Source organism: Podarcis muralis, chromosome 6, assembly GCF_964188315.1.
Source record: "Podarcis muralis chromosome 6, rPodMur119.hap1.1, whole genome shotgun sequence".
In the NCBI taxonomy this organism is placed as follows: Eukaryota; Metazoa; Chordata; class Lepidosauria; order Squamata; family Lacertidae; genus Podarcis; species Podarcis muralis.
The window spans coordinates 65,146,019-65,216,849 of record NC_135660.1 but is presented as its reverse complement, the minus strand read 5'-3'; the positions used below and the strand labels follow the sequence as shown (position 1 = coordinate 65,216,849).

The 70,831-nt window shown below is 42.5% G+C and overlaps 5 protein-coding genes across 7 annotated transcripts in view; all 5 read left to right on the top strand.

The window, feature by feature from the left end:
- The window catches only part of LOC114597280 (gastric triacylglycerol lipase-like), an 8,168-nt gene extending 4,684 nt beyond the window's left edge, over positions 1-3,484 (top strand). For all 3 annotated transcript variants that reach the window (XM_028729686.2, XM_028729684.2, XM_028729685.2), the window contains exons 7-11: positions 329-465; positions 1,655-1,801; positions 2,324-2,395; positions 2,486-2,554; positions 3,157-3,484. In XM_028729686.2, the coding sequence (XP_028585519.2) occupies positions 329-465; positions 1,655-1,801; positions 2,324-2,395; positions 2,486-2,554; positions 3,157-3,390 (659 nt within the window). In that variant the 3' untranslated portion in view covers positions 3,391-3,484. The remainder of the gene's footprint in view (positions 1-328; positions 466-1,654; positions 1,802-2,323; positions 2,396-2,485; positions 2,555-3,156) is intronic.
- A 12,372-nt stretch (positions 3,485-15,856) lies between these two features.
- LOC114596799 (lipase member M-like) lies at positions 15,857-25,689 on the top strand. The gene is made up of 9 exons (XM_028728535.2): positions 15,857-15,958; positions 16,984-17,111; positions 18,815-19,006; positions 19,530-19,639; positions 20,305-20,441; positions 22,904-23,050; positions 23,322-23,393; positions 24,155-24,220; positions 25,438-25,689. The coding sequence occupies exons 1-9, from the start codon at positions 15,857-15,859 to the stop codon at positions 25,687-25,689; spliced, it is 1,206 nt and encodes a 401-aa protein (XP_028584368.2).
- Positions 25,690-30,903: 5,214 nt separating this feature from the next.
- Positions 30,904-43,586, top strand: LOC114596800 (putative lysosomal acid lipase/cholesteryl ester hydrolase). Its single transcript, XM_077930876.1, has 10 exons — positions 30,904-30,917; positions 31,944-32,052; positions 34,012-34,123; positions 37,383-37,581; positions 38,493-38,602; positions 39,334-39,470; positions 40,717-40,863; positions 41,580-41,651; positions 41,900-41,965; positions 42,591-43,586. Exons 1-10 carry the CDS (start codon positions 30,904-30,906, stop codon positions 42,816-42,818), a joined length of 1,194 nt encoding a protein of 397 aa, XP_077787002.1. The 3' UTR covers positions 42,819-43,586.
- A 4,909-nt stretch (positions 43,587-48,495) lies between these two features.
- Positions 48,496-59,330, top strand: LOC114596801 (lipase member M-like). The gene is made up of 10 exons (XM_077930214.1): positions 48,496-48,510; positions 49,443-49,544; positions 51,249-51,342; positions 53,340-53,538; positions 54,146-54,255; positions 55,083-55,219; positions 56,062-56,208; positions 57,269-57,340; positions 58,681-58,746; positions 59,082-59,330. The coding sequence occupies exons 1-10, from the start codon at positions 48,496-48,498 to the stop codon at positions 59,307-59,309; spliced, it is 1,170 nt and encodes a 389-aa protein (XP_077786340.1). The 3' UTR covers positions 59,310-59,330.
- Positions 59,331-64,236: 4,906 nt separating this feature from the next.
- Positions 64,237-70,831, top strand: part of LOC114597283 (lipase member M-like) — a 10,400-nt gene continuing 3,805 nt past the window's right edge. The window contains exons 1-7 of the mRNA XM_028729690.2: positions 64,237-64,338; positions 66,629-66,746; positions 68,107-68,305; positions 68,981-69,090; positions 69,653-69,789; positions 70,003-70,149; positions 70,805-70,831. The exon at positions 70,805-70,831 is cut by the window's right edge and continues 45 nt beyond it. Of these exons, the coding sequence (XP_028585523.2) occupies positions 64,237-64,338; positions 66,629-66,746; positions 68,107-68,305; positions 68,981-69,090; positions 69,653-69,789; positions 70,003-70,149; positions 70,805-70,831 (840 nt within the window). The remainder of the gene's footprint in view (positions 64,339-66,628; positions 66,747-68,106; positions 68,306-68,980; positions 69,091-69,652; positions 69,790-70,002; positions 70,150-70,804) is intronic.

Sequence of the window (70,831 nt, the reverse complement as noted above, 5' to 3'; positions counted from 1 at the left end):
TTTCAACTTGACCAGCATGTACACGTAAAACTTATTTCCAAATAGGCGAGCCTAGAATTGCAACCTATTTAAAGGTTCCTCTGCATAGCCACATGCAGTGAAATATGAAGTTGTAGATGACAATTTTGCTAAACTTGTTTGCTTGTAGTTGTGTGGTGAGTGGGGTGTGGGGTGTGGGGTGTGGGGTGTGGGGTCCTGGCTTTGCCTTGTCCCTAGAAGCAAAAATGTCAACAAACCAGTTTTTCAAGTTTACCATTAAACTCCCCCCCCCCCCAGTTCCTTTCTTTGATGACAAAACCTGTTCCTCTCTCCTCTTTCTTCCCCTCAGCTTTTATAGCTTTTTCTACCAATCCTCGACTGGCTGCAAAAATCAAGCTGTACATTGCCTTGGCTCCTGTTGCCACAGTGAAATATGCTAAAACTCCTCTGGCAAAGCTCTCCCTGCTTCATGAAGTGCAAATCAAGGTATGCAGTTCTTCTGAGTCTTCACTATACAGATCCAGAGCGGAATACCCTGTAGTGGTAAACAATTTGGTGGTGCTGTGGCCTAAGACCCACAAGAGCAACTCCTTATCCTTTAGCACTGTGTGATGCCTGACAGGCCGGGCATCAACACCTGACGTGGGTTGGGCAAGCATTGGAGCTGACGTCAGCCTCTTTTTTTCTCTGTGGCCTGGCGCTGTGAAGTGAAGCATGGCGGCAGTTGTAGTATCGGGTGGCTAGGTCTGCAGTACCTTCACCGCAGCTGCCCATTTCCTCTGCTGCCTGCCACTGCCAACACCCATCTCTTGGTAAGCTTTGGGTGAAACAACTGGGAGGCTGTGAAAAGGTACCACCAGAGGGCACTCTGGCCAGGCCCTTATCAAACCTTGCAGTGGCCCCGTGACAAAAGTGCATCAGTGGACAACTTTGCCTTGTAAACTAGGCAGACCGTTGGTTTAACTCAGCACTGGCTATATGTTTTTGACTTGAGGACTACATTGACTCATGGCTAAGCCTCTGCGGGGCCCCATGCCAACAGCGGTTGTGGACAGCAGTGGGTGTGGCCACCTCGCACTCTTGCTCACACACTTATCCCATGCACACACAGGATACACAGTGCAGGTCAGCTGATCTGTGCAGGTCAGCTGAGAAGGAGGAGGATTGTTTCCGCGCACTCCATCAAATCTGCTGACCAGGGAGGGGATGATTTGCATCTCCATTGAGGTGCATTCTGTCTTCTTTAAGTCCTGCCCCCACCTCACTTTGTTCCTGCCACTCTTGGTCTTTAACTTTTCAGGACTTTAGGATTGTCCTTCATATATGATGTCCAATTACTTTAGATTTTACCGCATTACACTGAATGTTGTTGTTTTAATATTGTACAAATGTTTGAATTTTCATTTGCACTGGAATCCATGTGCAGATGCCCTTCCAAATTTTTAATGAATTAATAGATAATATAGTCTATTACAAAGGCTCTCTTAAGGCCCACGTTTCGTCACATTCCAATAGTACTTAAACTAGAGACATTTGCCATGCAGAGCAGTGTCCGTGCCTGGCTTATCTTAAGTGCTTATAATTTGGGACTTTTTAGATCATATTATCACTCTACGGAACTGGAATAACGAGGATTCTGTATCCTTAACACAAGTGTCACTTTGAAATTTTGCAGGCCATGTTTGGAATGAAAGAATTTTTACCAAAAACTTTTTTTGGTTCTTTGGTTGCTGCTGAATTTTGTAGCCGAAACTTATTGGCCCCCATTTGTGGCAACCTCCTGTTCATGTTGTGTGGATTTAATGAGAAGAACCTAAACCTGGTGAGTAGAATTTTTTAAATATATGCTCTTCTGCATTCCCAAGACTATCTGTTCCATCCACTTACTCCTCCTGATTCGCATGTATTATGAAAAGCAACGGCCACACTCAAGGATAGACCACTTAAAGACCAAGGAAGGAGCCTGAACATGCAACTGAGTAGATGGTGCCTGGCTTAGATAAACAGAGACACATTATCTGTCTGGTTCTGTCTAAACCAGGGACCTCCGGTCATCCAGATATTGAACTACAATTCCCATGATTCCTGACCTTTGAACATGCTGTCTGGAGCTGATGGGAGTCCAACAATGTCCACTAGGTTCCCCATCACTGGTCTAAGCAGTCGAGGCAAGAAGGGAACAAACTGCGACCATACACAAAAATTCAGCTTTCGCCAGGCCACAGTTCTGTACATCACTGCATGCACATTTAGCTAATCCTATAAATATTGTTATTCTGAATCACATGTTTAACCTTTTTGATGCCTGGCTGGGTTGTGAAAAAGAAGCTGTTTTATCTTTCAGAGCCGAATAGATGTTTATGCAGCCCAAGTCCCATCTGGAACATCTGTGCAGAATATAATCCATTGGAAGCAGGTATGGTCCACCAGAAATATTAACCTCTCCCTCTCCCATTGTTCCTTTTCTTGATATATGCATACATTTGAGATTCTTTTCTATCTGCAGAGCATCCTTGCTGGTAAACTCCAAGCTTATGATTATGGATTGTTTGACAACCTAGCTCGTTATGGCAAGGTAGAGCCTTTTCCAACTTTTTCAGATTTTGTTCCAAAATGAAAATAAAAATACTGAAAGTTTGCAAATGCCCTTACTATCTCCACTTCCCTTAAAGCATTGAATACCATGCTGTATTTATTCTAAAAAGCAACTGACAGGTGACAGTGGGGCAAGGGTGAGAAGGCGAAAGAAAGAAAGTAGATTGTTCAAGAGAGTAAGCTGGCTTACACTGCCTGATGAAGTGATTAAAACATTGAATAAAACATTATTATTATTTAATTAATTAAATAATAATAATATTCTGTACCTTTTACCAAACAACTAAAGTAAAACAAGCTAATAAAAAAATGCTACAGGATCTCAATCTGTTTTTAGTTTATTGTTATTTTAACTTTGCAGAAGTATTAGATTATTGTTGTTAACTCTTCTTATTGATTTTTTTTTAAAATCCCCTTTGTAAACCATATTTAGGGTTCTTCTTGTTTAACAGTGCATAACTTTTATGAAATATTTCTTTACATTTCTCCCCCCTCCCCTTACACATAAAAATTGGACAAAACTTTGCTAAAATCTTATTCTGTTTCATTTGAGCTCATTTTCTCTTTCAATCTTTTTTAAAGGTTGAACCTCCTGAATACAATATAAGGAATATGAATGTAACAACAATAGTCTGGAGTTCTGGAAAAGATTGGCTTTCTGGCCCTGAGGATGTCAATATGTTAATCCCCAAGATCAAAAACCTTCTTTACCACGAATATATTCCTGAGTGGAATCATCTGGATTTTGTGTTTGGTCTTGATGCTGCTGATCGAATGTATTATAAAATCATTGAGAATTTAAAAGAGAACCTTTAAGGAAATGTTTTCTCTTGGAATAGGAACAAAGTCCCTTTGCTTTCCTGATTGTCTGATTTTTTAAAAGAAAGAAATAAACTAATACTTTATAAAACTTTCTCATAGTATTACTGTACCCAGTACATTTTCACCCCACCTCAGATTTAAATGCACATCAGTCAAATTGGATTTGATAAATATATTGCCCAATTTACACATCACCCAGGACATTCCTGATGATGATGATTTATTGAATTTATATACAGCCCTATACCCAAGGGTCTCATGGCAGTTCACAGAATAAAATCAAGATATAAAACAACATAATAACTAATAAAAATAAAAACAACAACCCAATACCCCTGCAAACCACATTTTAAAAGAGCATAGGTTGTAAATCAGATCAACCAACAGCCTGGTTAAAAAGGAACATTTTTGCCTGGCTCCTAAAGGTGTATAATGAAGGCGCCAGGCGAACTTCCCTGGAGAGAGCATTCTGCAGACAGGGAGTCACTGCAGAGAAGTCCCTTTCTCGTGTTGCCACCCTCCAGACCTCTCAAGGAAGAGGCACATGAAGAAGGGCCTCAGGAGATGATCTCAGGGTCTGATATCTCCTACCCTGCTGAATTCTACCTGAAAATCATGGAGAATGGCCTTTTCTGTGGTGGTTCCCCATTTGTGAAATGCTCTCGCCAGTGGGGCTTGCCTGGCACCATCATCATATATCTTTAGGCACCAAGCAAAAGCTTTCCACTATTTTATTGTAATATTGTGCCCCAAGATTCCAGGAGCTGACCCGGGTTCGTGTTTCCTTTTTGGATATGTGGCACAGCAGAGACTCTGGTGTCCTCACGATATGCAGTTTATTTACACATATACAGTGGTAGCTTTGTATTCGAGCAGCTTGGCTCTTGAACAAATCGACTCCCGAACACCGCAAACCCAGAAGTAAGTGTTCCGGTTTGTGAATTTTTTTTGGAAGTTGAATGTCTGATGAGGCTTCTTTTTGAGTGCAGGAAGCTCCTGCAGCCAATCAGAAGCTGCGCCTTGGTTTTTGAACAGTTTCAGGAGTCGAACAGACTCCCAGAACAGATTAAGTTCGAGAACTAAGGTACCACTGTATACAACCTGAGCCAGCAATGGAGGGGTTCACAGCATCGACACCCAAAAGGGGTCTTGTTTCTGTTAGAATTCCTGCTCCATGATTGCAGTCATGGGATTGTTGTCTTTCACATGACGTGGTATGTTTTGACTCCACAGAGTGGGATGTGATGGAGACAGGATGTTTGTGTTACTGTGTTCCATGAAGTGGGGCTATTGTCCTTTGTTCTTTTTTCCCTTTGCTGTCTGATGCTAGAGAGAGAGGGAGCCATGTTGTAGTGCTCCGTGTGTGTTTATATGTAAATAAAGTAGATTAGCCAAAATGCTGAGTTGCTGAGGTCTGTCACACGAAGCTGTGAAGACTCTGAGGATCCCTAAGTGTGCCGGTGATGTTCGGGCTGAAGAAAGCTTTTGAAGCTCCCGAACGATCAACCAGGAGGGAGAACATGCCAATTGGGCATGTGTCTCTGCCAGGGTCCTACTTGAGTGTAGGCTGAGCTCCTAACAGTTTTCCCCATAGCCGCAGCCTTGGATTCAAACGTAAATCAAACATTGCTCTTCAGCGTTGCTCTGACTCTCTCTCCAGCTTGCTGTTTTACCTCAAGGTCACATCACTCCACTCTCATCTCTTGTCTTTTGACTTTCTGAAGCTAGCAGCCAGCTGAGGAAAAGCGTGGGCAGCCAGACTAACACCTCAACATGGAAAGTTAACCTGGCTTATATTTTCACACTTGCTGGATCCAGGCTTAGAATAACATGAAGCCTAGTCTCCAACCCACACTGTCAAACTCGTGACAGTATCAATGTGATTTATTATTATTATTATTTGGTTGTTTGGTTGGAAGTTGCTTTGGGTTGCCCTGGGCAACATAAAGCAACTAACAAATGTAATTATTATTATTATTATTTTATTGCACTGGAGACAGTCACTCTGCTGGAGCAAAAGCACCAGCTTAGTATGTAAGCATTCAAGCTGCCCAAATTGTGTGTTTGTTAACTCTCCTTGACCTCTCAGTGGCTTTCAATACCATCAGCCATGGTATCCTTCTGGAGCAGCTGTCTGAGTTTAGGGATGGGTGGCACCACTTTGTGGTGGTTCCAGTCCTACTTGGATGGTTGTTTCCAGAGAGTGATGCTTGGAGAGTGCTCTTTGACCCTGTGGAGCCTTCAGTGTGTGGTTGGTGTGGGCAGAAGGGAGTTTAAAGACCCCTCTTCCAACGCTTATCTGAATTATACGTATCTTTTGTCCCTCAACTCCCAAGCTGATAATGGATCATTTTATGCCATTCCATCTGTGTCAGGCTACAGATATACAAAACTGCCCACAAATTGTGTGTTTCTTCCATCTTTTGGTTTCAGGACCTGACACGTTGTTTGGTTTCCCATTCTTCATTTCTACCTCTTTTCTTTTCTTTTCTTTTCTTTTCTTTTCTTTTCTTTTCTTTTCTTTTCTTTTCTCTTCTCTTCTCTTCTCTTCTCTTCTCTCTCTCTCTCTCTCTCTTGCTCTCTCTCTTTCAAAAAACAAAAAACAAAAACAGAAATAAGTTCATTTGCAGAAATTTCTGCTAAGGCAGGCTATAAAATCCGGCACTACTTAAGCACTTAAAAAAATAAAGAATAAAAATGCTATTGATCTGAATGGGGGAAGGTATAGGAGGGATGCAATGCAGAGCCTGTGGATTCAGCTGCAAATAAAACATTTTAAGTGTGTTTTAAGTGCAATATACATGTGATACTAGATGGTGATGGTGAGACTTATGGAAAATTCAATGTATTTTTAAAACAAGCATTTTCAGAATGCTTTTATATGTGTGTAGATTCAACCTGTGTCTATCTATAGGGAGAAGCTTTCCAGAAACAAGTAACATATTGCTATTCATTTCCTGGACAAGTCAGTAGATGGTAGCAGAAGAAAGTAAATAGCTCATGTCCTTGGCTTCTCCCGCAGTTTCTTCTCATTCTTGGGTCAAGCTATCTAAGAAAGGATGTGTGTTATTGTCTCACCAAGTCTCCTTTATTTCAGCATTCTGTTTTGTCCATTTGCCACCTTCTCCCTTCCTTTATTTTCTTGATGAAGTTTCATATTTCTAGGTTGCCCAATCACTGCCACAGTGTCCTTTCTCCTGGCAGAACAAGAGGAGCAGATGACAGCAAAGCTTGCACAATCAGAATAAGATCCACTATCTGACTGCTGACTCAGGACCCTAAACTGTGTTTTTATAATCAACTTTTTATTTTGTTCTATTAATGAATGCATCACACATAAGGAGAAGAAGTCACAGACTGCAATTTGTTCAGTATGTTTCCCAATTATATTGCAATGTTCTTTTGTTGTTATGGCTGGCGGCTGACGCAAATAAAGTTTCATTCATTCATTCATTCATTCATTCATATAATTTGGAGGACTAGAGTGTATATGCTTGCCAAACTCATAGATTGTGTAATCTCCCACAGGCTTAGATCACTTGGGTTGATACTACAGGAGCTTAGGATCAGGGTTGTTAAAGACTGCTAGCAGGCTCTGATGAGCTCTAAGAGTTCAGAGAACTGTGGGCTGGCTTTACTCTCTGAATAGACTGCAAGGGATCTGGCTCAGAAATGCAGGGAGTGTTATCCCAGGATCTTAGAGGTTGTAATAAGCACTCCCAGATTTCTTCCTGGCTGTGGGTTGAGATGGAAGTTAAGAAGTTAAGAAACCAAGTTAAGAAGCAATTGGCCAAGCCTACAGCACTGTTGTGCAGCAGTTGCGCAAGGCAAGGTGCAAGAAGGCTTTCTTGAGTTTCCCCATTCTGCCACACCCACAATAATCCAATATGCTGATATTCTGTTTAATTACAAGGCACGAGGTCACCCTGCAGCTCTAGGTGCAAAATGACATCATTTAGCAAGAGGAACTCCTGGCCCAAGAAACAGGTTTCTCTGCAAAGAGAAGCCATGTGTCTGTTCAGAATATGGTGTTGTCATGTAAGTTGCTGAGTTGTAGTTACTGTTTAATCTTATATAGCAGCAGTATGCAGGATTGAAGGAATGGAAGATAAAATATAAATAAAAGTAAATCAATCATTTTAATTTGAAGGGAACAATATACCTGCACAAAATTTTATCCAGTCTATCAGTGAGAACTTTTAAGTTTCATCACTTCTTTGAAGTGATTGGGGGCAAAGTGATGGAAATTCTAATTGAATAAAAGTTGCACAGTCCTAGCTCCATATAAATGAAATTACACCGACTATATGGAAGATTGTATAGCCTCACTGGAAACAAATCAAGTTAAAGCTTCCAATTTTAAACCACATCAGAGTGTACCACACTGTATGTAAAATTGCACAATCCCTCAAGTTACACAAGTCCACATAAAACAGTTAAGTTAGCCCCAAAACCAATAATCTGCTACAGCAAAGTGCACAAATCTGACACAACTCATAAACTGCCCAATTCCAAATTTGTCAAATCATAATTCTTCTCAAATCAGTATTGGATTGCACAGTTCTGCTATAAACAGGCTACGGAACCTGACTCTTCAAACTGCAGAACGATAAAAAAGTAATATAAATAACAAAGCCTGAACGAACTATCAATGAATGCATCACACATAAGGAGGAGTCACAGACTGCAATTTGTTCAGTATGTTTCCCAATTATACTCTCCTTAATAGGTCTGCAAGCCCATAAACATGTTCTGAGAGTAACCATGTATAGAACTACGCTGCACATCATCTCAAGAAAACACTTATGTGGTCTCTTTAAATGTTGTTAATTAGAATTGGATGGTTCTATTTCTTTTCAATGAATTGATTAACACAAAACCAAAGTTTCTTTAAAACAAACAAACAAACAAACAAACAAACCCAACAACAACAGTGTTTCACATTGATGAGTTGGTAAAAAATAATGTCCCTATAAAGCTTTCTTCTTCTTCACCCAAACAGGTCATGCCATAGAGTTCCATGAAAAAAAGTGTTATAGTGTCCTTTGGTCTCTTTACACATGGAATAAAGCCATTGCTGCTGACCCACAAAATAATCCTCATAGTCTGGCCATCTCAGTGCTTGCTCAGCTCCTCAGCTAGTGCATTATTCCAGACAAAGTTATGTACTGCACGCATCCTCAACCTTCCAATGGTTCTTTATTTGAGACATGGACAAATAACAGCACCATCCTATCTAGTAGCTTTTATCCACTAATTATACAAAAATTATCAATGGGGATAATAGCATGGGTTGGAGCCAGCTTTAGCCTACATTGCTAATCCCACTTACCACATTCCATTAAATAGAAATTACTTCTAAGGTGATGCTAGGATTGTACTGTTAGTCATGATTTGAGCAGATTCACTGAGATCAAGTTAGATGTGACCAATTTAAGCCCCGTTGTTTTCAGAGTGTCTATTCTAAGCATGCCTAAATCTGGATCCAGCCTAATAATCCTAGAATATAATGTGTCTTTTTCAAGCAATTGTTTCTGCCATGATGATATTATCATCTAAGAAAGAGGCTGAGAACTCGCTTAGTCAGATTCTGTATGATATGAGGGTACTTCAGGCTTCTATTACTTCCAGACAGGAATGGAAGGATCTGTTGATATCAGTTCTCCCAGTTTCCCATGTTTCCAATCTTACGTTCACTTCTCTACGTTCCTGCAGCAATTTGTGATTTTTAAAAATCATCCTTCGTGAAAATTCTCCAGCATTTTAGGGCAAATTTCTCATAATAAACACTTTTCCATGTAGCTTTGACTAATGTAAGCACATTTACAAGCAACATAATGCATTTGTATATGTTATTTCCATTAATATATTCATTTTTATGCACACTTTCCTAATATATGCATTTTTGTAAACATTGGTTGATTAGACAACTGGATTGCAAAATTCAGTGAATTCTAAGGAGAACTGTATTTCAGTCCACATTGTTTTGGAAAGTACGGATTTTATAGATTTTGCTTTCAATGTGAACTGAATTGAATCTCTCTCCTATCCCTACTTGCAGATTATTATTTTGCCTACTACCTCCTGCAAGTCACATTTCAGACAGTGCAGTGAATAAATGACGGAACTTTCACACCTCCAGTTTCCTGGTTATGCTTATATACAATTGATCCTCTACTAGTTAAGCTTCTTAATACATAATGGGATAAATTCAGCACCCCCACTGTTCTGAGATGAGAATTCAAAAGGCATACCAGTTGATCCAGAGGCTATAGAACCAGGAATGTCGGGTTTCTAAACCTGAACTTCTTCTAGATTACAACTGTAATTGTTGGATTCCACCAGCAAGTTCAGAGATAATGGTACTTATAGTTCAACAACATCCAAAGGGCCGCAGCTTCCTCATTCCTATCCAAGAATGAACCACCATGTTGTTTTTCAAAGAATGAAATTGCCACTTCTTTATTATGAAAGAAGGAATATAGCTGAGACATTATGTGTATGCAATTCTATCATATTGGGCTTTGGGGGTAAGGTAGCTAAAATGAATGAGCAGTTAATGAAAAGATACATCAAGGTACTTTATGGGTGGGATGTACACAGCATAATTGTACGTTCTGAAAGTGTAATAGTCTATGATCATGCATTCCTTAATATCCTTTTGCTTTAACACCTGAGCAACACTAGAACCTGCACATTCAGGTGTCTAGCAGATCCTGCAGAACTTGGTAAGTGAATGTGGACTTGTGATATTCACTACAACTACCTCTGGCAAAGTTCTGGAGTGGAAGTGTTCTGTCACTTTCCTGGCTTGCAAAAATACCACAAGCGGCTGGATGAGAAGGTTTTTTTTTTTTTTTTGTTTTAACTACAGACAACTGCCGGCGTCCAGGGTCATAGCCACTTTGTACTGAAAAAGTGTGGAAGGAGTGAATTTCAGCACATATGGTGTGTATTTCGAATTCTTTTGATGGAAATAAAGGGTGCGGGAGGTTAAAAATTAAAGTTGGATAATGGGGTTGCTGGATCTATTCCATAATCTATTAGAAAATCTGTTGTTATATAATGTGGAATAATGAGAGAGAGAGTTTGTATGAAAGTGACTACAATTATCAGCAGCACGTAAGTTTAGGACAGCAGCAGAAGGGAACAGTGGTGGCAGCAGGGAGCCATAATGGAAGTACAGTGGTACCTCTGGTTACGTACTTAATTCATTCCGGATGTCCGTTCTTAACCTGAAACTGTTCTTAACCTGAAGCACCACTTTAGCTAATGCGGCCTCCCGCTGCTGCCGTGCAGCCGGAGCACAATTTCTGTTCCCATCCTGAAGCAAAGTTCTTAACCCGAGGTATTATTTCTGGGTTAGCGGAGTCTTTAACCTGAAGCGTATGTAACCTGAAGTGTCTGTAACCCGAGGTACCACTGTAGAAGACATTAAAAGCTGCACCTCAGCTTTATGAAAATTTGGGCTCAGCTTATCATCAGTACAGGAGGGATGCATGTTCCGAATGAAGCCATAGCAATATTACCTTTCAAGATTTTAAGAAGGAGCTGGTCTGGATACAGCAATGGTTTTGAGATTCTGGAACATGGGTAGAAAACACGTTTTCTGCATACAAATAGAGCCTAGAAGATTTTGGTTTCTTGTGGATGTTACTGCAGCATGCACTGTGGGAATCTCAAGGCTTGGAAATCAATCACAGGAAGCATAACAGTGTGTGAAGTAGCAAATAGCATGCATCCCAGAGTTTACAGGTTTTCTAGAAGTTTGGGTGTGATTGGATGTCTGAAATAGGATTGGCTTTTTGCCAAAGGCTTCAAATGCTGACAAAGAACAGTATACCACCTTGCTGACAGAAGGAGTTTTACATATCCGACCAGAGGAACCAGTCACTAACAATATTTCTGTGTTGTCAATTAATCCTTGGCCGGCCAGCCAAAACATGCTGGCTAAAACCAAAAACTAGCACCACCTCTTTTTAGTTACCTTGGCAACTGCCTTATATTGAGTTAGACCACGGGTCCGTTTAACTCAGTACTGTCTGCAATAACTAGCAGTGCTTCACCAGGGTTTCATCTAGAGAACTGTCTTGGGCCTGACTAGAGTTGTCGGGAATTGAGCATGGAAGCTTCTGCCTGCAATGAATGAAGACGCTCCAACACTGAGCTAACTCAGCCGCAACTGAAAACTTGTCTGGAGATTTTGCTTCTATTATTTAATCACCAAGATCTTGGCTTATGCTATTATGAATACCCACAAAGGAATGCCCTCTAAGGATGCAGCAGCCAAGGGACTATCAGGACCAACTGGGGGCTGGGCAGGGAACTTCTGGCAGATTTGTTCCCCCAGCTCTCTAGCAGCACTGTGACAAGGAAGAGGAACCGATGGGCTGCTGGAAGAATTGTGAGGAGAAGCCTCACATTTGTGGTTGACATACGGATCAGAATTTGTTTGGAAACTACTTCCAGGTGATGCCATATCCTGAGGTTCTTTGCTAGCAGTGGGTTGCTACTGGCAAGTCAACTATGAAGGGAAAACACCAATGAAGTCTTTGCTTTGGGGTGAAGTAAGGGCAAGGGCCTCCTTCATGGATCACTGCCTTGCCGTGGCGAAGGGGCTTGAATAACTCAGAGAAGCTATGAGCTATGCCGTGCAGGGCCACCCAAGATGGACAGGTCATAGTGGAGAGTTTTGACCAAACGTGATCCACCTGGAGCAGGAACTGGCAAGCCACTCCAGTATCCCTGCCAAGAAAACTCCATGGACAAAGACAACAGGCATATAAAAGTTATGACGCTGGAAGATGAGCCCCTCAGGTCGGAAGGTGTCCAACATGCTACTGGGGAAGAGCGGAGGACAAGTACAAGTAGATCCAGAGCTGATGAAGCGGCTGGGCCAAAGCTGAAAGGACGCTCAGTTGCGGATATGCATGGAAGCGAAAGGAAAGTCCAATGCTGTAAAGAAAAATATTGCATAGGAACCTGGAATGTAAGAACCATGAACCTGGGTAAGTTGGATGTGGTCAAAAATGAGATGGCAAGAATAAATATTGACATCTTGGGCATCAGTGAACTAAAATGGACGGGAATGGGCGAATTCAGTTCGGATGACTATCATATCTACTACTGTGGACAAGAAACCCGTAAAAGAAATGGAGTGGCCCTCATAGTCAACAAAAGAGTGGTGAAAGCTGTACTGGGATGCAATCTCAAAAATGATAGAATGATCTCGATACGAATCCAAGGCAGACCTTTTAACATCACAGTAATCCAAGTTTATGCACCAACTACTGGTGCTGAAGAAACTGAAATTGACCAATTCTATGAAGACTTACAAGACCTTATAGAAATGACACCAAAGAAGGATGTTCTGCTCATAATAGGGGATTGGAATGCTAAAGTAGGGAATCAAGAGATAAAAGGAACAACGGGCAAGTTTGGCCTTGGAGTTCAAAACGAAGCAGGGCAAAGGCTAATAGAGTTCTGTCAAGAGAACAAGCTGGTCATCACAAACACGCTTTTCCAACAACACAAGAGACGACTCTACACATGGACATCACCAGATGGGCAGCATCGAAATCAGATTGATTATATTCTCTGCAGCCAAAGATGGAGAAGCTCTATACAGTCAGCAAAAACAAGACCTGGAGCTGACTGTGGCTCAGATCATCAGCTTCTTATAGCAAAATTCAAGCTTAAACTGAAGAAAGTAGGAAAAACCACTGGGCCGGTAAGATACAATCTAAGTCAAATCCCTTATGAATACACAGTGGAAGTGAGGAACAGGTTTAAGGATTTATATTTGGTGGACAGAGTGCCTGAAGAACTATGGATGGAGGCTCGTAACATTATACAAGAGGCAGCAACTAAAACCATCCCAATGAAAAGGAAATGCAAGAAAGCAAAGTGGCTGTCCAACGAGGCCTTACAAATAGCGGGGGAGAGAAGGCAAGCAAAATGCGAGGGAGATAGTGAAAGATACAGGAAATTGAATGCAGATTTCCAAAAAATAGCGAGGAGAGACAAGAAGACCTTCTTAAACGAGCAATGCAAAGAAATAGAGGAAAACAATAGAATGGGAAGAACCAGAGATCTGTTCAAGAAAATTGGAGATATGAAAGGAACATTTTGTACAAAGATTTCCATAATAAAAGACAAAAGTGGAAAGGACCTAACAGAAGCAGAAGACATCAAGAAGAGGTGGCAAGAATACACAGAGGAACTATACCAGAAAGAAATTGATGTCTCGTATACCCCAGGTAGTGTGGTTGCTGACCTTGAGCCAGACATCCTGGAAAGTGAAGTCAAATGGGCCTTAGAAAGCATCGCTAATAACAAGGCCAGTGGAAGTGATGATATTCCAGCTGAATTATTTAAAATTTTAAAAGATGATGCTGTTAAGGTACTACACTCAATATGCCAGCAAATTTGGAAAACTCAGCAGTGGCCAGAAGATTGGAGAAGATCAGTCTACATCCCAATCCCAAAGAAGGGAAGTGCCAAAGAATGCTCCAACTACCGCACAATTGCACTCATTTCACACGCTAGCAAGGTTATGCTTAAAATTCTACAAGGCAGGCTTAAGCAGTATGTGGACCGAGAACTCCCAGAAGTGCAAGCTGGATTTAGAAGAGGCAGAGGAACCAGAGACCAAATTGCAAACATGCGCTGGATTATGGAGAAAGCTAGAGAGTTCCAGAAAGACATCTACTTCTGCTTCATTGACTATGCAAAAGCCTTTGACTGTGTTGACCACAGCAAACTATGGCAAGTTCTTAAAGAAATGGGAGTGCCTGATCACCTCATCTGTCTCCTGAGAAATCTCTATGTGGGACAAGAAGCTACAGTTAGAACTGGATATGGAACAACTGATTGGTTCAAAATTGGGAAAGGAGTACGACAAGGCTGTATATTGTCCCCCTGCTTATTTAACTTATATGCAGAATTCATCATGCGAAAGGCTGGGCTGGATGAATCCCAAGCCGGAATTAAGATCGCCGGAAGAAATATCAACAACCTCAGATATGCAGATGACACAACCTTGATGGCAGAAAGTGAGGAGGAATTAAAGAACCTTTTAATGAGGGTGAAAGAGGAGAGCGCAAAATATGGTCTGAAGCTCAACATCAAAAAAACGAAGATCATGGCCACTGGTCCCATCACCTCCTGGCAAATAGAAGGGGAAGAAATGGAGGCAGTGAGAGATTTTATTTTCTTGGGCTCCATGATCACTGCAGATGGTGACAGCAGTCACGAAATTAAAAGACGCCTGCTCCTTGGGAGAAAGGCGATGGCAAATCTAGACAACATCTTAAAAAGTAGAGACATCACCTTACCAACAAAGGTCCGTATAGTTAAAGCCATGGTTTTCCCAGTAGTGATGTATGGAAGTGAGAGCTGGACCATAAAGAAGGCTGATCGCCGAAGAATTGATGCTTTTGAATTATGGTGCTGGAGGAGACTCTTGAGAGTCTCATGGACTGCAAGAAGATCAAACGCATCCATTCTTAAGGAAATCAGACCTGAGTGCTCACTGGAAGGACAGATCGTGAAGTTGAGGCTCCAATACTTTGGCCACCTCATGAGAAGAGAAGACTCCCTGGAAAAGACCCTGATGTTGGGAAAGATGGAGGGCACAAGGAGAAGGGGACGACAGAGGATGAGATGGTTGGATAGTGTTCTCGAAGCTACAAACTTGAGCCTGACCAAACTGCGGGAGGCGGTGGAAGACAGGAGTGCCTGGCGTGCTCTGGTCCATGGGGTCACGAAGAGTCGGACACGACTAAACGACTAAACAACAACAACAACAACAAGGGCAAGGGCCCTATCCTTTAGAAGCGTCCCTGCCTGCCTTTTGTGTAAACCAGGTCCTAATTTGCAAATGTACCTGTCCTCTGCTGAAACAGGGATAGGAGAGTTATCACCAGGTAAGATGTGGAAGAGTAGTTGGGAGATTATCTGCTGTTATGGAGATGGGGCATGATGGTGGAGAATGTTGGGAGGTAGACCTGAAGCATGGGATGCTGTGTTATATACTACTCAGGGTCAGTCTAGCTCAGTTTTGTTTACTCGGACTGGCTGTGACTCTCCAGGTTTTCAGACAGGTAATCTTAACAACCCTACCTGGAGGTGCCAGGGATTGTATCTTCTGCATGCAAAGCAGATGGTCTACCACTGAGCTATGCCCTTCCTCAAGGAAGGCCCTTCCTGATAAAAGATTACTAAAGGCAGTTGGCTGATATACTATTTTTAGTGAAGCTGCTGCATGGTGGGATGGGGGGAGCAATTCAGTTTGGTCCACATTTTAATAGGCACAGACCTTCACCATTCAGTTTAATATCACGGACAGCTTCAGGCGCCCATTCCTATTGTGTTGATGATTTTCAAATGAAAGAGCATCCAGTTGGTTGTCCATTTATGGGTGATCCATTTATTTATTTACTTTTTACAGAGAATCAAAATGTGGCTGATGATTGTATTGGTGTACATGACTGAAGGAATTGTGTCTTCAGGAGAATTCCAAGAGTTAAACAAGCCAAATCCAGAGCAATTTTTGAATACTGTAAGTACATCTCTGGATGTGAAAGGAGCATGATATTGCTTGACACTATTTACAGTTCCATCCTCCCCACATATAGGATTTTGCCACCTTAGAGTACTTAGTATTGGGTGCAAATGTTCAACCAGATAATACACAAGGTTGGTAGTGCGTTTGAAAGGTGCATGTATCTTGAATGACTACTTTTCTTGGTGCTGTATACAAAAATAAATGCTTGATGCCTGAACCAATCAACAATTTCATGTGCAGATAAAGAGCAAATGGAATTTAATCTGCTGGGCACCTTTGTCCTCCAACTGCCATCTGTCCCCCAAGAATCTGCAACCTGGGGGTGTCCCCTCCCCCTGTTTCTCCAAATACAGTGAGGGGAAATCTCTCCCCTCCCCCTGTTTCTCCAAATACAGTGAGGGGAAATCTCTGGTCCACAAACCTAATTAGGTTTAGCAGGCCTTAGTGGCTGGCCAGCCAGGCCATTCTGGGTGAAGTATGAATTGGCCACCTTTACCATGCTTGGTGTTGCTGAGGCTCAAATTTGAAACAGCAAAGGAAGCATTGCAAGCACAGTTCAGTCCTTCATTTGCAAGCAGAATTCAGTGCCTTTTGAATCTGGAGCTTTTTCCTCTTGCTCTGCACAGCGATTTGGGGTGGGGGGGAGCATAATTTGCTTCAAGCTTGGAGACAGCACTGCTGTGCATTTTGCTGAGAAAAGTGACAATTTGTATGCATACACAATACATGCATCAATAAAAAATGAACTAGTTTACAGTGGGATGCATTCAAGGCTGCTTTGGAGACAATCCTTTACATAACCTTATTGCATTATACTATGAATTTTTATACTATTTCATATTTGTCCCCTATTCTGCCGAAAGTGGAAAGTGTGTATATGTGAAAATGAGCTAAAATCTGATTTCTGGTTTTAATTTAACCAGTTTAAATCCCGCAACAACAATGGAGCAAGAAGCATAGGCAACCTTTCTGAAAGTACAGTACTTCATTTTGGAAAATTTTGTTTCTCCTTTATCTAGGATGGAATCATTCGTCGCTGGGACTATCCAAGTGAGGTCCATGATAAGATCCTGACAGCTGACGGCTATTATTTAACCATGAACAGAATTCCTTATGGCAGAGGAGGCAAACATGGTGGGTCTCCAATGTGAAAGAAGAAAAGAAAATGTAATAGCAAGCCCCATGCATGCTCCAACACTGAGTAGCAATTAAGTAGAAATCTTATGGGCAGGGCTGTTGCTTAGAAGTTTCTTTCCAAGAACACCAAACCAGAGTCTTTCCCACCTTCAGGCCCTTCAAAGCAGAGGTCAGAGTCCCTTTCCAGCCCACATGCTGCATTATCTCACAGACAACTCTAGATAGTAAAATACAGGAATGAGAATTTTTTTTGGATGTGCAGCAGGATGTCCACTTACGGAGCCATTTATACTACTTTATGTAGCATAGGTGCAAATTTATGTAGCATAGGTGCTACTTTATGTAGTATAGGTGCAAATTTAGATATAATTCCTATAATTTAAATATAAATACAATATACAGTAGAGAAGATTGTGATCAGGTGACCTGTATGCCTGCTCAGTCTGCTGTCTGGGTGCAAACTGTTGATGGGGAAACTTCAAAGTACTTGCTCTCTCTTTGAAACTAGCCTTGGACTGGACAAACAGAGGGTGCCTTCAAATACAGGATAGCCCTCTGCCAGCCCTTCCAATAATAATAATAATAATAGTCATAATGTATTATTTATATCCCGCCCATCTGGCTGGGTTTCTCCAGCCATTCTGGGCGGCTCCCAATAGAATATGAAAAACACAATAAAAGAACAAACATTAAAAACTTCCTTAAATGTCTTCTAAAAGTCAGAAAGTTGTTTACTGTATTTTTCGCCCCATAGGGCGCACCGGCCCATAGGGCGCACCTAGTTTTTTTTTTGGGGGGGGGGAATAAAGATTTTTTTTTTATTCCCCCCCAGGCACGGGGCTGCGGCAGGAGAAGCCCGAGCTTCCCCCGACCCCTGCCCCCAGAACAGGCTGCTATCCGCAAGCCTAGGGAGCCCGGCGGGAAGTCGCGCCGGTCTCCCCAGGCTTGCAGAGAGCAGCCTGAAGCCCAGGGCGTGCTGCTCAGCATGCCCCAGGCTTCGGGATGCAGGCAGCTCTCCACACCCCTTGGGAGACCAGCGCGACTTCCCGCCAGGCTCCCAAGGGTTGTGGAGAGCTTCCCGGAGCCCGGGGCGCGCTCTGCTGTGCTCCCCAGGTTTTGGTCTGCAGGCTGCTGTCCGCAAGCCTTGGGAGCCCAGCGGGAACTCCCACGGGCTCCCAAGGCTTGCGGATAGCTTCCTGAAGCCTGGAGAGCGAGAGGGGTCTGTGAGCACTGACCCCTCTCGCTCTCCAGGCTTCAGCGAAAGCCTGCATTCGCCCCATAGGACGCACACATATTTCTCCTTCATTTTTGGAGGGGAAAAAGTGTGTCCTATAGGGCGAAAAATGTGGTATTTCCTTAACATCTGATGGGAGGGCATTCCACAGGGCGCCATTACTGAGAAGGCACTCTGCCTGGTTCTCTGTAATCTCACTTCTTGCTGTGAGGGAACCGCCAGAAGGCCCTCGGAGCTGGATGATGGGGGTGCAGATGCTCCTTCAGGTATACTGGGCCGAGGCCATTTAGGGCTTTAAAGGTCAGCACCAACACTTTGAATTTTGCTTGGTAATGTACTGGGAGCCAATATAGGTCTTTCAGGACTGGTGTTATATAGTCTCAACGGGCTGTCCTCTGCAGAGAAGGCCACATGGCCATCCTAGTGTGCTGCAGTCTTTCTTACGAAAGTTAATTATTTGTATCTGTTTCAGGTTCCAGACCTGCTGTCTTGGTGATTCCTGGATTAATAATGGAAAGTAGCACCTGGGTCTCCAATATACCCAGTAATAGTTTGGGCTTCATCTTGGCAGATGCTGGTTACGATGTTTGGCTTGGGAATGTTAGAGGAACGTCCTGGTCGAGAAAGCACCAGAACCTTTCGGTCTTGCAACAGGAATTCTGGAATTTCAGGTAGATCCTCACAAATTGGGGGTGAGACTTTGAAATGCATATGCAGTTGTCTATTACTGTCAAGCAATGAAGCACCGGGGCTTATTAGGAGTGGCTTGTTGGGCAGCACTGAGCAGCTAAGTAAGCTACCTGGCAGGTGGCTCGCTGCTACTTACCAGGAAGAAGAAGGGGAGGTGACATGGTGCACAGGTAACTACAGAACTGCCAGATTGGCTCCACCAGTGCGTTTGAGCCACACTCATATCTGCCCCACCCAGTAAGAAACAGTGACCCACCTGCCAGGAAGCTAATTGTGTTGCTGCTCCCCAACTGTCAATCTATTTCTGGAGTTTATGTTAGATTTCAGCTGCAGGAAATAAATACACGTGGTTTACGACTACAAACATAAGAGACTTCTGTGTCTTGAGATCCATGAATGGTCAGCTCACACTGTTCATGTATATGAAATGCTGCTGCTTTAATCAATGACAAGACATCTTGTGTACCAGCATTACATGCCTAACTTTGTGTTTCTACTTCTCAGCTTTCATGAAATGAGCCTCTATGACCTTCCAGCCATGATAGATTACATTCTGCAGGAAAATGGCCAAAAGCAGATCTATTATATTGGACATTCTCAAGGTGCTACTTTAGGTAAGTTTCAAATATAGAGAAGGGCTGTCATCACACACACACACACACGCACACACACACACACACACACACACACACACACCCCCCTCCTCCTTATTTGGCTTCGGCAAGCCAAAAGCTATCTTTTTTGTTTGTAACAAAATTTCCTTCAATATTGTCCTTACAAGGTTTTGATTCAATGTGATTGCAGAAGTTTCTTTCATCAATTTTTTTGCAGCTCTTAGATATGGTACCCACAGAGCCAGTTGCACAAACTGGTTGATACCCGAGTCTAAATACAATTCTTGTATCTCTGCAATCTAGCAATTTTTTGCCATCACTCGGATGATGAGCTTGTTAGTATGTTCAAGACCTCAACCCTGAGCCCCAGAGCTAATATTTGTGAGCTTAATTAATGATAATTAATGTGCATCTCCAGCAACACCCTGTAGTATGAGTGGGGAGCACACTGGATGCTTCATGGCTTGGTACAAATCTCTGTGTGATGCAAGTCTGTATGCACATTTGCCCACAACTATGTGTCAAGTTCCCAAGTAAGAACTTTTTGCTTGTCAGGGCAGTTAGTAAAACTGACTGACTTCTGTACCTTTGCCTTTCTGAATGATGATCTTTTCTTCCTATGCTTTCCCCAATTATCGTTGTAAATAAATTATTATTTTTTGCAGGTTTCATAACCTTTTCTATGATGCCAGAGGTGGCTGAAAAAATCAAGTTATTCTTTGTTTTTGCTCCTGCGTACACATTTCAGAACAGCAAAGGCCCAGTAATCCAGATATTATTTTTTCCTGATTCTCTTATAAAGGTATCAGTTGCATTGTTCTTGCTCTTTATGGATTCATTCAGTTGTTTCCCACAATGTGAATCTGCAGAATGCAGTTTTCTTAGACAAGCTACTTGTATAGTTTGCTTAATAATACAAAAATGGTAAATTTGCTAAAACAGCAAATTGTTTATAAAGTGTCCTTCTCTAACGTTTTTATGAGAGGTAAACAGGAAGCCATCAAATAACCCTTTTTGAAAGTGAGCAAAATTAAAAAATGATGTTAATTGCATGAAAGTAGTTAACATGCAAGTAAGAACAGGGGACCCAAACAAGATCAGGACTGTGACTGGTGGGAAAAGTGATTGCCCCATGTTGCAATCCCAATGACTTTTAGTCCAACATCTGTTGCACACTTTGTCATAGGGGCCACATACAGGGGACTGCTCATTCTAGATTACCTCTCCACTACAACTCCTCTCACCAGTTTACAGTATTGACCTTTGCTTGGTAGAGAAATGACTAGGAAAACAGATTTATTGGTGGGAATGAATGACTCCCCAAAGCTAATCTCAGTGAATTAATGCCCAGCTCCTTCTCTTTGTCCCTCCTAAGGCTGTCTCATCACCTCTTCTAGTCTCATTACTTCTTTTTGAAACAATCAACCAGGGCTGGTTTCCATGTTTCTCTTTTCTCTTTTTGCCACCCTGGCCAACAGGTGGGGTGCTCAACAACTCCCTGTAGCTGTGTTCTTTTCTTAAAAGGCTCAGCAGTGTTGTGATAACACCTTGCGCATGGACACAACTAGTCATAATGTGGTTTCAAATCTCCAGCACTTGTCTCAGGAAACACCTGGAGTTATTCTCTGAGGACTCCAGTCCAAACCCTGGAGGCCCAACACAAATGTTTGTGGGTGGGGATTGGAATTTGTTGAGGGTGGAGGAAAAAACAAGCAGAGCTCTTAAAAACTTACTGGAGCTCAAGCTGGCTGTAAGATACCACACAATAAGTGGGAAATGAGGATTCATGTCTTAGAACAGAGTAGAATGGCATCAACTACAGCTAAATGCAGGTGTTGTCTCTTTAAGGAACCGAGCATTCAGCAGTATCTTTCAGCCAGGAAGAAAGCAGGTTTACCCTGCCACGCCCTGAAAAACTCATTGCTGAATATTTTGCTTGAATGAGGCAGCTAGGTCCTGCCACACCTGGTCTGCAAATGAAAGGGCAGACAGCCATGTGAGGATAAAGTGTATATGGCTGCATTATTATAAATAATAATATATATAATAATATATAATAATATAACAACAAACGCTCTTTCAAATGGTTCTCAGTACCACAGGAGGCACTCTAGGGCATTCCGAGCAAGAGCCAGTCTTTATTATAAGTTTGCCTAGCCAAAGCTTGTGACAGAAATAAATTGAACTTTTTAAGGTCTTTATTTAAGCTGTCAATCGTTCTATGGCTTCTCATTACTGATGGCAGTAAGTCGGGAGTATGTCTCACCCCGCTGATTGGCTTTTGTATTAACTTAATTTCATGTTGTATTCGTTTGTGTTCTGCATACCAATCTATGCTATCGCTCGCCTTTCCTGAGCCTTTGGCCTCCTTAGATAGAAATAAAATCTTTCTTCTCTCTTTATTCGGGGTTTAATAACTGCCCACTTAGGTAAACAATTCATGTATTGGGGCAAGTAGTTCTTCTCCCCTACAAAAGAATATATAGCTCATTTGTTATTATTTAAGGTGCTTCCATGTGTGTGTGGACCTATTGATACACACACAAAGGCACTTCACATGCCAACCAGACACACGGACAGCAGGGTGTGGTCACTGTATGTGTGTCAGCATCTGGAGCAAGGCCTAGTCCACACAGCCCTATAATCCCCAATATAATCTTTCAATTTGTGTGTTTGTGTGTGACCTGAAGCTCCCCTGTGTTTTTTTGCTGTGACTTATTATCAGGGCCAGCCCACTCATGAGATAAGGTGAGGTCTCTGCCTCAGGTGGTAGGATCCACAGGGTCAGCAGATCTGGCCTCCAAGGAACGCATCACCTGCTGCCGCCACTGCAGTGGCAATGTCAGCTGTGGCGTACTCCTTAGAGACTGGATCTGCCGCCTCCTTGGCAGCCCTGCCCCCAAGTCCCACCTCTACAGTAGCTTCTTGACGAACAGGAGTTACTGCAGGTCTCCTTCCACGTTTGTTCCTGATGTAGAACTTCACTAGCTCCTTCTTCTCTGGTGGCGGTGGGAATTTTGTGATTCGCCTCTCAGGTGCCAAAATGTATTGGGCTATCCAACAATGCAATTCTAACCATGTCTACTCAGAAGTATGTCCCATAGAATCAATGGGACTTACTTCCAGGTAAATTGTATATGTATTTTTATTCATTGCATATATGTTTAGATTTGTCACTTGGGCACATGAGTGTGATACGAGAAATATAAGTGCAAGAGAACAAAGACATAAATGTAAGTTCACAATTCTTTTAATGTTTCACAGGTTATATTTGGCACGAAAGAATTCCGCTTATTAAGTAGAAGTCTGAGAGCATTAGTTGCTAAGATTTGCAGCTACCAATTAATACAAAACCTTTGCGCCCAAAGCCTTTACCTTATAGGTGGCTTCAATAAGAACAGCTTAAATGTGGTATGTATGTATCTTTAATTATTTTCTTTCTCTTTTACCTCTGGTCCCTTGGCTTGTAGTTTCCCATTCTTAATCTCTTGACTACAGGTCTATTGATTGTGGTACTTTTTCATTCTGTCGTTTTTCTAAAAAGAGAAATATAAGGGTTGACTTGGATAGATTTCAAAGCCTCTTCTTAGCGTATGCACTGATTTTGTTTCTCACACTTGTTGGCCCTTTTCCCTTGTATCTGCCACATTAACAGTTTGCCTTTCTAAAATGTTTTTTTCAGAGCCGAGTTGATGTGTACCAGGCTCACTTTCCAGACTTTACTTCTGTAAAGAATATTGTACACTGGGGTCAGGTAACGTCTTTAAAGCAATGTGTACTTCTTTTAAAAATAACAATGAGCTGAGGTTGTGATTTTTATTCTAAAAGTAGAAGCTCCTAGGATGTAATGAGAAAGAGGAGGCAGAGAAGCTGCATTTTGTGAGCAGGACATCACCCAGGGTTCTGAAGACACAAACCAATACAGTCGTACCTCTTGTTACCTCAGTCTCCGGTTGTGTTTTTTCAGGATACGAATGCGGCAAACCCGGAAGTGTATACTTCCGGGTTTTGCCGTGTTCACCTGTGCAGAAGCGTTCTGCGTACCTCGCACGTGCACAGAAGCATTCTATTGTGCCGCGTGCGTGCGCAGAAGTGGCGCTCTGGTTGCGGACTTTTCAGGGTGCAAATGGCACCCCGGAATGGATCGAGTCCATAACTAGAGGCACCACTGTATTTATGGCAAACTGTTATTCTACAATTCAGGTCACATTGAAATACCTGAAAGCTTTCAACTGGTCTTCAGCTTTGCCCTGACAATTATTGTCTTCTGTATTTTAGAGTTGACATCATTCTCAGAGCTTGAAAAACTGCACCAGGCATGCTTAATGCAACTTTTGGTATAATCAGGAAAAAAAATCAGTTCCAGCCATTAGAACTGGTCTGTTCAATTCAATTGTCACCCATCTTAAAAAACTCCACCTTCTTGGAGACATGTGCAAATTAGCCTGCTGACTGCATACGTAGCCTACCTAATGTTTTATAAATATAATGTCTGCTTAATTTTATTCCTTATAGGCAGCAAAAACAGGGGAACTGAAATATTTTGACTATGGCTGCAAGAACGAAGAAAAATACCATCAGGTAAGGATGTGCTTTGTTGTTGTTACATTAGTGTTGGTAAATGCATGGTGCTGGGACGCGGGTGGCACTGTGGGTTAAACCACAGAGCCTAGGACTTGCTGATCAGAAGGTTGGCGGTTCAAATCCCCGCGACGGGGTGAGCTCCCGTTGCTCGGTCCCTGCTCCTGCCAACCTAGCAGTTCGAAAGCACGTCAAAGTGCAAGTAGATGAATAGGTACCGCTCCGACGGGAAGGTACCGTATTTTTCGCCCTATAAGATGCACTTTTCCCCCTACAAAAATGAAGGGGAAATGTGTGTGCGTCTTATGGGGCGAATGCAGGCTCCTTGGCTTCAGTGATAGCAACGCGAAGCCTCCGAAGCCTGCACTCCAGAGGCTTCGCGTTGCTTCCGCTGAAGCCAGGAGAGTCTGCTCTTTGAGGCTGGCGGTGGGGGAAAGCAGCGCTTCCCCCATCGCCAGCCCCAGAGGATGGGGGGGGCAGCGGGAAGCAGCACAACGCCACCCCGCTACTCTACAACCCGGCTTTGAGGCTGGCGGTGGGAGAAAGCAACGCTTCCCCCATCGCCAGCCCCAGAGGATGGGGGGCAGCGGGAAGCCGCACAACGCCATCCTGCTACTCTCCAACGCGGCTTTGAGGCTGGCGGTGGGAGAAAGCAGCGCTTCCCCCATCGCCAGCCCCAGAGGATGGGGGGCAGCGGGAAGCCGCACAACGCCATCCCGCTACTCTACAACCCGGCTTTGAGGCTGGCGGTGGGAGAAAGCAGCGCTTCCCCCATTGCCAGCCCCAGAGGATGGGGGGCAGCGGGAAGGCGTGCGACGCCTTGCCGCTACTCTCCAACCCGACTTTGAGGCTTGCGGTGGGAGAAAGCAGGCTTTTCCCCAAGGAGGGAGAAAGGCCTGACTGGCGGAGTCAGTCCCTTCTCGCTCCTGTGGGCTTTTGCGGGAGATGGGGGAATTCTGCCATTTTAGATTTTGCCAAACAAGGGGATTTGCCCAAAGTCCATTGCCCCTCCCCTATAGTTGTGGTGCTTTTCTGTATTTGAATATATAATCTGCTGCATGTTTCCAAATTCTTTGAAACTTATTTTTCTCATTCTTCCTTTTATTCAAGCTTACAGTACTTGAAACATGTTCATTTATTTATTTGCTTTTGGCATTTATATAACGAGTGTCCTGTGGGCAGTTCACTAATTAAAGTCTGACAATGTTCCCTTCCAGAAAACTCCGCCATTTTATAAAATAGAAGCTATGACTGTGCCAACTGCAGTGTGGATTGGGGGGCAAGACTGGTTGTCTCGCCCAAAGGACAATGCAAAATTAATACCTCGAATTTCTAATCTCATTCACTACAAGTGCTTTCCTGACTGGAGCCACTTTAATTTCCTCTTTGGACTTGATGCACCTCAACGCCTTTATTCAGAAGTGATTGATATGATGAAGAGAAACCCAATAGAAACTTGGGATTTTTAGGGAGGCGGAAGACAGTTTTTTATTCCACTGGTTTTCAAAGAGTAAGTCAAGTCATGTGCTGTTGTACTCCTATTGATTTTTATACAAAAATAGAACAAAGCACCTGGGTGGGAGAGTGTTCAAATCTTAATTGACTGCTGGTCCAATACACTTTATATTACAGGCACAATTTTCATTTTTAAGTTCAATCTGAACTGCAAAGTTCCCCAAAATGATGACATGTTGCACAACTTTTTTTAATTTTTACATTTCCCACAACATCTTAAAAAATTCTTCTGAACTCCATCTATAATGGATAGTAATAGATCAGCTGACGTCTGGCGGAAGGGGAAGGAAGGAAAGGAAGCCTATATTCTCTCCAAATTGGGCGCTAAATTTCCTTCCCTACCCCCAAAAGGATTCTTATGCCAAAGCTAGTTATAAACTATCTCTTTCATTTCTGTTATTCTTTATAATTATAGAAGACTGAATACATTACTGATAACTTCATATCGGATTTTTTATTTTTATTTTTTTAAATGCAGCTGTGCTGAACCAAAAGTGAGACTGTTCTGCAAGACTGGTAAATGCCATCTTGGTAGTTAAGATGACTCCGAGACTAATTGTTATTTGATACCAGAATGAGTTAATAGGCCTATCTGCTTTGAAGACTTAGTTTTGGTTCAGCTAGTTGGGAGAGTTCTCCTGCTGGCTGCCTGTCTATCAGTCATTCCCTTATCTGCGATAGATGAGAGTTGAAAGGGAGCCTCTAGCCATGGGTGAGTTAATTAGGCTATTGATTCCAGCTTATGTAGCTTGCCTTGTGTATGCTTAACATATTAGCATTATATGCCTGGAGGCGGTTGGAGGATGGATGGCGGCTAACAGATTGAATCCTGACAAGACAGAAGTACTGTTTTTGGGGGACAGGGAGCGGGTTGGTGTGGAGGATTCCCTGGTCTTGAATGGGGTAACAGTGCCCCTGAAGGACCAGGTGCGCAGCCTGGGAGTCATTTTGGACTCACAGCTGTCCATGGAGGCGCAGGTTAACTCTGTGTCCAGGGCAGCTGTCTACCAGCTCCACCTGGTACGCAGGCTAAGACCCTACCTGCCCGCGAACTGTTTCGCCAGAGTGGTGCATGCTCTAGTTATCTCACGCTTGGACTACTGCAACGCGCTCTACGTGGGGCTACCTTTGAAGGTGACCTGGAAACTGCAATTAATCCAGAATGCGGCAGCTAGACTGGTGACTGGGAGTGGCCGCCGGGACCACATAACACCGGTTCTGGCGGAGGGCCTTCACTTCATTGCGAGAAGTGAGACTACAGGGAACCAGACAGAGGGCCTTCTCGGTAGTGGCGCCCGCCCTGTGGAACGCCCTCCCATCAGATGTCAAAGAGATAAATAATTACCTGACATTCAGAAGACATCTTAAGGCAGCCAAGTTCAGGGAAGTTTTTAATATGTAACGCTGTACTCTTTTTAACCCTGATTGGGAGCCGCCCAGAGTGGCTGGGGAAACTCAGCCAGATGGACGGGGTATAAATAATAAATTATTATTATCATTATTATTATAGCACTGTTAGTACTTCATGGACAAGTCGTGAGGGCCTCTCGCTGCTGCTGTTTGCCCTGTGTCTGTAAAGGCGGCGAGGCTCTACAGGCTGTGTTACGAGTTTGTGCTTCCATCTTACAATAAAGCATTAGAATTGATCGCTCTGGTGTTTTTGTCATTCTTCTTTGGTTATCCCTGCACCAAACCAATCTCAAGGGCCATCCTTGGGCCCTGCAGTTCAAAGCAGCAGGTAGTGTTGAATTGGCTTTTAACTACCTATTAAATAATAATAATTGAAGTAAAATTATTTACAGAAATGTGACACGTTCAGACCCAATACAGCCCATGTTTAATACTTTGCCAGTATATAATTAAATCCCACCCACAGAATAGCAGCAGTCTAGAAGCCTCCTCATTGGAGCATGTGCTTCTTTTTGTTCTTTTATTCAGACATTATTTTGTTGGCAGGTAATAAGGAGAGCAGGAGGGACTGGTTTTGCTAGCAAGAATATGTGTTCTTCCTGCAACTGCCTGTGAATCTTGCATGGTTCATTCATGCCTTCAAACCTGCCGGCCTGCCTACTGGTTTAGAAGGTTTATTGCTAGTTCGTGTATGTGGTATTCTTTGATTGCTGTCTGAGTGAATAAAGCTGGTTCCTGAGTCTAGGGCTGTGGTTCCCAATGTGGGGCACATGCCCCACAGGGGGGCTATTTGATCTTTAAGGGGGGCAATTTGAGAATGAGTTAAACCAAGTTAATGGCCTTTTACGCTTCCTCCACGTGAATAGGAGTTTACTTTTTGAAAAATAAAAATTATATGTTGGGGGGGTGGGCATCAGGATTTTAGAGAGGCTTAGGTGAGGTGTGGCCAAAAAAAGGTTGGGAAACACTGTTCTAGGGCCTGGCTTTGCTATAAGAGAGGGGCCAACACCAAGAGGGATCTGCACCGTGGGTTGCTACATCGGGGGGGGGGGGGGCACAGGGCAGGGGTGACCCTTCTGTCTATCAGGAAATGGAATTGTAGGCCAGGCACTGTAAGAGACACCCTGTAGGCCAGGGTGAGACCTTGCGGGATGGGGAGTTGGGTTTGGTGGGGTTCCCCCTCAATGGGAAATTGTGGGGAGGATGTTGTTGCTGTGGAATTACTACCTTCTGCCCGACAGTGTGAGAAAATCATCATCATAAGATGTGCCCGCTACTGGGTCCTAGATTATTATCTGCGACCCTAAACCCTCAACTGTACATTAGGACTTTGATGGCAAGATGTTATCAGTATACTGATGATGCTCAGCTCTGTTTCTCCACAAAATCTGGATCTGAAGATTCAAATCAGGTTCCGGACTAGTGCCTCGATGCAATGGTGGGATGGATGAGGGAAAGATAAGCTGAACTTCAATTATGAGAGGACATCTGGGGATCTGGGGAACATCAGGGTTATCCAGTGTGTGTGTGTGGGGGGGGGGGAGTGGGCTGGCTCTGCAGAACATATGTTCAAGCAGAGAGATCCCGCCTCCGTTCCAGGGGAGAGCAATGACAACCTCTAGGCATACGGCCAAAGCCTCCCCTCAAACAACCCCTTTAATGGGGAACCCTGGTATCACCATGGCAAAGAGGAGGAGGGCGTGGGTCATGCAGGGGAATTCTTTTCCGGCCCTTCAACAGCGACCTTGACGTAGCAATGCCCGAATACCTGTGGAGAAAAGGTTAACCTGCAAAAGAAGTCTTAACTGAGGGTGGGTAGGGTGGGAGAAGCTCTGGATCCAACTGACGAGTCCCAGGTAAGATCCTCCCTCTATTGTGTGGGCAGGTAGTCCCTCCCCCTACCTGGCCTGGTCACCTATTAACACTTCCCCAGGTGGGATTGGGCAAGTGACTGAGGTAGGTGGAGACCTCCAAGTATACCACCACCTGGAGGAAGGCGAAGCCAAGCCTGTGCTAATGGTGCCGCATAGGGCCCAGGGGCTGGGTGCGACCACGCAAAGGGCACCCCCCCATTTAATGTGGGGAGCGGTCATTGCCTGCAGACAGTCTCTGCAGCAGAGTGTAAATCAGCAATCCTTGAAGCTATCTGAGACCCAGGAAGAGGGTTTTATGATGCTCTTTCCTCACTGAAGGCGAGGTTGCCATGGTAACATGGGACAGCTGAAATAGCTATAATAAATGCTGGGCCCCTAAATTTGGATGCTGAACTTGAACATAGTTTCCTTGGTTCTGTGGTGTTGCAGAAGTGAATTCTTACCACATAGACAACTTTCTCTACTATATGCTTTTAGCTTAGAGTAGAATGATTTTTTTGAATTCTTTATTTCCAGTTTTTAATGTATTTTATTGCTCATTTTAATGTTAGTTTCGTGTTTTTTTGGGTAAATTATTACTATTATTTATTAGATTTATATACCATCCCTTCATCACAAGATGTCAGGGCAGTTCACTCACACATTCTATATACAGTGGTACCTCGAGTTACATACGCTTCAGTTTACACACTCCGCTAACCCAGAAATAGTGCTTCAGGTTAAGAACTTTGCTTCAAGATGAGAACAGAAATCATGCTCCGACGGTGCGGCGGCAGCAGGAGGCCCCATTAGCTAAAGTGGTGCTTCAGATTAAGAACAGTTTCAGGTTAAGTACAGACCTCTGGAATGAATTAAGTACTTAACCTGAGGTACCACTGTACCTTGGGTTAAGAACTTTGCTTCAGGAAGAGAACAGAAATTGTTCGCGCGGAATTGGCGCGACGGCAGCAGCGGGAGGCCCCATTAGCTAAAGTGGTGCTTCAGGTTAAGAACAGTTTCAGGTTAAGAACGGACCTCCAGAACGAATTAAGTTCTTAAACCGAGGTACCACTGTACAATAAAGCAATAGAAATTTTGTTTAAATAAATAAATAAATAAATAAATACATAAAATGCAGTGCACCCTGTCCACTGTAAAGAAACAACCCTTTTGAATTAAAGGATTTAGCCAACAAAGTTGTCCTGTTCACACAAAGACTTCTCCTTGTGCAATGGAGTTTCCTCTTCCTTTAGTTCCTCCCACCCACCATGTTCCCCCAAATCTGTCTTGAACTCCACCCAACTTTCCAGAGCAAATTTCAGGGGGGCCCAGGGATGCAAGGGAAGGGGAAAAGAAACGCCTCTTCAAAGGCAGAATTCCTTGCAAAGATGAGGTGGCTTGGTTGGATACATTAGTGAAATGGAAGAATAATTTAGATTAATCCTATCATAGCAGGTTGTGAAAGCCATGGCACTGGAATGATGAAACAAGCATTATGTATTAAACTGGTTATACCTGACTTTTTTATGAGAATATGTCAAAATAATTAAAGCAAATTAACATCGTGGGAAACTATTTATATGAACTTTAGATGTGAGTATTTCTTTACATCTGTGCATGGAGAGTTGATTGGCCTTTTTCGGTCCTCATTTTGTCTTTTGGGACAATGAATTTTTTTAAGGCATTGGAGATTTTTAGGTTTCTGCTTCTCTTGTAGCTCTCCAGAGCTCAAATATTATAGTCAGTATATACTTTTAATGATTTGTATTTGTACTTGGATTTGGATTTGTTTTTGGCATCCATCTGTCTTGGGAGACAATTTAAGAGCGCACTTTCAGGAGTGAAGTCAAACTGCTGGAGAGTTAAAGCACCTGCTGTGGCTGTAGAGACAGATACAGGAGAGACATGTTTTCTCACAGGTAAGGCAGATGAAGGCGTCCGATTCTGTTGCAGCAGATGCTCAGTGGTTTTTCTTCTCTCTGTGCTTCTCTAATGGTCATTTCTTCATCTGGTCACTGCTGTGGACACATGGCATGACTGTCTGTCTCCAGGATTTGTAGGGGGCAGCTATTGCCTGGTTTAAAACACAAACCCTTTCTGTCATGTAAAACAGAAATAAAGATAATGGGGGGAAATAAATATGGCTTTGTAAATGAAGATTTGGGCAATAGTTGTGTTACATGTGATTATTACCAATAATGTGTTATATTTAATTAAGCCCTGAAGAAAATTCCCTTCTCTAACAAAGCAGAATGAACCTTAATATTCACTTCTCTGAAAAATGTGAGTTTAGGCAGTTCCCATTTCTCTGCTTTTCTGCAAAGTTTTCATTCTTCAGTTACTTGGAATAAAGGGCATTACTGTTATTTTGAATCCAGTGGAAATGTCAGTCACCTGCTGAACCTTAATTCTAACATGCGTAAGCATAAGCATTCATGGACTGAAACCCTTTCTTTATAGATTGGTAAATTTATAAAGGGCATGCTGATTGGAAGGTCGGCGGTTCGGATCCCCGCAACAGGGTGAGCTCCCATTGCTCAGTCCCAGCTCCCGCCAACCTAGCAGTTCGAAAGAACATCAAAGTGCAAGTAGATAAATAGGTACCGCTCCAGCGGGAAGGTAAACGGCGTTTCCATCACTGCATCTTCACTCTCAATTAGATCATCCCAAAATGATTTTTTAAAAATTCCTTCACTTTCAGGAAACTATGTTGGGAAAACAGGAAATGTGGAAGTTTCCATGGGGGCAATTAAAATTCAAAAAAAAATGCATGCTCCCTGAGTAGAGCTCTAGGGGCTTGTGATCTGAGCAAGCTGCATCTGTGAATGAAGCCTAAGACTGCCATGTCACACGACTGGCTCGTGTTCAGCAGCTTTTCAACTAAAAAGTAGATCCATTTCATCACTAAAAGAAAAAAGGTTTCTCTAAAATATTCCGTTTTTCAGGTGTTCCAGGATGTGGCTGCTGGTTATCATGATGGTTGTACAAGGCACTGTGAATCCAGTAGAATCCAAGAGCAAAACAGAAGTGAATCCTGAAGTATATATGAATATTGTAAGTTAAGCTCTTGAGACAAAGCAGCACTATAGCAGTGTTAGTGATGGTTTGCCCTGGTTCACACGTTTGGTAGGGATGCAGTGGTGGAAAGCGGGAGCAAATCTTCCTACCTTGCAGGTGGCTGTCACAGTGAACTGGGCCATCTACAAAAGTGCCTGACTATGAGAGCCCCCACTTAAACTGATTCTTTCTCTCTCTTTCATTGGGGAAAATTCACATATTTTGATTTAATAGGATCTGCAGGGCCCAGTTCATGGTGAAGTTATTCTGCTGCCTTCCCTGACCAAACAGGGAAACTTGGGCCATGTTATTTTTGTTCAGGAGTACTGAAGAATTGTAAGCAATGTCCAATATGCATAAAATATAAAGTTTATACACACTGAAGTCTGCAAATGAAAACTTTTACATAAGTTTTCTCTCTCTTCAAATTAGAGAGGCAAGAGAGGTTTGTCTCTAGGTAAATGTGGCTAGGAGAGTGTTTAGGCTAACTGATGACTCATTCTGAAAACCAAGTGATCTTTCATAGGAGGAAGGTCAAACTTGAGAACTCAGTGTCCATGCTGATGAACATGCAAATTGCTTAGCATCTATCTATGGGACCAGAGACAGGAAAGTTTATTGAACTGTATTAAAGACCCAAAAGAAGGCAGAACCACATTGATTGCTGGTTTAACAGCAATGTGCTGCTTTGCATTTTGTAATGCTTATTTGGAACTATTTCAAGATTGTTTCCAGTAAAGCTTTGGAACTCATTTTTTGTGTTGGAAAGCAAATTCATTTATACTCTGCACAAGGTCCATATCAGGGATTCCACTTTCCGCAACTCTAACAAACAGTGCTTATGCAATCATTCTCATAGCTCTTTGTTTCTTAGAAATGGCTGAGTCCTCCCAAAGACTTTCTACATACAAATAGATTTCAGAATATGCTATGACAGAAGGCCTCTTCAAGTGTTTAGCCTGAGCATGCGAGTGCAAAATGTGTGCTTGAAGATGGTGCTGCAGCCCTCCACTTCTGGCTTCCCTGTGTTGAGCAGGTCTGAGTGAAACTTACTTACAACTGGCTTACCAGCTTCCTCGCTATTTGGCACTCTGTGTTATCAGGGATCACTTTTGTGAAGAAGCTTCTAAACATGTTTATCCAAGTGCCCCTGCTAGCCCCTTCTGACATGACAACCCCTCTGGAAGCACATGATTTGTTTCATTAGATATATATTGCTCTATACTTTAAAACGTTTCAGAGCAATTTCACTCTATAAGACGCACCAGACCACAAGACGCACCTAGTTTTTGGAGGAGGAAAACAAGAAAAAAAATATTCTGAATCTCAGAAGCCAGAACAGCAAGAGGGATCGCTGCGCAGTGAAAGCAGCAATCCCTCTTGCTGTTCTGGCTTCTGGGATAGCTGTGACACACATTTCCCCTTACTTTTTAGGAGGGAAAAAGTGAGCCTTATAGAGCAAAAAAATACGGTACACTGTACCTCATATTAAAAGAAGATCTTTATTTTTTGAGCTATGACTCTCTGTTTGCTGCTCCTCATTTGCTGGTCTTCATTCACTTGGAAGATGCCTTCTCATGCCCCCCCCCCCCAATACGTGAATACAAAGAGTGGAAAAATATATACAGTGGAACCTTGGTTCTTGAACGGCTTAGTTGGTGAACAAATTGGCCCCCGAACACCAAAAACCCGGAAATAAGTGCTCCGATTTTCGAACGTTTTTCAGAAGCCGAACGTCCGAGTGCAGGAAGCTCTTGCAGCCAATCGGAAGCTGCACATTGTTTTTTGAATGGTTTTGGGAGTCAAATGAACTTCTGGAACAGTTTAAGTTTGAGAACCAAAGTTCCACCGTATTTGTTCCCATGAACAATTCAACAGACCAAACTCGACTCATAGTAAAGTCAGGACAAAATTCATTTCGTCACACCAACGTTAGGGTTTTTCTAATCCCTGCAGAGTGAAAAAATCCGGTACTGGGGATATCCTTCTGAAGAATACGAAGTTATTACAAAGGATGGCTACTTCCTGAGCCTGAACAGAATTCCAGGAGGTAAACTTGAGGATGAAAGTCGATTGTAATAGAGGAAATAAAGGCTGCCTCTTTGCACAAGCAGGCCACACGCTGGATTTGATCTTTGGCGTCGGTATAGATGTGATCATGTTTCCTTCGATGAAGGTGCCATGGTCTGATCACTACGCTCTGAAAGCCAGGATTGACGTTCCACCCCCACCCTGCTTGGGTGGCGAGCCGATTTGGGCTCGCCCGCGGAGGCTGATGGACCCTGATAGATTCCGTCAAGCCTTGCGGGACCTTGCTCCCCCTGGCGACTCATTGACTGAGCTTGTTGAGGGCTGGAATACCCAGCTCCTGGCAGCCATCAATGAGATCGCACCTAAGCGCCCTCTGCGACCCCGCAGAAACCGGGCTCCCTGGTTTACCGAGGAGCTCCGGAAAATGAAGCGGGACCTCAGACGGCTAGAGCGAGTATGGCGGGGTGCCCGTGACGGAGCTTCAAGAACATCCTATAGAGTTTTTATGAAAACCTATGAGATGGCAGTGAAGGCCGCTAAGAAGTCCTACTTCTCGGCCTCCATTGCATCCGCTAGCTCTCGCCCGGCGCAATTATTTAGTATAATTCGGTCTTTAACGTCCCTCGAAGGACAGCCAAATTTAAATAACAATTGGACACACAGCTGTGAGGCATTTGCGAGCTTTTTTGCGGAGAAGGTCCTGTTGCTCCGCCATGACCTCCCCGCCAATTTCGATACAATAAAGGAACTGGAGGCCCCTCGACTGTCCTCGGGTCCAGTATTGGACCACTTTGACCGGATATCCCCAGCCGATGTGGACAGACTCCTCCGAGCTGGAAAGCCCACCACTTGTCCTCTCGACCCATGCCCGTCCTGGCTGATTAGAGCGTGTCCAGACGAGGTGCGGGCCCCCCTGGGGGATATCATCAATTTGTCCCTTGGCACCGGGACATTCCCAGGGGAACTGAAGGAGGCAGTGGTGCGCCCGCTTTTAAAGAAAACATCATTAGATCCCTTAGATCTATCCAATTACCGCCCGGTTTCGAATCTTCCATTCCTGGGTAAGGTGATTGAGAGAGCGGTTGCGGAACAGCTTGGTAGGTTTCTGGATGAAACATCGGCTCTGGATCCATTCCAGTCCGGCTTCCGCGCTGGTCATGGGACCGAGACGGCTCTGGTCGCCTTAACAGATGATCTCCGTAGGCAGCTGGATCGAGGCGGGTCGGGGCTGCTGATTCTTCTAGACCTGTCAGCAGCCTTCGACATGGTCGATCACGAACTCCTGGACTACCGCCTTGCCGACGTGGGGATCCAGGGCACAGCCCTTCAATGGCTGCGCTCGTTTCTCTCTGGTCGGGGACAGAGGGTGGCGCTTGGGGGGGAATTGTCATCCCGCCACTCCTTGGTGTGTGGAGTGCCTCAGGGTGCGATTCTCTCCCCGATGCTTTTTAACATCTTTATGCGCCCCCTTGCCCAGCTTGTCCGGAGTTTTGGGCTGGGCTGCCATCAGTATGCTGATGACACCCAACTCTATCTGTTGATGGATGGCCATCCTGACTCGGCCCCAGACACACTGATCAGATGCTTGGAAGCTGTGGCTGGATGGTTACGTGGGAGCCGGTTGAAGTTAAATCCTTCGAAGACAGAGGTCCTCTGGCTGGGACGGGACGATATGAGATTGAGGGGGCAACTCCCTTCTCTTGCGGGGGTGCAATTAGTGCCAGCACCGTCCGTTAAGAGTTTGGGTGTAATCTTCGATACCTCCCTCTCCATGGAGGCGCAGATTGCAGCTATAACAAAGGCGGCATTTTTTCATCTCCGCCAAGCTAAGCAGTTGGCTCCTTACCTCTCTCGCCCTGACCTAGCCACTGTGATCCACGCGACGGTCACCTCCAGACTGGATTATTGTAACTCGCTCTACGTGGGGCTGCCCTTGAGACTGACCCAGAAACTCCAGCGGGTGCAGAATGCCGCAGCGAGACTCCTTACGGGGTCTTCGCTGCGAGATCACATTCATCCGGTGCTATACCAGCTGCACTGGCTCCCGGTGGAGTACAGGATCAGGTTTAAGGTGCTGGTTTTAACCTTTAAAGCCCTATACGGCCTAGGACCCTCGTACCTACGGGACCGCCTCTCCTGGTATGCCCCACAGAGGAACTTACGGTCTTCAAATAAAAACATCTTGAAGGTCCCAGGCCACAGAGAGGTTAGGCTGGCCTCAACTAGAGCCAGAGCTTTTTCGACTGCGGCTCCAACCTGGTGGAATGCCCTGTCGCAAGAGACAAGGGCCCTGCAGGACTTGACATCTTTTCGCAGGGCCTGTAAGACAGAGCTGTTCCACCAGGCCTTTGGTCAGGGCGCAGCCTGACTCCCTCCTTTGGCAATCTCTACAAAGCTTTAGTCTATGGTTGCCATCAATTTGTATTTTAATTAATTTTTAGAATGTATTTATAATGTTGTACTGTTTTAGTGTTGTTAGCCGCCCTGAGCCCGGCTTCGGCTGGGGAGGGCGGGATATAAATAAAATTTATTATTATTATTATTATTATTATTATTCTTTTCTCCTAAAAGAGCACAGTTTGGGCCAATAAGGAAAAAGCACCACCAATGTACAGTGCAACAACACTGTTACTGGCACAGACCTTCAGTCTCTACAACTGCCTCATCAGGACAAGGCCTACCGAAAAGAGTTGCTGTGCTTATTAGACCTGGCACTCCTGAGCTGATCCTATTTCTTCTAATAAAGCGTTAACATCACTCCTTGTGATTAGTTGCTGGTTCCCTCTGGATCCCTCCTGACAGGGCACTTGGTACTGTCTTAAACAGGCAGCCCGGAGGACCAACAGTGCAGGACAGACTGACAGACAACCAGTTAGGATGCCCTCCTGTGAGCGATTGGCTAGAATGCTGATAAAGGTCATGAGACTATGCATTGTGTTTGATGCGCAATGCCAAATGAAACAACCATGTAATGCAGATGTGACTAAAACTACATCTGCTGTAATTTCCTCTTCTGTAAAGCTGCTAAAACTATTTATGAGATGGGGGAAAGCTGCTGAGGGCACTCTGATTTGGATCCAATAATTTTAGGGTGGATAATGCACGTATACCCCCCCTCGCTGTCATACACAGTGCCAGTTGTCTTCCATTCCATGAAAAGAAAACCTAGCACTCTTTGAAACTAGGCTCCTCATTTCCATACAAAACATTTTAGCCACTGTACGCTGCACTCTTAGTATGAGCATTATGAGTGGCATTATAGAGGTTTAAACTTCTGAAGCTTTTTCATTTTCCAGGCTTAAAGGCCACTATATTGCTGATTCATGGTTTGGACTTGGAAGGCAGTGACTGGATAGCAAATCCGCCTCATCAGAGCCTGGGTTTCATACTAGCAGATGCCGGATATGATGTCTGGATTGGAAACAACAGAGGAAACTCTTGGTCGAGAAGACACCAAAACCTTACCATTGAAGAAGAAGCATTTTGGGATTTCAGGTAAGTTCAGAAAAGACTGGAATTCAACACTCAGTGGACTGTTGCGTTTTTCTCCCTTTGAAGATCTCCCCTGCGTGAAATAACTCAACAAGGTATACTTGATGGTTTGTAAGTGTAATCAATATGAGATAAAGTTTAATAATTTTCTATACCGGTATGTGCAAAATGTTTTTCAATAGTTCACAAGGACATAGGTAAAATTCCAGCATTGAACACACTCTGGAAATGAAAGAAAACTCAGCTCAGTGCATCTACACTGACTGGAAATACATCTCCAGAATTTTAGAGAAAGTATCCCAGAAATAATTGAGGGTGGCAGGATTGATCCTGGGACATTTCAGGTGCTTGATTTCTTGGCCCTCCCCTGGAAAATTATGCGCACAGTTTTGGTCACAGTTTTGAGGGTGGGTTAATGAATATTGGGTCAAAAGTCAGAAGAACCCCAGCTCCATCATGGCACTGTCTCAATCCAAGTTGCATCTCCCACAGGTGAAATTGAAGAAAGACTCCTGGTCCTGAATAGTTTGATCCTAAGCATATTTACTCAGAAGTAGTGATGGGTGAACTACTCTTGACTTGATTCAGAATTCGGGTGAGCAAAAGAGCTTGACATCTTTTGGAGGGAATGCCCCTCTGAACACTCTCACACTGCTAATTATGTCACTAGACATGTGATGTGGTCAGTGATGGTATAAATGGATACTTACCTTCTGGCAGACTTACTTCAGGATTGTAACCATAAACTGTTTTCACTCAGCCTGAAACCAAATGTTCCTGGAAAATATTCTCTTTCTACATATTTATAAGAAGATCATTTAATCTTCTTACCTTCTCTTCGCTAAAGTAGCCAGTGCATGTGAGCAGAGCAGAGCACACACATTTAATTATTATGGATGTCTCCTGATTTGCAGTTTTCATGAAATGGGCATCTATGACCTTCCTGCCATGACAGACTTTATTCTGCAGAAAACCGGACGAGATAAAATCTACTGTGGTGGCCATGCTCAGGGATCCACCGTAGGTATGTGAAGCATAAAGGTTGGCATTTAGCTGTGAAAAAGACATGTGTAGTCTGTGACTGTATTCTTTGCTCCCCCCCCCCACTCAGGGGCAGTAGAAATGCAGGGGAACACATGTCAGGAGTGTTTTATCCAAGAATCAGATTAGCTGAAAAGGCTGAGTGCTGAACTTCCTCCTGGCTGCTTGGAGAATGCAAATATCGGCCCTGTCATCACATTCGCTGTTGCACAACACACACCTATTGCATTGTTTTACATACTTGTACTCTGAGACTCGAGGTTTCGAGGTTACCAGCATGAGTTTGACCAAACTGCGGGAAGTAGTGGAGGACAGAGGTGCCTGGCGTGCTCTGGTCCATGGGGTCATGAAGAGTCGGACACGACTAAACGACTAAACAACAACAACAAAACTCTGAGACTCAAAATGACTTTCTGTGAAGAGGTCCAGCCATAAAGGTGGTTTGTACAGACTGCAGGGCCTTAGCAATGTTTCCAGTTTTGCCATTTAGCTTCTTTCCTTTCATCTGCATAACAGGTAGGTACACTCCAATCAACGGTACTAGGCTTCTAGATTCTAGAAAACTGCCCAATCTAATTCTGTATACACACAGGTTGACAATTTAAATTACTGATTTGGTTACGAGTTTTTGGCTGTAAATACTGATTTGCTTTGCACACCCTCCCCTCTCCATTAAAATAATGCTAAATGGAATTTCTCATCTTTTCCTCCCAGCTTTTGTTGCATTTTCTGTAATCCCTCAAATGTCTGAAAAAATAAAGATGTTTTTTGCCATGGGGCCTGCCTACACGCTCCACTTCAGTATAAGTCCCATTATACGAGTGCTGCGTATGCCTAACACATTGTTCAAGGTATGTGTAAAAGGGTCATTTTCTTATTATCATGTAGGGTTTACAAGATCAGTAATGTCACATGTTACGTTCTTATCCAAGTTTTATAGGAAAATAGAAATAAACAAGCAAGGCTAGCTTTTGTGGTGGGAAATAAAACCAATTCATTTACTTGTTGTCATAGATGCCATCCCTGGAGCATCGGGTGTCAAGGCACCCACAAAATGTTCTCTGTGGGTGCCCTGCCAGGCAACCCAATGTGTTGCATGCTGCGGTGGGTCGCTCTGTCATGCCCTCCCACGGCGGGGGCGATGTGTGACATCATGCGTGTGTGCTGGGCACTATCAGTGTTGGGTGGAACCTGGTATTCCTGTTTGTTGTTTTCAATGTGAGTAGTTTTGTGACTAAAAGAGCTAAGAGGACACATTTCCCACTGTCTAGCTTACATAGCATCATACAATCATAGAGTTGGAAGGGACTTTCAGTGGTCATCTAGTCCAAACCACTGCAATGCAGGAGAGTCCACAACCTCCTGAGGGAGACTGTTCCAATGTTGAACATGCCTTTCATCCTGACTCCAAGGATCTTATCAGTCAATTGGCTGATATCTCGGACTCCAAGGATCTTATCAGTCAATTGGCTGATATCTCGTTCTTACCTGCTTATCTTAAAGTATGCCAATGACATATCTGACTGCCTCATCTCATCCTAGCTAAGATGCGATGTTGCCAGCAGGGCCCAAGAGTAGTTCCCCTCCCACATTCCTTTGAGCCAACTGGCTGTGAGAGGGTGATTGGCTAAATAACTCTTCAGCATTAAGATGCCTCGGGCCGTGTAGCCTAGCTCTAAACCCTTCATTGTCCACACTGAACCTGCCAGAAGAGGGAGCTAGCTCAGATTTCACTTTCTTACCCATCCACATGCAGGAGAATACATAGAATGAGTTCAGTCATCATCAAAGCATGGGTTATTTGTTGTGAGTTGCTTTGGAAGCCTTCACAACTGAAAGCTGGCCTATAAATATAGCAGAATCATAGAGATAGAAGGGACCCTGAGTGTCACCAACCCAACCCCTGCAATGCAGGAATTAAGTAAATAAAATTAGTAATTATGTAAGTAATGCATTTGATCAAGTCAGGACAGCAAAATCTGTAATCCTGGTTAAAATTATAATATGAACAATATTCTTGTACAGATCAGAACACATCTGTTGCTGTATTAGGAAATATACTGGTTCACCATGTAAAGAATCTCTGGATTTTTACAGATTATATTTGGCACGAAAGAATTCTGCCTGCTGAGTCCCAAACTCAAACAACTTTTGGCTCAAAAGTGCAGCTGCCAACCGGTTGATGTTATCTGCAAACAAGCTCTTTTACTTATCAGTGGATTCAATGAGAAAAATTTAAATGCGGTATTTATGTGTGCTTGATAAATATCCCTCCTACTATATACTTTTCTATTCACACTGCTCAAATAGGCTTAATTCAAGCAATAAAAATACTTAATATGAAAAGCATCAGGAAAACTCTCCAGCACGAATAATAAAATTGATTATTTTGGGTGCTTGATTTCAACGTAAAGAAGTTACAAAGTCGAGCTTGAGGTGTATGGATTTTAACCTGCTGGAAAATATGACCACTTTCAAGAGTTTGTCTGACATGGCTCCTGCAAAGTCAAAGGTTGGATGTGTCACTGGCCTCTGAATCACTGTGAACTCCAAGTTAAGAAGGACTGACTTATGACTTCTTAAAGGGGTGCCAGTTACCTATCTATACATGCGTTCCTTGAGCCATCAGCAATACACTTGAGCAACTAATACAATAGCACGTGGCTGCTTTTGATCAGCACAGCACTTATCCTTCCTTAGCTTATCCCAGGAAGCCATGCTACACATGCACACAAGACTATGTCTCCATACACACCAAAACTTTAAAGCTCATTCAAAGCAAGCACCAAAGGACCTGGGAGCTGTAGTTTAAGGGTGCTGGAAATTGCAGTTCTAGGGGGATGGTCTTTGTATGGTCTTTCAAAGCCTGGTATGCACACAGCTGCAGACACTGTTTCTTGCAGATTGTGGTGCAAAAACCTCTGAAGTGGAAGGAGATTTAAATGCACCTTTTCTTTCAGAGCCGAACTGATGTGTACACATCAATATTCCCGGATTATACTTCTGTGAAAAATGTAATCCACTGGAACCAGGTACAGTTAGGAAAATGAAATACATCTGTTGTGTGTTCTCTACCTACAATATTGCAACATAATGATTTTTGTTTAAATACAAGGAAGCTGCATTTGAGTCCTGAGCCTGAGGTTCCTTACCTCTGATATAGAGCAATAATTGTGAAATACTCTTCTTAAATTGTTTCCTCTCCTGATAATCTCTGCTTTGATGTCTTGGCAGAAGCACACAGGCTCACACAGCTTTGGTGTTATGTTTCATTTTCTAGTCTGGTAGAACTGGGGAGTTCAAATACTTCGATTATGGCCCAAAAAACATAGATAAATACAAACAGGTATGTATATTTTTGCTTGGATTGGATAAGGATGACTAGGAAAGGTCTGGTTCCAGCAGTGGCGGAGCAAGCCGATCAGGCGCCTGGGGTGGCATGCGTGCCGTGCGCCCAGTAGCAGGGCGATCCGGGGCAGGACACTCCACAGGGCCTCCGAGGAGTCTGCCTGCCTCCTCCCACTCAGCTGCCCTACAGCTGAGAGGGAGGCGGCGGGTGGACCGTTTGGGGCAGTGTGGAGCCTGCGGGCGCCCAAGCCACCATGTCACTCCCAGGAGAGATGCTTGGCTCGGGCGCATTGCAGGCTCCGTGGTGAGTGCCGCCTGGCATTGTGTCACCCCCTTCAGTGGTGACACCTGGGTCAGACCTCCCCCACCGTATCCCCCACCCCCAGGTTCCAGTGTCCTACATTATACACTTGTTCTAATTATCTCCATTTGCAACTTCCACCTCTGAAATTTTTCGACCAATTTTTTGACTGGTATAGTAATACTTCCACAAGGCTCTTGAGCTTTGCTGGGAGGGCACGGCTGGGAATCCCTTGAATCAGAGTTTAGAGATTCTAAAATTGTTTTAGATTACATCTTCAGTGGCATCTGTAGTTTATTCTCATTTTTTCTTCTTTTCACAGATGACTCCACCCTTCTACAAGATAGAAGAGATCACAGTCCCAATTGCTATGTGGAGCGGAGGACAAGACTGGGTTTGCAGGCCAAAGGAAGCTGCGCAGCTGCGGTCTCGAATCCCTCACCTTGTTTACCATAAGGAGTATCCAGACTGGGACCACTGGGACTTCATTTGGGGCATTGATGCTCATCAGCAGATGTACATGGAAATCCTTGATCTGATGCAGAAATAGCTGTGGGATTTCTCTTTTATTATGCAATGACTTTTCTTTAAAACTGTGGTCTTCCACTGACACTATAGCAGCATTAGAAACACCCATGCTGCTACAAGATTTAATCTCTGCAACAAAAACAAAAAACTCTACACTTGCACTATATAAAATCCTACTCAACAGGAAGAAATATGATTTAGAATTTGATAGACAAAAATGGAGTGAAGAGTTAGGGGTACAGATAACAAATGCTATATGGGAGTCAAGTATAAAATCAACAGAAATAGCCTCTATGGATCTAAGGCTAAGACTTATTCAACAGAAAATAATATTCAGAGCCCACTGGACTCCAGTAAAACTATACCAAAACAAAAAAACAGAAACAAAAACAAAAACCAAACAAGTGCAGACCACTGCTGGAGATGTGGGAGTAAAAATGAGAACTTAGTACATATGTTGATTAACTGCCCGATGATAAGATCATTTTGGTGCGAGGTGAGGATATTTATAGCAAGAGTAATAAAAAGAAATTCTTATTTAGGGGAACTGAATCTAATTCTAAATTATATTCTGGAAATGTGGGAGATTTCAAGGGGTCAAAAAATTTAGGATGTACCGTGCTATATTAGAAGCAAAAAAACTTGTTTTGATGAATTGGAAGAGCTGCAAAAAGATTCAATTGAGCACACGGATTGATAATATGGACAGATTAGCTACATACGAACAAATTGCATGTTGATGCAAAATAAGAATATGAAATAAAATTAAAAATATGAAGAAATCTGGAATGAATATGTAAGCGATAAGGCGAATAGTGGTGGGAAGTAGGGGGAGGATAGAGAGAGGTGGGAAAATATTGTTTAAAAATGTGTAGTCATAGGTATATCAGTGTATTCAAATCTGAATGGTTAAATTGTGTTGTCATTATGGTTTTTGCTGTATGTGTCTTTTGCGGTTGATGTTTGTATGAAAAAATGATTAAATAAATTTTTAAAAAGTAGTTTTCCATTTCCTCTAAAAGTTTTTGTGAGTTGGAAGCAGGAGAACAAGCTATACATCTATAAATCTAAATATTGTGTTTCATAATGGACGCTCACCGTTTCCCCAGTGGGCATCAGTTGCAGACCATCACATTCCACCTCCTTCCCAGCAGCCAGACCCACATGGTCACTGTCCGATGTGGAATCCCCCCCCCCCCAGCCATCACAGCTGTGGAGATGTACCTGCCTGGCCAGTGAACTGAGTTCCAACGGGTCAACCAGGGCCCAAGTTATGGGGGAATTCATTGCTGTTCGGCCAGGCATTGGCCACTGTCATGATCAGCACTTTGAACTGGGACTTGAATCAGCAGCCACTGCAGTTGTGCCAGTATTGGTGGTATATGCTCAAACCGTCTTGTTCTGGTGAGCATCTGGCCATTGCATTTTGCACCAGCTGAAGTTTCTGAATTGCCTTCAAAGGCAGCCCCACGTATAACACATTGCAGTAATCCAACCAAGAGGTTACCAGAGCCTAAGCCACGGAAGTTAGGCTATCCCTGTCACCGCCTGTATTATTAATTCTTATATTATTATTATCATTAGTTACATGCCATTGGTATTCATGGTGGGTGGCTGTTTATTGTCATGCTGTGCATGCTCATTCATGATCTCAAAACTGAGCACAAATCTGCTCACAAGGTGGGAGATGTTGGGATGCAGGAAGCAGTGGGGTAGCATTGGAGGACAGAGCCAGAGCCGTAGCTAGGTGATCTTGCACCCCTGGCAGAACCGTCCAGATTGCGGCCCCTAGCCATGGACAGATTAGCTCTTCTTTCCACCTCTCCTCTAACCCCTTTCTACCCATTCAATTCACCCTCTATTAAAAACCATTTCTTATGAGGCAATAATCAATATTTATATTTATGGACATATTTTTAGCCAATTTTGTGCCCCCCATCGCCTGCGCCCCTGGTGGGGGCCCACCTCACCACCCCTAGCTATGGCCCTGGACAGAGCTGTGTGTTTCATGCAGCCTACCCTGCACCCTCAAGCTCACCTCCTGCCCTCATGTGTAGTGGAGGGTATTGGCCTGTTGCCAGTTTGAAGGCTTTTGTACACAAAGGGGACCATCTTGTCTTTTGCTTCTGGTAGCAAAATGTGTTGGGCTAGCCCTGAAATTCATCAGCACTAGAGGGCTAGAGTACACTTTACAGTTGACTTCTATATCAGTTATCAGCTTCTGAGAATCAGTCCACCAACAATGGGTAGACTTACTGTCTTGCCCCATGAAACAACAGGCTGGTAAGCTTACATGTGAATGGATGGCCCATTTGAAGAAAGGTTAGGGAGCATACCCACAAGGTGACACACACATTAGACCAGGCAAAGTATTATTTAAAAAATTATAAGTAGAGCTCATTGGTGAGTACACAACTTCTTTTTTATGAAACAAGGACATATTGTTTTAATTTTCAGGTTTTAAATAAGTTACATTATAAGAATTTAGAGTGGATTTTTTACAGGGTCTTGCATACTGCTGCATTGTGGAATTTATTTATTGCAAATTGAACCTGCATAGCACTATATAGTATGCTGCATGATAAGTCCAACTTTTTATTAAGGTTTAATTGGAAAACCAGAAAGTTGTTATTTTATGTTACTTAGAAGCAACCTCCCCCATATTTTTAAGAAGGTCAAAGTCCATGCACAAGGAGAAGACTCTTCAAGGTCCAAACACATATGGGCAAACCATTTGGAATGCAGCTTCTTTCAACAATATGTTTCAAGGCTTTGGACAATAGCATCTGCGTTCATGTAAGCTAATACTTTGTATAGAAATGTTGCAAAGGCATAAAAGACTGAGTCATTATTGCATATGCTATGGCTTTTGGCAATAGATTGGACATAGTTTAATTTTTTTGCATACAAATATTAAGGAAATATAAGTTCATCTAAATCTTGACTTCATTTGTTTATCTGTAGATTTGATTTTCATAAACCTAGGCTGATATTTCTTGTAGAAAACTTTCAGGGACACATTTTTATATACTGCTTAATCTACAAAAAGCTCCAAGGAGTTTAAAAAAAATAAAAATAGAAATCTTATTTTAAAAATACAAGTAAAACAAAACATCAAAAAGAAACAGGTATGAAATCTAGCAACATATAAATTATATCACTTTTAAGCCAACTATACATAAGGCAATGAGTAATTAACATGCATCTGAAAGACACACGTTTGTGCATGTGTGCACAGTGCCGAACTCAGAAAGGAATGAAAATGCCACCAGAAATGTCACGATAAAGGCGGAATGGGGGCAGTGCGGTACAGAATGGGACATTCTTATATGCACTGTGCTGACATGTATGGGGCCCGGGAACAGAACCCCAGCATGAAATGCATGCAGACTGTAATAGAATTACATGTTTGGGTAGGTTTGCTTAAGCCAAGAGGATGGAACTCAACATTGTGGTATGGCGGACTTTCCAACTGCTCAAGCATTTCAGCTTGCCAGAGGGAACAATACCCCCTATCTTCTCCCCCTGTGTACTGTACTTGGGCTTCCCTGAACCCCCACACCCCCATGCCAATTTTGGAGGAGGGCAGAGGGTCAAAATCCCCATCGCACAAGTGGAAGGTTTGGTTTTTTTGCATGGTTTCTGCTCTGAAAACAATACGCCGAAGGTGCTTGCCTAATATCAATGAACAGGATGTTCTAGAATATAAATGGTGGCAAACAGAAACCTTGCAACCATGGAATGAACATACATGGTGCTTGTAAACTGTGCTCCCCAGCTGTTAATGTTAAACCTTGAATTTGACCTGGAAATACATCAGCAGCCAGTGCAAATCTTTGAGCTGGGTGTAACACGTGGACTCATTCTCATTCTTGTTTGGCAGCATTCTGCATTACATGCCGTTTCTGCATCAAGTAGAAGGCCCCACACAGAGTACATTGCAGTAATCCAGTCATGAAGTTACCAGTGCCTGAACTTCTGTGGCCAAGCTATCTCCGTCCACAAATGACTCTAAGCTGAAGTCAATGAAAAGCTTTCCTAGTCATCCTATCACCTGGATCTCCAGTGATAAAGCTACACCCAGAAGCACCCTCAGGCTAGGTAGCTGTTCCTTCAGAATAATTGGCCAATTTCTCAGATGCATGAACTCCTGTCTTGCTCACAGTGCCCTCATCTTTCCAGATTCAAGCTCAGTTTATTTCCCCTCACTGGCCCACATCTGAACAAGAGCACTACAGAAGATGTGAATTGTTATTTAATGATATACACATTAAACACCACCGGGACTTGAAGCAGAACTTGCTACTTCAGAGTACACTGGATGTTCGTGGGACAATCGGAGAAAACATCATGTATGAATACACTCCCAGGCTGCAATTCTATGCTTAGGTTCTAGGGAGAAAGCCTGATAAAACTCTGTGGACTGGGTTGCGTGTCAGCCAATAGTCTGCTACCTTAAACAGGTACATTTGATAAGATCATCCCACTGTTAGGTACAACACACACACCAGAAGCTGTACACATAATGAAAAAGAAAGATGCTGCGCCCAGTAAATGAGCATGGCTGGATGACTTGAGGTGTTTATGAAGGGAACTTTCAGGTTCCCTTTTGCACTCATCAGAAACACTCACCTGAAGAAACACTCAACACCTGCTCTTCTATTTCAGCAGGTGTGTGTGAAATGAGAACAGTGGAAGGAATGAAAGGATCATTCATGTGAGTTCTGCATTGGATTATTCAAAATGCTAGGTGTATGGAATCTAATTCCAAGACTTCTTTTGAGATCTAAAACTATCAGAGTCCATATTTAAACAACAAACAGTCTTGTAGTCTCTTAAAGACTTAACAAACATAGACTTTCATGGACAAAAATCTTCTTCATGAGATGCTTGAAATGTTGTCCCGAGTGGCTGGGAATAAATAATAATTATTATTATTGCAGGTACATATATGCATGCTTTTTGTATGTGATTATATAAAAGCAGGGTCAGAGGGAAATTAAAGTACAGAAAGTGCCAATTATGTTCTTAACAATAATAATTCTGATTCGCAAAGTTTTTGATGACATTCATACTGGCTTTCTTTTTGCCAAATACTTACTCCTTGGTATTTCAGGTGCAAGGATTCAGTCAGCGTGCTTCCACACAAGTTTTATTTTCTTTTTTACATGGCTAGATCTGTGTGTGTGTGTGTGTGTGAGTGTGAGAGAGAGAGAGGCAGACCTACTACTTTTTTTCTGCAGGGACACAGGGGTACACATGCCCCTAAACATTTTGTGAATTAAGTTTGGCCTCATTGAGGGGCAATATTTCAATTTGAGTAGGAAAGTGAGAGTAGTCCTACTGTAAACATTTTTTTTTTAAGGAAAAAAAGCACTGGAGAGTCCCATTTAATTATTCACCCCCTTCTCTGCATCCATAGTCTAAACTTGTATGATCTAATAAACATTGTAGCTCTTGATTTTATTGACTGCACAAACTGGCCCAATATATGAGCGTTTCCATTGGGTATGGGGGGGGGGGGAGCCCTCCAAACACTTTATGTTAAAAAAACAACTACTGATACTAAAATGGCATATTATTTAGAAGCAGCAAAGAAGTGTTTTCTGCCTGTGAATGTTGAACATATGTAAACTTCCACTATCACAGCTTATCTTACAACTGCCGCAAAAACAAAATGTTCAGGATTTCAAAAGTCAATGCATGTTTGCAAGGTAAAGTTGGCATAGTCAACTAGGTTTGCTCTACACTCAGGTATTCTTTCAATACTACAAATGGTCCATGCAAGTTACACACATCACTGGTATTAACTCTGTTCTCTCCAGTTTTAAATGGCACAAGTTTGCTTCTGGCATTAAGAAGCATTCTGACTTATTTTTCTTTTTAAACAGGATCTAGGTGCCACATGCTCTGAAATAGGGCTGGAAATGCCCCTTTGAGAGATGATGCATGATGACATACCCTTTGATATTAGGCAAGCACATCTGCTTTGCTGTTTTCAGTGCCGGTTAAAAAAACCACCCCTTTATTTAAGCACCACTACCCAGACGTGCAGGGGACGCGGGTGGCGCTGTGGGTAAAACCTCAGTGCCTAGGACTTGGCGATCGTATGGCCGGTGGTTCGAATCCCCATGGCGGGGTGAGCTCCCGTCGTCCGGTCCCAGCTCCTGCCCACCTAGCAGTTCGAAAGCACCCCTAAGTGCAAGTAGATAAATAGGTACCGCTTTATAGCGGGAAGGTAAATGGCGTTTCCGTGCACTGCGCTGGTACTGGCTCGCCAGAGCAGCTTCGTCACGCTGGCCACGTGACCCGGAAGTGTCTTCGGACAGCGCTGGCTCCTGGCCTCTTAAGCGAGATGAGCACGCAACCCCAGAGTCGGTCACGACTGGCCCGTATGGGCAGGGGTACCTTTACCTTTTTACCCAGACATGCATTGTAACATGTAATTTTATTTTATTACATTTTTATTTTTTGAAATTTTGAAAAGTCAACTTGTTTTTAATATCTGATTTTAACAGTGTTTTAATAGATATTTTATATTACTCTTTGTAAACTGCTTTGAGGTTTTGAAGACTCAGCCATATAAAAACTCTCTTAAATAAGTAAGCTCAGTAAACCTTTCCCCTATATTATCTAAAATATCCAGTTGTTTTCAAGGTTCTCAAGGATGTGGCTACTGCTTATCATGATGGCAGTACATGGAGCAGTGAGCTCAGAAGACTTGAATCCTGAACAGTTTATGAATATTGTAAGTAAGTTGAATATTGTATGAATATTGTATGAATATTTTTTTTAATTTTTTTTAAAGCTGAGTAGCAACAGGGAGTCAGTAGCGGGGATGGTGAGGCAAAAGACCCTGGGCTCAAGCACACATGCATATTGTATAAAGGTGCAAAGCCTTATTTTGCACCCTGTGAAACATAAATGCGCAGAGTTTTTTAAAAAACTGGGCAACTGAGCACTGCCCGCCCATGATTCCTGAGTCTCCCCCAATCTCCTGCCCCCTTCCTCCTTTGTTTTGACTGATTGGGGGAGGCTTGGGAGTCACAGGCAGGCAGCTGTTGCCCAGTTTTTTTTAAAAAAAACTCTGCACATTTATGTTTCACAGGGTGCAAAAGAAGGGCTTTGCACCTTGCCTAGCAGAGAAACCATACACCTTGTGCCCCTTCTGGGCAGTGCCCACCTGCCTGTGGCTCCCAAGCCTCCCCCGATCTGTCAAATCAAAGGGGGAAGGGGCAGGAGATGTGCACTGCTGGACGTCCCTGGTTCCCTTTCGGCAGTGGTGGCAGCAGCAAGCAGCTCCTGAAGCCAGCCAGAGCCAACTGCACTACCAGGCTGGCTCTGGGCTGCTGAGGTTTCCCGGGGACAGATTTGCAAATCTGGGGACATTCTGGGGATGGAATTTGTTTGGGGACAGATCTGCAAATCTGGGGACTCTCCCCGGGAACTGGGAACGTCTGGTAACCCTTCCTTATGCACACGCTCTGTTCATAAAAGCATGTCAGCGTAATTTGCAATACAATTTGTCCACATCGTGAACACTAGTCCCTCAGATTGGAAACTTGCCCGGTCTTCAAATTAGAAAAATTGAAGACTGAGAACATGCCAGAGCTCAAGCTGTGTTCCAAGCTGGGGGGCAGCCTGAGGCTTGTCTGAACACAGCAAAAGAAGCCCAGTTGTAATTACTTCATGATGCTGGCAAAGCTTCTGTAAGTTTAATGTTATCTGCTGGCAATGGGTGTGTAGCTCTGGCACTAGGTATGTGGCTTTGGTATAGCTATCCTCCTGTGTGTGAAAGAATTGGTCCAGAAAGCACTCAAACAGGGGGAGTCAATGTAGTGCTCTCCAAATCATGCTAGACTACAACCTCCCACTATCCATGCTGGCTGGGGCTGATGGGAGTTTTAAATTGTAACCCAATTTAAAATGAACCACCCCTGAGGAGTGGAAAAAAAAACATATATTGGCATATTACTGTGGTGTATTGGTCCTCTTGGCTTGCTGTATCAGGAACTATCTACGTAAGTCATTTCTCAAGTACTGCGCTTTTCGTTTCTGTTCTATTGACAAGCAGCAAACGATTGCATGGTTTCCTCCTCAAATAAACTGTATTAAAGTTGCTTTTGTTTTTGCATCCTCTGTGTAGTCTCCACTTCGTACTTTCCAGGGATCTTTTTGTTTTCACCTTTCTTTGTGCTGCCTTTCCCCCCAAGGGGTAGCTGATAAACTTTGCAGGTATTGGCTCATTCTTCCCCAAATATCCAAAGAGATACAAATATAAATATTCAGTCTCGTACATGGCTCTCCTGGGCCATTCTGATCATGTCAGGAAGGATCCATGCTTAATGCTTGGAAATGAGCCTTTAGGCAAAAACTTTCGGCTTCTAGCAATTACTTTTAAACCTCTACTGGTGGAGGAAATGGTCTAACACGTGGCCTTGTATCTTTACAGAGTCAGATAATCCAGTACTGGGGATATCCTTCGGAAGAGTATGAGGTCCTTACAGAAGACGGCTATTACTTGAGCCTGAACAGGATCCCAGGGGGTACAGAAAGCTCATGAGACCCAATGTCTCAAGGACTCTGTTGTGACTCATTTCATTGTACAGTAATGACCACTAACATGAAGTCTGGTCTGGGAAAGAAAACATGGGGAGGAATGTACTCTTCTGATCTTTCCAGCCGTGTAAACATTTCTTTTCTTTTTTTTAAAAAAAATATTTTCAAAGTTTCAAAAATAAAACACAGGGGTTTTTACACACACACACACACACACACACACACACACACACACTTTTTATTTTATTTAAAAAAAACCCATAATCAAATCGTTACGTTTATGGGGTTCCGTGAACTCTTCCCTTGGCTTCTGAAGTTCTTTCTCTTTTAACTGCATCTAATTAATTTATTCCAATTTGTTATACTTCATTTTTATCCTTTGTTGTTTTAAATTACAAGTGTTATGTAAATCCTACTACTATTTTAAAACTTTTACAGTGTTCTTTGATATATTCAATAAAATTGTGCCATTCTCTGCTAAATTTGTTATCCTCTTGGTGCCTGATCTTCCTGGTTAGCCTTGCCATCTCCGCATAATCCATCATCTTCAATATCCATTCTTCTTTCAATGGGGCTCTTTCTTCTTTCCATCCCTGGGCATATAATATTCTTGTCACTGCTAACGCATACATAAACAATACTTTCTTATCTTTCGGTAATTCTTCTCTTACTAAACCTAATAAAAAAACCTCTGGTTTTTTATTAAAAGTTATTTTGAACTTTTTTCCAGGTCCCTATAAATCATTTCCCAGAAGTCCTTAGCTACTTTACACATTCCATTACATATGATGGAATGTGCCCTCTTTAACTTTACACTTCCAACATATGTTAGTCGTGCTCTTATACACTTTTGCAAGTCTTGTAGGAGTCAAATACCATCTATACATCATTTTCATGAAATTCTCTTTTAGCTCACAGCAAGTAGTAAATTTTAGGTCCTTATTCCATAACTTCTCAGCACCGTAAACATTTCTAATTGCCAGACAGAGCAATTTTTCCTCCCTCCCTCCCTGTGTGCTTTCTTGAGGTTCTCCACAGATGATTTTGGGAAGGCACAGAGTGTTGGAGTGGGGAAAGCCCCATTATGTTAATAGGATGCTTTGAGCTGGCTTATGCAAGCACACTGGGTTAGTTGAATCCAGCCCAAATGCTCTATCTACAGTTGTGAGCAGGAAGAGAGCCTGATGGCTAGAATACCTGATGGTGCAGCATACCTCCTTCAGTGAACACTGATTTGCTCTGCCTCTATTAACTCTGTGTGGTGCAATGGTTAGAGCTTTGGCCCAAGTCTGGGTAGGCCCAGGTACAAATCCCCAACTGACCAAGAAGCTTCCTGGGTGACCTTGGACAGTCTCTCTTACCCTAAACGACATCATTGAATTGTTGTGATTCTAAGACGAATGCGGGGGGTGGGGGACGGGACTTTTCACAATGCCTAGAGCTCTTCAGAAAAAAGATGGCATATAAAAGTTATAAAGAAATAGATAGCTGCTTCAGGAGGAAGTGGTATATAGATATTTTCTCCATGGTATTTGTGGGCAGCAAAACTGGGGAAACAAAGATTTTTTCCAGAAGGACTAAAATTCTCTGTTTATTAGGTGCTCCAAAAATGAAAGAAAGAAAGAAAGAAAGAAAGAAAGAAAGAAAGAAAGAAAGACAAAAGGGGGAAAAACAGATCAAATGTTCTTTCCTGAGAATTTTTGGGTTAGCTCTTTTTTTAAAAAAGAAAGAAAGGGGGTTTAGGTTTCAAGGTTCAGTTCCAATGTTTCTGCATGTAATATTGAGACTTTAGCTTCTCAACTGAACTGGAACTGGAGCCTATCTTCCTTGCATCCAAACACAACATTTAGACCCAAGCCTACTGCTCCGTGTTAGATTAAGTTTTACAGTAATTTTGTATCTTGTGATGTGTTTTGGAGGTACTAATCAGTCAGTCAATCAGCCAATCAATCAATCAATCAATCAATGTCTTTTTTACTTCCAGGCTCCAAATCATCTATACTGCTGTTGCACTGTTTGACCATGGAAGGCAGCGTCTGGGTCACAAATCTGCCGCATCAGAGCCTGGGCTTCATATTAGCAGATGCTGGATATGATGTTTGGATTGGAAACAACAGAGGAAACTCCTGGTCTAGAAGACACCAAAACCTTTCAATTGAAGAAGAAGCATTCTGGGATTTTAGGTAAGTTCATTTGGTGTGTAATCACTGGAATTCACCATTCAATGAGATTTATTCTTTTGCAGTTGAGTGACTGGAATTTGGCATTCAATGTTATTTTGTAGTTCAAGCATGCTCACCCTTGCCTACTTTATTATGCATTGAATAGACTTGATGAAGGCTAATGTCAGGCTATATTCAGCCATTAAAGTAATTCTATATGTGTGCTAAATGGTTTTTAGTTCTTATCCAGGCCATAAAATTTATAGACACATCCATGAAATGATTTCACTGCAATCCCTTCATCGACAGTCTGATTTTATGGTCCAGGAAAAGTTTTACCATCTGACTTTGCTGTGATTCTGTAAACAGAAACCTTCTTCTTAGTAAATGGGCTCATGCTTTGAGTGTTAATTTGTTGTATCGCAGCCTGGGCACAGCTGGCCCTAGTAAGTTTCTCTTTCCCCTCATCTTGTCACTTAATTTTAGGTATTTGATGGTAAATTCTGCTTAATCTTCCCTTTTGTTCCTTAAATATTCTTAGTAGTGCTTTCTAGAGAAAGAACTTATGCTTTTAACCAAAGATTATGAGTGCACTTAATTCTCATTTACTTTGTTTTGTGGTTTTCAGTTTTCATGAGATGGGAATCTATGACCTTCCTGCCATGGTAGACTTCATTCTGCAGAAAACTGGACAGAAGAACATCTATTATGTCTGCCATTCTCAAGGATGCTCTGTGGGTATGATAACTATAAACCTTGCATTCACTCTATAGAGGGCCAGTTTGGCATGGGATGGTCCAGTGTTGAACTAGTTCTTGGTCATATAAAGAATTCAGATAAAGGCATAAAAACCACATCATTTTTTGAATGCACCAGGTATCTACTGTAGATGGCACCAGATATCTACTGAAGTTTTAGTTAACCAAGAACCTGTGATAGGTTTGCTGTCTTTATAAGAAACATAGTACTCTTTGGATATTTATTTGAATGCACGAAAGGGGGAGTGAGATTGTGTGTTCCTGATCTATTGCACAAGCCTTTTATAGAGCCTGAAAGTGTATGTGTGGGGAACATTTTCTACATAATTGGGATGTGTGAGGTTTCAGGGGCATGATTACATTGAGAGAGCCTTCCATGCGGGCTTAAAAAATATTTCTAACTGATGTAGAAATGAGGAGAACTGAATTTAAGATTGGAAAAATGAGAACCTGAGAGTAAATGAAATTGATATATAGGATAGAGGGCTTTCCAACTCTGCCCCATCGCAAAGCACGTAGGCTTCAAACATGTACGGTATCTATTCATCTGATATAAAGCCTATGTCATTTTGTTGCAATGGTGATAATTATGTCATTTAGTGAGGTTCCGCTTCCATCCTATAAAATAGCTTTGTATATTGCATGTAGTCTAACTCTTCCATTTTGAAAAAGAATTGTGCCACATGGAATTAATGTTAATTTTGCTCAACTATGTTTTAAAGTAAGAGTCTGCCTATAAATGCTGCATTACTTAAATTCAAAGCTACGGGATTCTAAACTGAATCTCCATTTCCCTCTCCTCTCTAGCTTTTGTGGCATTTTCTATTTTACCTCAAATGGCTGAAAAAATTAAGATGTTTTTTGCCCTGGCCCCTTCCTATACATTGCAGTACACTATCAGCGTCCCACTACAAATCATACGCTTTCCAGCAGAACTGGTGAAGGTATGTGTGCAATCATTATCTTTTCACAATTTTCGTAAGCTCTAATTGACATAATGGGAGCCCAGTTTTGTAGTTAAATTAGCTGGAAAAACATGTTTTTTTGGGGGGGGATTAATTAATAATTTAGACTCCAACACCCTTAAATTTTCAGACATACGTGCAATTTGTTTTTCACTAAAATGTTATCATGGTTATCAAATGACAGAAAAGAAAGCACGAAGGATAAACTATTTTTAAAAAAGTACCCTCTTGAGACTGGAGCCCAAATTAAGAAGACCAAGGATCATAACACAGAAGACCAGACAAGATGTTTTGGCTCACCTTATAAGGATATAAAAAGGGAAAGCCTGGAGGAGAATTAATAGAGTTGTGGAAATGGCAGGAGTGTCTGGTCTACTGAGTGATCTGGTGCCATTGAGCTTCTGTCACAACATTAGTGTCACTGCAGTTTACCAAGATGTGCAAGACAAGCAATGGCAAGGTTTGAGCTTCATGGATATATTAGGAAAGCCAACCCACACAGTGAAAACTAAACCAATCAGTCAAATCAACTTGCACCCAACCTTTCTGAAGTTAAAACTCTTCATTTGGAAGATACGTTTAATATTTCTACCTTTTAAAGAATAACTTCTAAATTATATCAATTCAATAGATTCATCTTTTCCCCCTTGTTTTGTAACGCAATAACTTTGCAATTTTTATATTTGGCGATTAAAACCTTTTTACAAATCAGCAACAAAAAAAACCCTTAATATGAACCAGCTTCAGGGATGTTTAAACTCCCCCATTTAAGAAATGCTTTTGAGAGATTGGGATTATTAAGTATCTCTGGCTTTCTGCAGGCTATATTTGGCACAAAGGAATTTTGTCTGCTGAGTCCAAAACTGAAAGCCCTTCTGGCCCGAAAGTGCAGCCGTCGCCCGGTAGATGAGCTTTGCAAACAAGCTCTTTTTCTTGTCAGTGGATTCAATGAAAAAAATCTAAATGCGGTATGTCTCTTCATTTATTTATCATATTTATGACTGGGGTGTATGGGGTGTTAAAGGAGAGGTAGTACTTCTGTTGGGGGACACGTTGTGCCAGTGTGGTGTAGTGTGGTGGAGAGCCAGTGTGGTGTAGTGGTTAAGAGCGGTAGACTCGTAATCTGGGGAACCGGGTTCGCATCTCCGCTCCTCCACATGCAGCTGCTGGGTGACCTTGGGCCAGTCACACTTCTCTGAAGTCTCTCAGCCCCACTCACCTCACTGAGTGTTTGTTGTGGGGGAGGAAGGGAAAGGAGAATGTTAGCCGCTTTGAGACTCCTTTGGGTAGTGATAAAGTGGGATATCAAATCCAAACTCTTCTTCTTCTCCTTCTGGGGTAGTTTGTACACCATTGGTCCCCCCACCCTACAGTCAGCTTTCACCTGGCCTGCTAAATCAGGTGAGGGTAAGCAATGGGTCTCAAACCTTTGGTGAGTTAGAGATTTCCCTTGCATGCATAGACAGGCTGTGGCAGACTGAGTGGACAAGACCAGTATTGGATCCAATGCTCAAGAAGGCAGTTTCTGCACATGCTGAAGATGGAGGTGAGGGGCAGATGGGGCTTGTCAAATGGAAGAAGGGGCTCTGCAGGCCTACGAGCAAGAATGGGGGAGACCCTGGCCGAATCAAGACTCCATATAACACCAGGGAGCTCTAGACATGTCACTGAATGGGCAGGTGGGTGGTGGTGGGCACAGACAACAGGTGTGTCCTGGGTGGGGAAATAGGCCAGATAGCCATGAGCCAACTCCTTGTGGCACATAAGGGCTGTTCATTTGAAGGGTTGTTCACAGTTATCTGAATCATAAAATCCTAGAACTGTGGAGTTCAGGCACCCAGCTGGTTCACACAACTCATTCATGATGTACCAGTTGCTATGAACTGCATGTCAGAGTTTCCTCAGCATCAGTTTTGCACTTCAGAAAAACATGTAATAACATATATCTGCGTTTGTCCTCTGCCAACAGTCCAGTACAATGAGTTTTGGTTAAGTGAAATGACTTCTAAATTTACCATTCCCTTACAGAGTCGGACTGATGTATATGTATCACGATTCCCAGATTATACGTCTGTGAAAAATATGATCCACTGGGGCCAGGTAGAGATACTAAGATCTCCCTTCTCTCTCTCATTCTCTCTCTGTTGAATGTTGTCTGCCTTATAAAAACTTAGATATTGTTTGAATAGAAGGGAGCCAGAATATACTGTAGCTGAGTTTCCGGTGTAAAATGACACATATAAAAAAATGCTGTGAAAAACATTTTGAAAAAATGTATTGAATTTTACATAAGCTCACCATCGTCATTTAGTGACAAATTTGTATAATGCACTTAAAACAAACTTTTAATGTTATATTTGCAGCTGTATAGCTGAGTCCCCAATTTAGCAGTGGCAAAACCCGAACCAGCAAGCTATTGTAACCCAGAAACTGCCTAAATGGCCTTACCATGAGGTAAAGTGAAGCTGTCAACTTAGGTGGTAGGTGCTGGAGGAGCAGCAGCAGAAGCCCACCTCATGTTTAAGCCAGTGCCCCTTTCCTGAGCCTGTGCCCCAGTAGCAGTAATGCTTGCTTATTGCTAAACTGGGCGGTATGGAAATCTTGCCTATTTACTTTCTCCCAACGCATCAAAGAGAACACCATTAAGAAAGGTCCTTGGCTGAGTGAGCAGGAAAAGAGGCAGATACTAGCCTGGCCCACGGCATTTGTTTGAGTGGGAAGTGTGCAAGAATCAAGCAAAGTGCTGGAGGAGAGAGCTGTGTGGGCTGTCTTGTGACCCTTAAGCTAGCCTGCTGCCCTCATGGGCAGCATAAGTTGCTCTCCATCGCTAGAGTTCCAGCACGATTCAACTGCCAGTGCAATCACCATCGTTCTACCTGCCTTGCTCCACCTTCCAGCCCTAGGAGTCCTCATAAGGAAGCAGTGCCTGGAGGAAGAACTGTGAGCAGAGAGACTTCATCAGGCAAGGCCTCCTTCCACCTGCCTTGCCCCACCCTCCAGTCTCTGTTTCTCAGTTCGTGTTGTATTATTTTATGCAATGTGGCTTGCTGTTGTTTTTACTGATGATAGTTTAGAAATTATTTATTGTAATTGTTAAGGGTGGATTTTTGTTTAATTTTTATATGCTATTCTAATGGATTGTTGAATATTACTTTATTTTATATAAGTTGCTTATTTTAAAGTTATGTTTTATTATCACATTTTTGTGTTGGATTAGATTGTTATAAGGTGTACATTCTTTGTTTCTTCAGCTTGTAAACTGCCTTGGGTATAGTAAAATAAAAAGGGGGTATACAAATTAAATGTTAAATGAAATGAAAGTGAAAGATACTCTCAGTGAGTGCCCTCTCCTAACATCTTCCTCTTGGGTTAGTTTTGCTTGTTCGATTTCGTTGGCGGGTTGTATACTCACCTATCTATTGTTCTCTTTTGTTTTCTAGACAGCTATGGCAGGTCAATTCAGATATTTTGACTGTGGCTCAAAGAACATAGATATATACAACCAGGTAGGGATTTGCTGGATTTTTGTGTTGCCTGCAAAGGGGATTAAAAGTGAGGGTGTGTACAAAAGGGCAGTTTAAATTGGATTTGATGAATCCCTTGTGTGCATTTTTTGTGCACCATCCACACAACACCATCCTCGTTCAAGTAGCAGTCCACACTTCCCTCAAATTACTTCTGATTTTCACAACTTATTGATAATCCAACAAAAGAACCCAATTTAAAATCACTTGGTTTACTTTGGTGAAAGTTTGTTGTGTGCAATTTCACAGATTATTTTTTTAAGCTGCAGATGTGTGCATGTATCTAGGTGATATTCAATCTATCTGTCTCTTCCTAGACGACTCCTCCCTTGTACAGAATTGAAGAGATCACCATCCCAACAGCAATGTGGAGTGGAGGACAGGACTGGGTTTCGCAGCCCAAGGAAATTGCAGAATTGCGGCCTCGAATTACTAATCTCATTCATGACACAGAGTTCCCTAAGTGGAACCACTGGGATTTCATTTGGGGCCTCGATGCTTTTCAGCTGATGTACCCAGAAATACTTGACCTGATGGAGAAGTAGCTGGGAAACTGTTTGGTTATTATTGCTCTATTAATGGTGAAATCAAGGTGGGATTCTGAGATCCCCACAATCTTCAGAAATAAAGTTTAATTATATGTCACCTCATTTTGATTATTAAATAGTCTTGCTTGCAAACCTCCTAGACAGCCCTTCTCCAAGGTAGCCAGAAAGGATCGCAATGAAAATCAGCTCCAAAAAGGACTGAAATGAAAAGAAGTTTTTTAGACCCAGGCCCAGGTATGAGCACCACTAGGTATTAATGTAAGATCAGCAAGGAGGTTTTATTTATTTATTGCATCAGGAAGGTACCCTATGTAGAGTGATACATTGTATCCTATTGAATTTCCTGGAAAAAACAGGTGTTTGTTTCGAACACCCAAAACTAGTTTTTGATTTAAATATATAATAGTGTGACAAATATATGTGATAAAATGTCTAGTTAGACATTTGCAACGAGTCACTGAGGTTTGTCGTTTTGTCAGTAAGCTTAAGTACATAGTCAAAATTAAGTTGCATTTGTGTACATAAAAATGCAAGTATATCTCCCTGAACATTCTAAAGTGTGAATAATGAATACATTGTGTTCTGCTTCTGCCAAAATGGAGATGTGAAGCTTTTTTGCACCCAGATCCATTGCCAAAAAGTAAACAAAACACTTTTGGAGGACACTTGCTTCCTGCTGAATGCAGTCTTCCTGTCTCAAAAAAACCACAATAATTTAACTTTTTATCATCCAAAGCATTTCTATATTCTAAAGTAAAGGAACAGGTTTTCCAACCAACACACAAAAAATGATGGTTTCATTTGAGGCAGAGCACATCAAAACACATTTGCAATGCATGTTTCAGTCCTGAAAATGTGCAGTGATAATCTCTACTCCTGTAGAGTACATCGTACTAGACTAATCATAATTAACCTCTGCTGTGTCTGAGATTAGGGAGCACATTTTTTCATCTGGGGACAATGTGAAGTTATATCCAGGGCGGTGTTGACCCCAAGTGTTTCGTTTCAAAAATTCACAACACTCACAAAAAACCTAAGCAAAAATGACAACACCAACATTTTCCTCCATTCATTTTCATTGGAGAGACTTTGAACTTAAGCTAGGTGAGGGGCTTGTTGGTAGAATATCCACAAAACTTTTCTGAAAATACCTAGAACTGCATGTGGCTCACATTCATCTTCCCAGACCCTGGGGACTTGCAAAGTCTCCCGTGGGACCTGAAAGGTGACAAAACTGAGTTCCGGTTAGTTCCAGCTGAAAAAAAGGCCTGGATCATCATCAAGCTGTTCTTAAGCTCAAATCCTTACAAATATACTGCAAATGTGGGCTTGAATTGCAAGATAATGTTAGGAAATTTGTTCTCCACCTGCCTGGTAAAGTCACCTGTACTCTTCTCAAAAAACTTCTGCAGAGGAGAAATGTATAACACATTTGGAATCTGGAATTTATATGTAAAGATATAAAAATTTAATAAAAAATTGACAAAGGAAACACAAACTTCTGGCTGCCCTCCTGAACAATGAGGGATGGGGAATACAGAAGGGAAATTGCCCAACATTGGGTAGATTACAGCCATAGCGATATTTTTTAAAATTAAAATTGTATTTACTGTATTTTTCGCTCTATAAGACACACCAGACCACAAGACGCACATTGGAGGAGGAAAACAAGAAAAAATATATATTCTGAATCTCAGAAGCCAGAACAGCAAGAGGGATTGCTGCGCAGTGAAAGCAGCTGTTCTGGCTTCTGTGATAGCTGCACAGCCTGCATTCACTCCATAACACACACACACATTTCCCCTTACTTTTTAGTAGGGAAAAAGTGAGTCTTATAGAGCAAAAAATACGGTAGTTGCCGACAAGACTAATTTGCCTCTAAGTCCTTAAGTCACAACATAGCACCCAGAAATTCAAATAGATTTGCTGTGCCTCTTTAGTCAGCTATTATGTTCCAAGCAAATCTGGTCTAATGAATAAGCGCTGCTTCCATTTCATCATTTTTAATGCCACCACACCTGTTGTATACCGGTAATTAAATGCTGCACTGCTACAATGACTTCTTGCTTCCTTGCATTTTGTTACATTCTAGATCTTTTGCAACATTTATTCAAGGTCCCAGCTTCATCTGAGTACCAACAGCAGGTAAGCAAAGGGCTATTTTTAAAAAAACAAAACAAAACACTGATCTTCTTAATTTGAGTATGGTGATATATTCTTTATCTTGCCATTTTTCAAATTGTACTGTTAATGAAAATATAACTGATTGCTAATTATCATAAGGCTCAATCCTGTAGATGTCGAATGAACGAATAATGCTTAATATAATGTCATACATGTTTAAGCCCCAATGAAATTTGCAGAATTAAAGCACTTCACACTGTGAGATTTACAGTGGAATCCTATGCATGTCTCTACATAGAAATAAGCTCCCTTGAGTTCAGTGGAGCTTGCTTCTAGGTAAGTGTATGTAGCATTGAATCTTTTTGCTTGCTAACCTGTACTCACCTGTAAGTCCCATTGAACCCAGTAGGGCTTACTTTTGAGTACAAAAAACTGCATGTACTTTTTTAAAGACTGATTTAAAGAAAGCAGCTGGAAATACATTGTTTGGGCTTCCAGGGTGTTGTTTGGGCTTCCAGAAAAAAAATATGGGGAAATTCTCATGCAATTTTGTATTTTTATAAATAAAATTAAGTAATCTTTAAAGAGCATCGCTACACCAGCCTCTCACAAAATATAAGGGCAATGTACAGCCACATAAAAACACTGAAAAGCAATACAATGCAATCGTTAAAATAATTCCTTATGCCTGTGTTGTTGTATGTTACACTGTAAAATGATAGGATCTTCTAGAAATATTTTTTTGGGGAACAGATGAAGTCCCACAATTGGAGTACTTGAATGAATGTCCTATTGTGAAGTGCAAATATGATAATTGGATTTAGTCCTGCAAGAATTTGTACAGTGAACTTTTGCTCAGGCCCATTATCTTATTTTATAAATTGTGGGATACATATTTGTGTTCTGGATGAAATTCAATATCTATCATTCACCCCATATTTGCCTTTATTCTAATGTTTCTATTAGTTGCCAAGCAACATTAAGAGATTTCAGATTATCGTGTTTCCACCATGTGGAACAACAGTGGACCTAGCTAGACATGGCGTTAATTACACGAGAAACAATTGTAACATGGTTTTAAAAGTTTTGAAAGCAGGAAGTGGGTTGTCATTTGACACCACAGCATCTTGGGAGGTGGTTTGAAGCCTTCCCAGTCAAAATCTTGGTGGATATTACCATCCACCTCCCTTTTGGCAATTGGCACCAATAAAGAAAATCCTATTGGACATGAGAAGTGGCAGGAGATTGGTCACTGGCCTAGGGAATTCTACTAAAAATATATAAATAAAATTAAGTGTTGTTTTTTTGGTGTCATGTACTAGGCAAGATTTTTCTCACATCCCATTGAAGTGAGATGCAGTTTGCATCATAATTTTGGGTACTATGTTTTCTCCTCACTGTCGTTCTCAGGAATGTGCAGTCCTCTTATTAATTGGTGAAGTGATGGCAAATCAGTGGCACACAGATACCGTATTTTTCGCTCTATAACACGCACCCGACCATAACACACACGTAGTTTTTAGAGGAGGAAAATCCGTAGGCATGCCACCCATAGGCATTCCCTGCATAACACACACAGACATTTCCCCTTACTTTTTAGGAGGAAAAAAGTGAGTGTTATGGTGCAAAAAATATGGTAATTTTGGCAGTAGTTGGTTAATTCTAGAGCTGTAACTAACGTTTCCAAATTTCGGAATGTGAATTTTGTCTCACACCAAGTGTTGATACCAAAATTTGATTTTTGACAAGCTGGGGAAAAAATCACTTTATTACATTGCGTGCCCAGGCAGAGACCCCCCGACCCCAGGTGACACCCAGGGGGAATAATGACACATGACACATGTTATGGGATTAAAACTGGCTACAACTTTATTAAACTTTTAGATGTGGGAAGACCTTGGCTTAGGCATTGGGCATTTATCCCTCCCAGTCCCCAGGCACATCTGGGGCACATCAGGGTTAACCAATCTATCTGGGGATTGGGCTAGCTCTGAATGACGTATGTTTAAGCAGAGAGCCTGCCCCCCATTTCACTGCAACACAGGGGAGTGCACTGGCAACCTTTCAGCGTATTGCCAGTGACTCCCTTCAACACAGCCCATTTAATGGGGAACCCTGGTTTTGAACCCATAGGGGGGGTGTCACCACTTCATGCCCCCCCATTGAGGGAAGAAAGACTAAAGGATTCTGCTCAAGGCCTGAAACCACCAAAGTTGTGACGTTTTGCTATGGGGAAGGTGAAACCTGCCAATGTGGTGAAAATTCCTTTAACAGAAACCATTGCAAGACCGTAGCAGTGTCTGCATACCTGTAAAGAAGAGGTTAACCTGCAATTAAAGGCCTAAACAAAGTGAGGGTAGGGCAGGTGAAACTCTGGAGCAGACTGAGAGCTCCTAGGTAGGCTCCACCTCCTTATATGCTTAAAGAGTAAACCCTACCCTTACTTGGTCTGCTCCCCTGGCTCCACCTCCCCAGTCACGATTGGTTATTTAAACTGAGGTTTGCTGGAACCTCAAGGTTCATGACTTGGGGAGGTGGTCCAGGAGTGCTCTGCCGGGAGACATGTAGGATCGGGGGTGCTGCGCTCAGGCATGCAAAGGGCGTCCTCTGTTTGATGTAGAGTGTGGCCATTCTACTCTGGCATCTATCAAATATTGCCAAATACCAATTGCCACTGTACATCTGCTGTCTCATAAGGTCTCCATATGTCAAATGCAAATGTAAAAACCTTTAAGAATATTGCAATACATTGATATTGTATTTCTTTGAAACTACTGGTATTGCTTTACCCAGGCCTACAATGTGGCTCATTCTGGTAGTGGCCTGCTTAATCCAAGAGGCTTCCGCTGCAGAAGAAGTTATAAATGGGAGACATTTGAATCCTCAAGAATTTATGACTGTCGTAAGTTGCTTATTCAAATGCATTTCCTGCAGAATTTCAGATCCTGTGTGGGTTATCCCAAAGAAACGGATTATTCATTTGCAAGTGTTTGACACAAACCATCTTTTCTGGTTCGGTGAATGACTGAGTCGGGCTAATTTATGCCCTGCTGAAAGTTCAGAGAGCCTAGCTTAATGTAAATGTTGACTTTGAGCCTGCCTGTGTTTACAGGAGATTATTACCTGAAGGCAAACATGAGTCCATTATGAAAAACTTGGCATACATCTTATGTATTTCTCTGTGCTGGTTTACCACACAAATTAAACAATTTGCCTTAAAGTAGCACAGAATGATTCTTCTTTGACTGTTTTGCACCAGCATGGAGAAAACCAGAGGCAATCAGCATTCTGGGCCACTGCGCACAAAAATATTGGCCAAATGTTGATTGATACTGTTAGGACAAAGGCAGCCAAAATGGATCCCAATTCCCATCAGTTCTAGCTGGTATGGCTAATGATAAGAGAAGATGGGGGTTGTAGTTCAAAAATAAAATAAAATTGGAGGGTACCCCCTTGCCTATACCTTTGTTAGATGGAATTAAAGCCAGCCTCTTTGACAGCTCTAATGTGTGAACTGGGCTTTAGCTTTGAGCTTTTTGGTGCTTACTCTTTCTACACTTGCCCTCTTGTGCTGCTGTTAAAGGTAAAGGGTAAAGGGACCCCTGACCATTAGGTCCAGTCTTGGCCGACTCTGGGGTTGCAGCGCTCATCTCGCTTTATTGGCCGAGGGAGTCGGCGTACAGCTTCCGGGTCATGTGGCCAGCATGACTAAGCAGCTTCTGGTGAACCAGAGTAGCGCACAGAAACACCGTTTACCTTCCTGCCAGAGCAGTACCTATTTATCTACTTGCACTTTGACGTGCTTTCGAACTGCTAGGTTGGCAGGAGCAGGGACTGATCAACGGGAACCGCCGACCTTCTGATCGGCAAGTCCTAGGCTCTGTGGTTTAACCCACAGTGCCACCCGTAGGGACTCCTTTCTCACAAGAGCTGAATGTGGGCCTACCAGGACGATGGTGGAGGAAGGTCGCTAGCGTATTTCTCAGAATCTGCTCCTGTATTCATTGAATACGTGACGGTGTTCCCATGAGCACCTCTCTGAACTTTGCCAAAGCTAACCCCTGCTCTGCTGAACTCCTGAAGTACACCCATATGGAAGGAAACAAGTCTATAATCTCGAAATGTTGAGGATCAGAGCTTTTTTCCAGCAGGAACTCACCAGAATTCAGTTCCTGCACCTCAGCTGGGCACCATTGCCACTCATGGCGAGGTCCAGCACTTCTTTCTCTAGAAAAATAGCACTGTTGAGACTGTTGGCAATATTTAGCAATTACATTAGGGCACCTGTGAAACTGGCATCTGGGATTTTTAAAAATTTAATAGGAAATGTCTGGGATTTTGTTTTTTACCTGGATTTGTACTTCTTGAAATATGGCAACGCTAAATTAGATAGAACCATAGCACCATAGAGTTGGAAGGGACCATTGAGATAATCCAATCTCATCCAAACCCCCTGCTTGATGCAACAAATTCAGAGCTATAGCACATCCCCTGCTTAAAGATCACCAGCAAGGGAGGTGACACTCCCCTTCTTGGTAATTGCTTCTGTTCTTGAATACTGTAAGCCATTTTGAGACCTGATGGGTACTAAATTGAAAACAACAGCAACAACAGCTGAAGCCTGTAGGTCTAATTCTGCCCTCTGTGGCAGCAGAGAACATGTTCTTTCCCTCTGGTAACCCTTCAGTGCTTTTGAATCTTTAAAGCCTTTCAAATGTGCTATTTCAATTATTTCAAGAAACCACCCTTACCGCAACCCTGTGAAGTGTGTTAGTATTACTACCTGCTAACTGCTGATGCAAAAACCTGATGCTGAAAGCTACCTAGTGACCTGTGATTAAGGTGAGACTTGAACTAGGCAGTTTCTAGTTCAGTGAAGATAACACAGTTCTCAAAATTAACTTCTTGAATCAAATTAGAAAGTGTTTTTTTTTGTTTTTAGATTTGTTCACTTTTATGTTCTTGTTTTAAGAAAGCTAAAAGCAGGGGTGGGAAACCTGTTGGTTCTGCAGATGCTGGACTCAACAACCTCAGTCAGCCTGGTCCCTGGGCAAGAATTATGCAAGTTGCAGTCCACCCACCCACATGTGAATGGTGCCTGTGGCTTAGGGGCTGGCTCATAAAGTTATTTATCTTGGCTATGCCTTGGGGTGTGGGATGGGGTCATGATTTCTTTTCCTCCCAATCTACAGAATGAAGTCATTCAACACTGGGGATACCCCAGTGAAGAGCATGAAATTCTGACAGAGGATGGCTATTACTTACAAGCAAACAGAATTCCTTGCGGAATGAACAGTTCTGGCAAGACAGGTAATTTTGGAATGTAACAGCTGTGTATTTGGATTCATATAATACCTTAACTTTCTTTTTTGTAAGTTGTTTGAGTTTCATTTTGGGGGTGGAGGTGGGAAGGTCCCAGCAAAAGCTATAATTAATAAATAAATAAGCTAAACTGTCCCTGTTCACTAGGGAGAATTCCTGTCTTCTCAAACCTTACCTTGTTAAAAACTGTTTCATTTATTTTATTGTATGGCCTTCTGGATCAACAATGCTCACTCCTTTGTCATGCTGAATAAAATGGGGGTAGTCAAAATCACACTCTGCTGTGGATTACAACTCCCATCATCTCTGACCATTGGCTATGCTGACTGGGGCACAATGGAGATGGAAGCCAAAACATCTGGAGAGCACCAGGTTGGCTATCCCATCTTAAGATTGATTATAGCCGCATATACTTATCCTGGAATGAAAGAGAAATGAGACGCTTCCTGTTTAAATATTACACGATATTCACTTTCTGAGTGGATGCGCTTGGGATCGAGCTATAAACATTCATTCATTTAGACATGCTTAAGATCAAAACAAATGTTTACTAACATATCCTGATTCTGAAGCCAGGCTATAGCTGAGTAATCTCTGAAAGACAGTGTCTAATGTGATAGGTGGGGCAGAGGTTGTAGGATTGTGAGGGGGGAATAGTGGTCCTTGGTATATGACAACATCCCTCTTTTTATCTGTGAAATGTTGTTGTTTAGTCGTTTCCGACTCTTCGTGACCCCATGGGCCAGAACACGCCAGGCACTCCTGTCTTCCACTGCCTCCCGCAGTTTGGTCAGGCTCATGTTTGTAGCTTCAAGAACACTGTCCAACCATCTTGTCCTCTGTCGTCCCCTTCTCCTTGTGCCCTCCATCTTTCCCAACATCAGGGTCTTTTCCAGGGAGTCTTCTCTTCTCATGAGGTGGCCAAAGTATTGGAGCCTCAACTTCACGATCTGTCCTTCCAGTGAGCACTCAGGGCTGATTTCCTTAAGAATGGATACGTTCGATCTTCTTGCAGTCCATGGGACTCTCAAGAGTCTCCTCCAGCACCATAATTCAAAAGCATCAATTCTTCGGCAATCAGCCTTCTTGATGGTCCAGCTCTCACTTCCATACATCACTACTGGGAAAACCATGGCTTTAATTGTGAAATGTTAGGTGGTGCAAAAGAATTACAGGAACAAGTAACCATGTCTAGCCTAGAAAAAGTGACATTTGTTCAGTAACTCTGGAAGTTCAGGTGTATCCTGCTGGAGTCATCACTACAAAGCATCACAGTGGGCAGGTTTGATTCTCCAGTATAAGGCAGAGAGCTCACCCCCAGATTATATTTCTTTGCTTTCTTTTCCAGGGCCTAAGCCCGTTGTTTTACTAGTACATGGCTTGCTTGCTGAAGGTAGGTGCTGGATCGCCAATCTTCCCAACAATAGCCTGGGATTCTTCCTAGCAGATGCTGGCTATGATGTTTGGATAATAAATACTAGAGGGAGCAGCTGGTCTAGAAGACACAAGACCTTGTCAACTGACCAAGAAGAATTTTGGAATTTCAGGTATGTTAAAAGGGCATTTTGGAGCTTAGACAAGAAGTACGCTTTTCCTGAATGCTGTCCCTGACAAACATCTATAGCAATCTTATCTTGTAGGGAAAGCACTTCACTCTTGGACAGGGCTTTGAAGCATGGCAGAAGATGCTTGAGGTCTTGTAGCAATATATATGACTCTGCATAACTCTGTACTGTTAACCCCTTAGCAATTTCTACACTACTCCCATGTTACAGAATTACATGCAATATAATTGTATACACAATACAAATAAAACAGCCAAGCCCTATGAGTGGTACTGTTTTTCTATGCATAATTTTATAAATATTAATACCTAAGTTGCATGTATTGTTGTATGTGTTTATGCACTGATTACTTTAGGAAATCTGGCATGTATATGCATACGATATCTGTATATTATTACACATATAACCCCAGTTACTTAAGATTAAGCCCCACTGAACTTACTTTGAATTGACATGGTTAGTAGTATGCTGTTAGATGTTTACCTTAAAAAGGAAGGGGAAGAGTAACATGGAAGGTCTACAGGTTTCCCCATTCTTGTTTTACACTGTGGCAGTTGTTTGTCTAAGCGAGAAAGAGGTTCTTCCAGGATCTTCTGTTTCTGTATCTAAGCATAGGTGGGCAATACAACAACTGTATTTTGTATGTCTGTATTTCAGTTTTCATGAAATAGCAATATACGATATTCCAGCAACGATAGACTTCATCCTAAAGAAAACTAGGCAAGAAAAATTATATTATATTGGCCATTCCCAAGGTGGGACACTAGGTAAGTTATGATCAAGTTATTGAAACGTATTTCATCCTTGTAGCCTTTGTTAATTGCGTTGGGACTAGAAGCTGAATATGCAGTACTGGGTCTCTAGGAAGACTCATCCACTGAAACTAAGATGAACCCTTCTGTTGTTGAATCCTGCATGTATGCTTTATTGCAAATGGTTTGCAACTCAGGGACAGCATAAAGAGCCACTTACACACTAGAAAGAGATAATTGCTTAAGGTGAAAGCCAGTTAGGGTTGCTCTGCTGTTTAAAAGCATCTATTTGTGGAACAGAATCACAAACTGGTGTGGAAGTATGGAAAACTGAATTTTGGACTGGAAAAATTAGGAAGAGAGAGAATCTGAAATTGACCAATTGGTTAATCCCTAGTGTAAGCCCCACTGCATTCTGTAGTAGCCAGGAACTTCTGAGTAGCCAGGAAAGGAGTGCACTGTTAAGGATTCATAGGGGCAGAAGAACAATGCAAATATTGTTTCCTACCCCAATGCACTGTCCCAAATACTTACGGCTTCCATTTATGGGATACTTTGGGGTTGTTGTTTTTTGCAGGTTTTATTACCTTTTCCATCATTCCTCAGCTTGCTCCGAAAATCAGTCTCTACCTGTCATTTGCTCCTGGCTACACATTGGTAAACAGCAAAGGACTTTTCTATAAACTTTTGGTCATTCCTGATGGACTCAGAAGAGTAAGTATTTCTTATATGATTTAATTACAGTGGACTCTGAACAGTTCTGAGTGTTGGGTGATCCCCCTTTGTCCAATTTGTAAGTGAGCTGGATAAAAGACGGGATCTCCAAACACTCATCCATTTTTGTGTTATGACTGTGATAAAGAGCTAAAGGTAATTAGACATGCTTCTAAGCAGATTCAGAATTATTTGTGCATTTTTGTATTTCAGCTTATATGGGGCAATAAAGAATACTGTCTTCTTAGCAAGGAATTGAAAGCCCTCACTGCCAAGATATGCAGCTACCCAGTTATAGACAAATGGTGCCTCCGGTTCCTTTCCCTTGGGGTGGGATTTAACGAGAAAAACTATAATGTGGTAGGTGCTTTCTCTTTATATCTTTTGACAAAAGATATAACAAAAGAAAAAGAGAAGTGAACTTCTACACGTGAATACATTATGGAGCAGCAGCAGCAGCACTATAGCAGCCCAGCACACACTAAACAATTGTTTTCATGTTATATTTTGCATATTGAATTCTAATAAAGAACCTGGGCCCTGAAGTCTGCAGGGGGGAGGTCAGCTTGAAGTTTTGCTGATGAGTGTGGCCCATTGGGTGAGCCTTCTCTATAGTGTATCCCAAGTTGCAGAGTGCCCTCCATTTAGATGAGATTTCTCTGTATGTTTAAAGTTGCTATTGAATATTTATAGGATGGTGCTCTGCAACATAAAATAAGCTATGCAAGATGTTATTTGCAGAGGATAAGATCAGAACAGAAAGCATATGGGTATCATATTAAGCACTGGGTCATGAAGAGTCGGGCACGACTAAATGACTAAACAACAACAACAAATTGTGCTGGTTCATGATACAGTGTTGCCCCTAACCAGTCATGGAAGACAATTAGGAATGAAAAAACCCAGGTGGAGGTTGCTACACAAAAGCATCATTGGAAGAGAGCACAATAAGAGAGACTGTGGAATGTGTCTGCTGTTTTCATACAACTTAAGGCAGGACATCTTGTTTTTCCAGAGTCGAGCAGACGTGTATGTTGGAATC

Bases quoted from the DNA above. Each gene is read 5' to 3' on its own strand.
- LOC114596799 (XM_028728535.2), top strand. From the start codon at position 15,857: ATGTGGCTGATGATTGTATTGGTGTACATGACTGAAGGAATTGTGTCT. The intron at 17,112-18,814 runs GTGAAAGAAGAA...TTCAGGTTCCAG, and splicing joins AAACATGGTGGGTCTCCAAT to ACCTGCTGTCTTGGTGATTC. The intron at 23,051-23,321 runs GTATGTATGTAT...TGTTTTTTTCAG, and splicing joins ATAAGAACAGCTTAAATGTG to AGCCGAGTTGATGTGTACCA.
- LOC114596800 (XM_077930876.1), top strand. The intron at 37,582-38,492 runs GTAAGTTCAGAA...CCTGATTTGCAG, and splicing joins GAAGCATTTTGGGATTTCAG to TTTTCATGAAATGGGCATCT. The intron at 39,471-40,716 runs GTATGTGTAAAA...GGATTTTTACAG, and splicing joins TGCCTAACACATTGTTCAAG to ATTATATTTGGCACGAAAGA.
- LOC114596801 (XM_077930214.1), top strand. The intron at 53,539-54,145 runs GTAAGTTCATTT...TGTGGTTTTCAG, and splicing joins GAAGCATTCTGGGATTTTAG to TTTTCATGAGATGGGAATCT. The intron at 55,220-56,061 runs GTATGTGTGCAA...GGCTTTCTGCAG, and splicing joins TTCCAGCAGAACTGGTGAAG to GCTATATTTGGCACAAAGGA.